The sequence below is a fragment of the Triticum dicoccoides genome, chromosome 2B (genome assembly GCF_002162155.2).
Source record: "Triticum dicoccoides isolate Atlit2015 ecotype Zavitan chromosome 2B, WEW_v2.0, whole genome shotgun sequence".
NCBI classification, from domain to species: domain Eukaryota; kingdom Viridiplantae; phylum Streptophyta; class Magnoliopsida; order Poales; family Poaceae; genus Triticum; species Triticum dicoccoides.
This window is the reverse complement of record NC_041383.1, coordinates 607322010-607394098: the sequence shown is the minus strand read 5'-3', so window position 1 is coordinate 607394098 and position 72089 is coordinate 607322010. Positions and strand designations below refer to the sequence as shown.

Below are 72089 nucleotides of genomic sequence, written 5' to 3'. Positions count from 1 at the left end.
CTACTTAACTAGGCAGGAACTCCCCGAGGACCAAAATGAGGCACGCTGCATAGTGCGACGATCTAAAGCCTATAAAGTCCACGAAGGAGAGCTTTATAAGAAAAGCACCACCGGAGTCCTTCAAAGGTGTATCTCCGAAGAGGAAGGGCGGAACCTTCTGGTGGAAATTCACGCCGGACTCGGCGGGCACCATGCCGCAGCCCGAGCCCTTGTAAGCAAGGCCTTCCGTACCGGATTTTATTAGCCGACGGCCTGGGCAGACGCTCAGGACTTAGTCCAGCGATGCGTCGGTTGCCAATTATTTGCTAATCAAAGCCACATGCCGCCTACCGCCCTACAAACCATACCCATAACCTGGCCTTTTGCGGCCTGGGGGCTTGCATGGTCGGACCCCTTAAAGGAGGAACCCACAAGCAAAAATACCTACTGTTCATGGTGGATAAATTCACCAAATGGATAGAGGCCAAGCTTGTAAAGATGGCAGAATCTGGACCGGTGATAGACTTCATATCCGGGGTTGTACACCGTTATGGCGTCCCCCACAGCATCATCACTGACAATGGCACAAACTTTACGGCCGACGAAGTTAAACTCTGGTGCAAAAACATGGGCATTAAGCTCGACTACGCTTCAGTCTATCACCCACAAACCAACGGTCAAGTCGAGCGAGCCAACGGTCTCATCATGAGCGGCATCAAACCCAGACTAGTGAGATCCCTCAAGGAATCTAACACGCACTGGATAGAGGATCTTGACTCCGTACTCTGGGGGCTGCGGACCACGCCGAATCAGACTACCGGATTCACACCATTTTTTATGGTATACGGCGCAGAGGCAGTCCTGCCCTGCGACATAATTCATGACTCACCTCGCGTGCGCATGTACGAAGAAAGAGAAGCCGAGCTTGATCGGCAGGACAGCTTGGACGCATTGGAGGAGGAGCGCGACGTGGCAAAAGCCCGTTCCGCATTCTATCAACAGCAGGCTCAAAGATATCAAAGCAGAGAAGTACGGGCCAAAACTTATAACGTTGGCGAACTAGTTCTACGCCTGCCGGACAAGAAAAAGGACAAACTAAAGCCCAAATGGGAGGGTCCCTTCATAATCGACCAAGTCCTGGCTGGTGGAGCGTACCGTCTACGAAACGCATCGGACAACCGACTCGAGCCGAACCCATGGAACGCAGCATGCCTACGAAGATTCTATGCCTAGCGCCGGACTCCGTGTTCATCTCCTTCCTCTGTCCCTTTTTTATTATTATTACTATTTTCAAATTAGCTGCCTGGTATTTCTCTCCTTCTCCCTACCTTTTTCTCCCAAGCCCTTAGGGGCTTGCCTGCACGTTGTTGGCACATACTTGACGCGCCACCCGCGCTCATTATACCTGGGGGCTTCTTTATCAGAAGTTTATATAAACAGGCCTCATGCCCAAAACATGTGTGACACTTCCGCATGAACCTTTTATACACCATTATATGCATCGATATGACTTAAGTTTTGGCTAAGCTAGGTTGCCTGGCTCCTGTGCTTACCCCTACGTTCTCGTTTGTTCGGCTAGGTGGTAAAGGGAGCACCTCTGCGATTGTTACTGCCGGGTCAGCCGGATGTGTACCTCAGACTGGGTGAAGCCGAAAGCTAGCGTTCTTAAGGGAATATCCGGTCGGTGAACTAAAAGATGATTTTTCTTGTTTATTTATCTGCCCCCAGATGCTTTTTCTGCTTTTTTTCTCGCAGTGCGGACATGCACTTTAGGGCATGCCTCCCAAGGAAAGGAACCCCTAACGGAACTATTCTCCCTGAAAGATGTTTCTTACTAACCATGTAATATAACATAACTAGTTGGGCACTTGTCTGCTAAAGCACTTATGACCCCTACGCCTGGTCTCCATGCATGCCCCGGTTCTTACATAACCGAGAGGGTATTCGGACACACTCCGGACTATCAGGTCCAGAGGTTGAAGCGAAAAGGTCCGCAATGACAAACGATCTACAATCCGGCTAGAAGGCATTTTACATGTCATTTTAAATTACATAGTCAATTCGACTTGGTATATTCTTCTTCAATACCATCCAACAGGCTGTCTAATTTATAGTCCTGTTGAGAATACTTGGCAGCCAGCTCTACCTGGCCATACACTAAACTGACAGGGATCTCCTTTCCGGCAGGCCCCACAGGGCCGACCTCGGCCATGTGGTTCGGGTCAGCCTTTGTGTACCGAGTCTTCACCATGGCCCAGGCCTCCCTGGCACCTTGACGGTAGGCCGATATCTTCCACAACCGGAAGCGCTGCCGCACTCCCTCCAGCTTCTCTGCAAGCTCTCCAAGGCCTTCGGGCATGGAGAGGGATGGCCACATAACCTGGACGACGCCTTGTATCGCCTGTCGAACTCGTTCGTGAAGTTGCAACAGCTCGGGAAGAAGGTCCCCCGCGGAACCAGGCATCTCCTCCGCAGGACGACCTGTCAGCACATCTGCAGACATAGCTTTGTCAATCGACTTCCTCGCCGAACTCTTTTTTGGAAGATTCGCTTAAGCACTTACTAAAAATGTCGCGTCGAAGTCGCCGATTCTCCTTTACGGAATCAGACAGCTGAGCACAAACATCCTTTAGTTCCTCGCCCAGCTAGGTATTGGCGTCTTGAAGCTTGTTCTTCTCTTGCCTCACCCTCGTCAGCACACTCTCGCCGGCCTTTAACTGGCGCAGGAGTTGCTCCTTGTCCGGATTCACTCTGGCCCCATCTGCATTGTTATTGTCAGAATTGCACATATGCCGCACTTCATAGCAGAATTATCTTTCGAAGCATATATTACCTGAGGGGGTCCCCTTGGCATTCTCTGAAGCGGCTAGTGCGGCCTCGAGTTGGGCCTTGCACTCTTCCAGCTCCTGGGACAGTTGCGTGTTCTTCTTTGTAAGATCCTGCATAACATATGATCCTTAAATCAGTTATCTTAACTGTTTCAAGTCTCGGGGGCTACTGACATATATAACCATCAGATTTACTCACCCATATGTCTTTCACATACTGCTCTGTGGCTCTGGCTAGACCATTTTGAGCGGCACGGAGATACGCATCTCCCGTATTAAAGGCGTCCAACGCCTCTTGGGAAAAACATGCATCACGAAGAACAGCCCGGCGACGCCTGTGGTTCATGGCACTCTCCACCTCTGAATTGGTGGCAGATAGCCCGTCTGCGTCCTCTGTCGGAGGAGCGTCCGGTGCGCCCCCCGTGTTCGCCTCCGCTTCCGGACCCGGCCTTGAAGCCTGGCCGGTGGATATAGTCCGGCGGGCGCTCTTCCTCCTAAGGAGAGCATGGGTGTTAGTGTGGCTTGAGGGCATAAACCCTAGGCGTTAAAATTGCACGCCGCACCGTTGCGTCGGAATCTTGATCCGTTCTGCACTTCTTTTTAGCCCGCCTGGCTTCAATGGCCCTTGTTGGCTACCCACCGCGGGCTCGGCCCTCCACCTCCAGGATTTCCCCTGCAAAGCGAAACACTATTGGTTTATGGCAATCAAAATAAAACATGGATGAATCCTCTTGAAAGTACTGGGACTTCGGTCTCGGTTACCTTTGAGGCCGGAAGTAGTCCGGGATAGTCGGCCATAATGGCCACTAAGGTGTTGTCCTTACTCAATTGATGAAACACCCCATCAATTAACTCCACACATAAGTTCGGGTCCTCTTGGGAGTCCGGATCGAGGGACCATTCTGGGTCCTCGGGTTGCAGAGGAGGGTTGTTTATCTCCTTCACAGTATGGCGCAGCTCCTGCGTTAACATCGCTAGACTAAGTACTCAATTATGGGAATTTCGAAAGCGGGTAGACAAGTGAAAGTGTTCGCTCACCCAGCTTGGAGGACTGTACATAGAGAATCCGCCCCATGGGTTGACACGGAGGAATTCCTCTTCTTCTCTCTTGTACAAAGCAGATAAGATCTTCGTTAGAGTGGCGGCCGAATCCGGCCCCTTGCGACTGCACCAGGTGGCGTCGTCCTCCCCGTTGAAATCCCACATGGGGTGGCCTCTGTACTGAAGCGGCTGCACCCCCCGCGTAATGCATATGGCCATGACCTCGATCATGTTCAGTCCGGAATGAGCCAACAATCTTATCCGGCTCATCAGGTAAAGGACGTCCCTATCAGTTTCCCTCTGAGGGTTTCGTGGGTGCCAGCTCAGGCGTTTCTTCAACGGAGCGTTGCTAAACTCAGGGAGGCCGATCCGTACAGGGTCTGGCAGGGGACGTCATCCATATAAAACCATTCCGAAGGCCAGTCCTCAGACGCCTTCTTTGGGGTACCGGATAGATATCCGGTCCCAGCGATGCGCCATAGTTCGGCTCTGGCCACTTGATAAAATTGACCCCTCCTGAGAGCGGGGCACAAGGCAGAACAACCTCTTCCACAGCGCGAAATGGGCCTCGATGCCCAAAAACAGCTCGCAGAGGGCCACGAAGCCCGCAACATGCAGAATGGAGGCAGGCGTGAGGTTGTGTAGCTGGAGGCCGTAGAACTCCAGTAGCCCTCGGAGAAACGGATGATATGGAAATCCGAGTCCTCTTATTAAATAAGGGACTAGGCATACCCGCTCTCCTTGAGAGGGATTGGGGACGCTCTTCGCCTGCTCTCTGCCGCTATAGGTGGCGATCCCGGCTCGAACTGGGACCATATATGCTGGGGGGAGGAGCCCCTTGGATTGAAGCACTACTAGCTTGCTATGCGGGATGGAACACCACTCCCAATCTCCGGGCCGAGGGCTGGAGAGGCGAGAGGAGGAGCTGCTTCGACCGGTCATGGTGGAATGGATCTCTGTCGAAAGCACTCTGATGAATACTCGCGGAGGGAAGGTGGTGTGAATTGGATCTAAACCACCGTCTCTTTTATGGGCGGCTCATTTACGCAACTAGGGGGATAAATCAAAAAAACCTGGCTTTTCGCATTTGTTTGACATGTGGAAGATGGTCATTATGGGGCACAGAAGCTGAGGAGAGCAACACGCACCAGAAGCCAAACACTATCTGACAGGTACATGGAATTTGGAGAAGAACCCGCCTTGCAATGTCGAAGACAAACTTGCGTGCCGGACTTATCGTCATTGAAGCCTGGTTCGGGGGCTACTGAGGGAGTCCTGGATTAGGGGGTGTCCGGATGGCCGGACTATGACCTTTGGCCGGACTTCCGGACTATGAAGATACAAGATTGAAGACTTCGTCCCGTGTCCGGATAGGACTTTCCTTGGTGTGGAAGGCAAGCTTGGCGATATGATATGAAGATCTCCTCCCATTGTAACCGACTCTGTGTAACCCTAGCCCTCTCCGGTGTCTATGTAAACCGGAGAGTTTTAGTCCGTAGGACGAACAACAATCATACCATAGGCTAGCTTCTAGGGTTTAGCCTCTTTGATCTCGTGGTAGATCAACTCTTGTACTACCCATATCATCAATACTAATCAAGCAGGAGTAGGGTTTTACCTCCATCGAGAGCGCCCGAACCTGGATAAAAACATCGTGTCCCTTGTCTCCTGTTACCATCCGCCTAGACGCACAGTTCGGGACCCCCTACCCAAGATCCGCCGGTATTGACACCGATACCAAGCTTGACCCGAATCACATGGCCGAGGTCAGACCTGTGGGGTCAGATGGGAAAGAGATCCCCGTTAGTCTGGTATATGACCAGGTAGGATTAGCCGCAAAGTATTCCCAACAAGATTGTAGGCTAGACAGCTTGTTGGATGGTATAGAAGAAGAATTTAGTCAGTCGAAGTGATTGTGTACTTCAAATGACATATTTTGTCCCTAGCCGGATTGTAAATCATTTGTCATGGTGTACCTTTTCGCTTCAGCCTCCGGACCCGATAGTCCGGAGTGTATCCGAATACCCGCTCAGTTATGTAAAACCGGGGTACGTGTGGAAACCAGGTGTAGGGGTCATAAGTGCTTGAACAGACAAGTACCCAACTAGCTATGTTATATTACATGGATAGTAAGAAACATCTTCCAGGGAGAATAGTTTCGTTAGGGGTCCCTTTCCCTGGGTACGCATGCATTAATGTGCATGCCCGAGCTATGAACAGAGAAGCATGATATAAAACATCTAGGGGTTTATATTGTAAGTGGGTAAGAAACATCTTTTGTTCACCGACCGAATATTCCCTTAAGAACGCTAGCTTTCGGCTTCACCCAGTCTGAGGTACACATCCGTCTGACCTGACAGTAACAATCACAAAGGTGCTCCCCTTATGCCCTAGTCGAACTAACGGGAACGTAGGGCATAAACACAGGAGCCAGGCAACCCAGCTTGGCCAAAACTTAAGTCATATCGATGCATATAATGGCGAAAAAAGGTACATATGGAAGAGTGACACATATGCGGCAGGCATAAAGCCCAGAAGATAATTATATTAAGCTTCTGTATAAGAATCCCTCGGGTATAATGAGCACGCATAGCGCGTCAAGATCGTGTAGTCAAGACACACTTGAAGCCTTTGTGGCCATAAAAAGAAACAAAAAGAAAAAGAGGATATAACGTGAAAAAGAAAGACGGAGGTAAGGATGCAAACACTTATTTCGGCACTAGGCGTAGAATCTTCGGAGTCTGGCTGCGTTCCATGGGTTTGGCTCGAGTCGATTATCAGATGCATCACGCAGACGGTACGCCCCTTCGGTGAGAACTTTATCAATGATGAAGGGACCCTCCCACTTGGGCTTGAGCTTGTCCTTTTTCTTCTCCGGTAGGCGTAGAACGAGTTCGCCAACGTTATAAGTTTTGGCCCGTACTTCTCTGCTTTGATACCTGCGAGCCTGTTGCTGATAGAATGTGGAACGGGCCTTCGCGACGTCGTGCTCCTCCTCCGGGGCATCTAAACTGTCCCGCCGATCCGGCTCGTCTTCTTTCTCTTCGTACATGCACACTCGAGGTGAGTCATGAATGATATCACGGGGCAATACCGCCTCTGCACCGTACACCATAAAAAATGGTGTGTATCCGATAGTGCGATTCGGCGTGGTCCACAACCCCCATAGTACGGAGTCAAGCGCCTCGACCCAGTGCATATCTGATTCCTTCAGGGATCGCACTAGCCTGGGTTTGATGCCGCTCATAATAAGACTGTTCGCTCGTTCGACTTGACCGTTTGTTTGGGGGTGATAGACGGAGGCGTAATCGAGCTTAATGCCCATGTTGCCGCACCAAGTTTTCACCTCGTCGGCTGTGAGGTTGGAGCCGTTATCGGTGATGATGTTGTGGGGGACACCGTAACGGTGTACAACCCCTGATATGAAGTCTATCACTGGTCCGGATTCAGCCGTTTTAACTGGTTTGGCTTCTATCCATTTGGTGAATTTATCCACCATGACCAACAAGTATTTTTTTTCTTATGGCTTCCTCCTTTAAGGGGTCCAACCATATCGAGCCCCCAGACCGCAAAGGTCCAAGTTATGGGGATTGTTTGGAGAGTGGTAGGTGGCATATGGCTTTGATTTGCAAAAGGCTGGCAACCGACGCAATGTTGTACGAGGTCCTGTGCGTCTACTCGGGCTGTCGGCCAGTAGAAAACCTGTATGGAAGGCCTTGCTTACAAGGGCCCAAGCTGCGGCGTGGTGGCCGTCGAGTCCGGCAGGAATTTCGGCCAAGAGCTACCGCCCTTCCTCTTTGGAGATGCATCTTTGGAGCACTCCGGTCACGCTTTTCTTATAAAGCTCTCCCTCGTGGACCTTGTAGGGTTTAGAGCGCCGCACAATGCAACGTGCCTCATTTTGGTCCTTTGGGAGTTCTTGCCTATTTAGGTAGGCTAAGAAAGGTTCTGTCCACGGGGCGATGACTGCCATAATCACGTGGGCCGAAGGTGTTATTTCGGTGGTGGAGTCTCCGACTACGTCAGAGTGTTCGGGATCTGGGGTTGTGTTCGGATCCGGACTGGTATTGCCGGTCCCCCCTTCCCACACCACGGATGGCTTGACAAGCCTTTCCAAGAAGATATTAGGTGGGACGGGGTCGCGCTTAGCACCGATGCGGGCTAGGATATCTGCCGCTTGATTGTTTTCTTGGACCACATGGTGGAATTCGAGCCCCTCGAACCGGGCTGACATTTTGAGGACGGTATTATGATAAGCCGCCATTTTTGGGTCCTTGGCGTCAAAGTCTCCATTTATTTGAGATATTGTGAGGTTTGAATCCCCACACACTTCTAGGCGCTGAATGCCCATGGAGACTGCCATCCGAAGACCGTGCAACAGAGCCTCATATTCGGCTACATTGTTGGAGTCTGTGTATAATATTTGGAGTACATATTGGACTGTATCTCCGGTGGGGGATATCAGGACAACGCCTGCCCCCAGACCAGCCAACATCTTAGAGCCGTCAAAGTGCATGATCCAATTGAGTACACGTCGTACTCTTTAGGGAGTTCGGCTTCGGTCAATTCGGCGACAAAGTTAGCCAGTACTTGCGACTTAATGGCTCGCCGTGGTTTGTATATTATGTCGAACGGGAGGAGGTCGATAGCCCATTTAGCAATCTGGCCCGTGGCATCGCGGTTATTTATTATATCGTTGAGTGGTACTTCAGAGGCCACCGTGATTGAACACTCTTGAAAGTAGTGTCGTAGTTTATGGGATGCCATGAAGACCGTGTATGCTATCTTTTGATAATGTGGGTACAGTGACTTGCATGGAGTGAGGACAGTGGATACGTAGTATACCGGCTTTTGAAGCGGGAACTTATGTCCGTCTGTCTCTCGTTCAACAACGAGCACTGCGCTTACAACCTGGTGTGTTGCAGCTATACATAACAGCATGGGTTCGCCAATATTTGGCACGACCAGGATTGGATTGCTGGCCAAGAGGGCCTTTATTTCTTCCAGTCCGGTCGTGGCCGCATTTGTTCACTCGAAGTGTTCCGTGCTTCGAAGAAGGCAATAGAGAGGTAGTGCCTTTTCTCCCAATCGGGAGATAAAGCGGCTAAGGGCAGCCATGCATCCAGTTAATTTCTGGATTTGCTTGAGGTCTGTTGGGGTAGCCAACTATGACAGATCTCGGATTTTAGCCGGGTTTGCTTCAATTCCTCTATTGGAAACGATGAAGCCCAACAACTTTCCGGCAGGCACGCCGAAAACGCATTTTTCCGGATTGAGCTTAATGTCATATGTTCAGAGATTGTCCAACATAAGCCTCAAGTCGTCTATTAAAGATTCGACATGTATGATTTTGATGGCCACGTCGTCTACGTATGCCTCCACTGTTTTGCCGATTTGTTTTTCCAAGCATGTCTGAATCATGTGTTGATAGGTTGCACCGACATTTTTGAGCCCGAAAGGCATGGTGTTAAAACAGAAAGGGCCGTATGGTGTGATGAATGTCATTGCGGCTTGATCGGACTCCGCCATCTTGATTTGATGGTATCCGAAGTATGCATCGAGGAAGCACAATGAGTTGTGTCCTGCGGTAGCGTCGATGATTTGATGAATGCGGGGGAGGGGGAAGGGATCCTTGGAGCAAGCCTTATTGAGGTCCTTGAATTCGACACATAGGCGCCAGGATTTGTCCTTCTTTGGTACCATCACCAGGTTTTCTAGCCAGTCCAGATGTTTTATTTCTCTGATGAATCCGGCCTTGAGTAACTTGGCAGCTCTTCTCCCATGGCTTGTTGCTTAGGTTCTGAGAAGCGCCAAAGAGTCTGCTTGAACGGCTTGTATCCCTTCAGTATGTTTAGGCTATGTTCGGCCAGCCTGCGTGGGATACCTGGCATGTTTGAAGGATGCCAAGCGAAGATGTCCCAATTCTCACGCAAGAACTCTCGCAGTGCGGCGTCTATTGTGGGGTTCAGTTGTGTCCCGATGGATGCTGTTTTTGTACGGCCCGTTGGGTGGACCTGGAATTTGACTATTTCGTCCGATGGTTTGAAAGAGGTGGACTTGGGTCGTTTGTCGAGTATCACGTCGTCCCTGTCCACTATGGAGTGCAGCGCAGTTAGTTCCTCGGCCACGAGGGCTTCGGATAATGCCTCAAGGGCCAGTGCGATGGTTTTATTTTCGGCGCGGAGTGCTACGTCCGGATCACTAGCTAGAGTGATGATTCCATTGGGCCCGGGCATCTTGAGCTTCATGTACCCATAATGGGGTATAGCTTGGAAGCTCGTGAATGCATCCCGCTAAAAGAGCATGGTATCCACTACTGAATGGGGCCACTTGGAATGTGATTTCTTCGGACCTATAATTCTCCGGCGTGCCGAATACCACATCTAGTGTGATTTTTCCCACACATCGTGCCTCCCGACTAGGGATGATTCCTCTGAAGGTCGTGCTGCTTTGCTCAATGCAGCTCTTGTCTATTTCCATTTTGTTAAGAGTTTCCTCGTAGATGAGGTTTAATCCGCTGCCACCGTCCATGAGCACTTTAGTAAGCCAGAAACCATCCACAATTGGACTAAGGACCAAAGCGGCTGGTGCTCGGACTGTTCGGAATTGAGGTTCGTCACTGGCATTGAAGGTTATGGCCGTGTCATTCCATGGATTTATTGCTGCAACGTGGCAGACTTCTGCGAGGCTGCGGAGTGCTCGCTTGTGCCTATTATTTGAGGCGAAAGTCTCGAAGAATGTCAATATTGTATTGTTATTTTCCGCGGGATGATGCTCTGTGGTATTGTTAATGAGGAGATCCTCGCCGCTCTTGGCCACCTGCCGGAGTATCCAACATGCTCTAAGGCTATGTGTTGGTATGGTATCCGGTGTGCTGTGAATTTTGCATGGCCCATTGAGCCATCCCTCCAATACAGTTCCATGCCTTGTAGTGGGCTTTGGTTTCTTTGTAATTGGATCGGGTGACTTGCGAGAGTGCACCCTTTTAGTTCGGACGAGAGGTTTAGTGAGAGCCGGAGGATCCCAGAATTTTGTTTGGGTTTTCCAGGCACTTTCCATCGCACAGTACTTCTGTATTATGGCCGCCAAGTCAATGAAGTGTGCTATGTCACGGTGACTTATGGCGTTGAGGATTCCCCTGTCCGTGCAATTTTTGCAAAAGAATGATATTGCGTCTTCCTCGCGATAGTCCTTGACCTTGCTCATTACAAGGAGGAATCTGGCCCAGAAGTGATGTACTGTCTCTTGGGGATCTTGTCTAATGTGGGAAAGATCACTTGTATCTGATTGGGTGGGTAGATTTAAGTCCAAACCTTGACCCGATCTGAGACCCAGGGGCAGAGGAGTTTCCGAGCTTGGCAGTTCGGGCTCTGGGATGTTCCCCAATTTTTCTGGCCCGTTGTCCGATTGTAGGTTCGGAGCTTGGGCCATGTCCTCCCGTAGACTGGTATCCAGCTCGGAGAGATCGGGAATTCAGACATAATTTGTCCTTAAAATAGCGGAAGAATCGTTGTATTGCTCCTCCACCACCGCTATCTGATGGGTGACCGGTGGAGAGTTAATCTCCCTTTGGTCGGGTTTAAGCCCGATTCGATCATAGTCCGCAGCGACTCCCAGGGCAGCGATGCGATCCAAGAGCTCGTTCAGGGAGGAGAGCTCCATTGGATCCATCTGCTCGGTGAATTCAGAGTTGACGTGGAGGCTGTTTTTGATGACCTGAGAAGTCATCGTCGGCGCAGCGGCCGAACAGGCGGTCATGACGAAGCCGCCTAGTCAGAGAGTTTGGCCTACATCCAGGGCTCCCCCCAGAGGTGATGTTGTCTTTGACAACAAGGCGAGCCATCAAGCCTTACCGTGATGGCACAGTGGAACTCTCAATGAAAGCACCATTGTCAGTGTCAAAACCAGCGGATCTCGTGTAGGGGGTCCCGAACTGTGCGTCTAAGGCTAATGGTAACAGGAGGCGGGGGACACAATGTTTACCCAGGTTCGGGCCCTCTCGATGGAGGTAATACCCTACTTCTTGCTTGATTGATCTTGATGATATGAGTATTACAAGAGTTGATCTACCACGAGATCATAGAGGCTAAACCCTAGAAGCTAGCCTATGATTATGATTGTTCTTGTCCTACATACTAAACCCTCCGGTTTATATAGACACTGGAGGGGGCTAGGGTTACACAGAGTCGGTTACAGAGAAGGAGATCTACATATCTGGATTGCCAAGCTTGCCTTCCACGCAAAGGAGTGTCCCACCCGGACACGGGACGAAGTCTTCAATCTTGTATCTTCATAGTCCAACAGTCTGGCCAAAGTATATAGTACGACTGTCCGAGGACCCCCTAATCCAGGACTCCCTCAGTGGTCTCCCCTTACGGCGTTGATTGTTGCCCTGCGCATTGGTGTTAGCCACAAACTCCAAGCTACCATCAGCCTTACGTTTATTATTACCTCCTTGATTTGCCGGGTTATGCTGAGGGCCCTTGCCATTGCCATTCTTTTTTCCCTTCCTTGTCTTTTCATCATCAGACTCGGGATCCTTGGTACTATCAGAGTCGGCGTACTTGACCAGAGCCGCCATCAGCTGACCCATGTCGTTACAATCGCGCTTGAGCCGCCCTAGCTTCATCTTCAGAGGCTGAAAACGGCAATTTTTCTCCAACATCAAGACTGCAAAGCCGGCATCCATCTTATCAGACGAATATATTATGGCCTTGACCCGGCGCACCCAATGGGTTGTTGACTCACCCTCCTCTTGCTTGCAATTAGTCAAATCTACAATTGACATAGGTTGTTTGCACGTATCTTTGAAGTTCTGAATAAACCGGGCTTTTAACTCTGCCCATGAACCGCTGGAATTAGGCGGCAGCCCCTTCAACCAAGTACGGGCCGTTCCGTCCAACATCATGGTGAAGTACTTGGCCATCGCCGCGTCACTGACCTCCAGCAACTCCATAGCCATCTCATAGTTTTCAATCCATGCCCCAGGCTATAAGTCGGCCGTGTAATTTGGCACCTTCCGAGATCCCTTAAAATCTTTTTTGCAAACGCTCATTATGCAGAGCTGGCACTAGACAAGGGACCCCTTCGGTCCTAGTAGTCACGCCTGCTTCAATGGAAGTCGTCGGGTAAACCAGAAAAGGCTGGTAAGCCGCTCGCTGAGCCGCCTACTCAGCCGCCTGCTGAGCCGTCCGCTCAGCCTCTTGACATATTCTGTCCTGATCAACCAAGTTAAGAGCTCCATCACACGCCGGGTCATACCCGCCTGGCTGGTTACGGCGTCGGGCGTTGCTTGAAACGGCCGCTGAGTCCGTGTGCCTGCTATAACTCGGGTTCTGGCTTGGACGAGAGGTCGAATGAATCTTGTCTCGGCTATACGAGTACGCCTCCTGCTGTGCCAAAGCCGTCTGAAGAAGTTCTCTGATCCTTCGAGTTTCCACCGCCGTCGCAGAGTCGCCCTCCACCGGGAGAGTCGCCAATCGTGTCGCCGTAGCAATCATGTTCTCCAACGGGTTAGAGTAATGATCTGGTGGTGTTGGTACATACTGAGGTGGAGCAGTATTCATCCGGGGAGGCTCCATCATACGCGGCTGAACCGGCGTTCCGGCCCCGGGTGCTACCACCCAGTCTATCTCCGACGGGTTACTAGGCCCTGCACCTGGTGTATGAAAGAGGTTTCGAGGGTCATAAACCGGAGGCAGATGAGATTGAGTCTTCTGGTACCTTCTCCTCATGACCTCATTGGATGCATTCTAATCCATCGTGAGCCGGAAAGTCTGCGCCTGAATATGATGAGCCTGAGCGTCCAGAGTCGCCCGCTCTGCGGTTATCCTGACATCTTCTGCTGCCAGGTCTTCCTTAGCCTGCACGATATCTTGTTTTAACTATGCCACTTCTGCATCATGTTGAGCTTGATCCGCCGGGTTGACCGTAGCGGCTAATAGAGCGGTCATCTTATCCATGAGATCCATCAGCACCTGAGCCGGCGAGCGCACAGGACCTCCTGCCCCGGCTGCCGCTGACCCGGAGGTTATTGCTGCCACAGTTGTGGAGTTTTGAGTGGGTTGCGTGCCAGCCATGAAGATCCCAACTCTGCTCGGCGGCTCAAGGAGGTCCGGAATACTGTTGCCATTGGAACAACCCCCAAGCCCGCCATCTTGCAGTTGATACAACGAATCCGTCTCACCTGTGGATGACTCACCATCAGAATAGATGGCCGTCTCACCGCCAGATACAGATCCTTCAGAGAGTCCTCCGTGGATGCATCCCACGAAGGCACGCTTCACGGCACGCAGAGCCCGGGCGGGTCTTCCACGCTGAGCCGTCTCGACAAGGTCGGTGCAGATGTCCGGCTCAGGGCCCGGCTCGCCGATCTTGCCGATGAAGACGTGGATTCCACCGAAGAGGACCCGGTACTCGTACTCAATTGAGCCGGCCTCAGGGCCCCAGCCTGCATCATCGATGTAGAGCTTGCCGCGATGACTCTTGGTCATCCGGCCCATAGTGTATCCCTTGAGCCCTTCGAAGCTGCCTTCAAGAACTCAAATCCACCGTGCGCAGGTCCCACGGTGGGCGCCAACTGTAGTGGAATTGTCAAGTCAGATGTCCTAGTGAAAGGACTTAGTCGTGGAGCCATCGCAACTAGGAAGCTTAAAGGGGTTAATCGGGACAAAGGACACGGGGTTTATAGTGGTTCGGCCCCTTATGGTGAAGGTAAAAGCCTACGATCCAGTTTTGAGTGGGATTGCTTATGACTCGATTACTAGGGAGCGGAATCGTTTGATCTAGCTCTCGATCTGATCTTACTTGCCCTGAACTGCTGCCGGGTCATCCCTTTATATACAGAGGTTGATGCCCAGCGGCTCACAGAGTCCCGGCCGGCTCATAAACAGTGTCCGGCTCGGTCTCTAACTATTCCTGCCTTACAATACAAGTCATGTACATATGGCGGTTTATCTCTACGGGCCTTAAGTTGCCTCTGGGCTTTGGGACCTTAACTGAACCGCCATCTTCAACCTTGGTCTTGGGCTTCAAGAGTACTTGTAGGTATAACCCGGCCCCTCCTAGGCGGATCATACCTAATAGTTATATCCCCAACATACCCCATTACACAACTGCACCAGCACCAAGTTTCACATGACCTTTCGAAATTAGCATAATAGACGGTACATAGACAGATGCATCTCATTGGAAAAATGCTGAAGCGGAAGGTGAATATTGACCCTTCATTGATGTTGAAGGTCTTTGCAACTTTAGGCGAGTGCCCGTGGATGATTGACCGTTCATCCTTCGTCCTCTTCAGGAACACTTCAATATTGAACCGTGGGTGTTGTATGAAAACCTTCCTCGCCTCCTGACCATAGAAGTGGTTTGAGAGGTAATCATCAGTGAACTGCTTTGGAAAGGCTTGAAAACAAGGATGTGCATAAATATCTTCTCTATATTGGAAATGGGGCAAAGGAATAAAAAAAGGCAAGGTATAATAGTTAGTGCCATCTTGTAGTGAACTGATGTCTTCTACATTGTACAGAAAAAGATCTTGTTGTTTTTTGTCGCCAATTTCTTTATCCTAACAATCTTTCTGAGTTTCTTGACTTGATTGATATTCATGGACAACTCATTTCCCCATATGCAAAAAGGGTCGAACAATGGGTCAAAATCTCTGACAGCAGGACCTACATGTGCAAGACCAAATTGTTAAAAACCTAAGTATTAAAATGGTTAGTGCAATTGCACAATAATGTGATATTAGACAACGGACCATGCACGTGCTAATCTCGATTTTAAACCTTAGTGCTTCCCATTATATTGTTTCCCTGCAGCACATATAAGGTAGTTAGTCATCAGGTTAAGTAAGGGTTCGCATGCTATCAGTAAATATGTTGATGAAAAAAAAGCACATTGCAGATTCATCAGATTAATTCAAGCCACATGGAAAACCCATTTATGCAAACCAAGCAAGATTAAGAACTAGGAAATATAGCACTTGTATTTGTTTCTCATGTATTAAGTGCATCCAAATTTGATTTATTCCTCACATGCACAACAATACAAAATTCCAACCACGACAATTGGACATCGGATTGCAGAATTGAACCAAGAAGTTAACTAAACACCACAAAAAAATAACCAAACATTAACTGAGCACCACATTGCACAATATAACATACTCCTAATAGAAGATCAGACAATTAACCGAACCAAGCATGCTTAACAACTTGGAAATATAGCAATTGTATTTGTTTCTCATGTATTTAGTACAGCCAAATTTGATTTACTTCCCACATGATATACAATAACAGAATGCACCCACAACTATTGAAGTTAGCAAATATCCCCTAGTATTCAGCCCATATGTCGAGTTAAAATCAGCCTAAAAGCATGTTTCTTGCCCCTCCATCCCATTTGCCCCTCCATAAATTCAGCCCAAGCTCCGCCACTGATTGTATTCATTTCTCATATATTTTGTAAAGATTTTCGATTTATTTCTCACATGGAAGACAATATAAAATTACAGCCTAAAAAATTGAACATCACATTTGCAGAATTGAACCAAACAGTTACCTGAAGATGACAACTAATTAACCAAACAGTTAATAAGTGAGCACCACACTGCACGACATATAGAACATATACACGGGAGCAACAGATTGCATGGTAAAATTAGATAGCACAATTCACTAGAATTTGGTAAGGAAAGGTAGGAGCAATACACGCAACGGGTAAATCGAGCATGCTAACCGACGTAGCTAGCAAATGGCAAGGTGCTCCTCCAAGATCTGGGGGTCGGCATAAATGCTAGCCATCACGATCTTAACCGCGCGTGCGGCCACGATTTGCTTCTCTGCTGCCAAACGCTCCTTGAGATCATGTCTATACTGCGTGCACCATGGCTTAGGATGGCGCTTATTTGGTGGAGGGGTTGGTGATTTGGGTGGAAGGTGTCGCGCTCGCGCCGGCGGTCGGGGCATGTGGGATGTGGAAGGAGGAGGAGGACGGGGTCCGGGTGTGGATTACCTGCCTGGATAGGCGAGGCTGAGCAGCGTGAAGGAGGCTCGTCGGCGAGGAGGCGGCGCTGCAAGCAAGGAGTGAGGTTTCAACTTGGAAAGGAAGGCGGAAACAGGGGAAATGTGGCTTTTGGTAAGGGGGAGGGGGCGGGGAGGTAGATATTTCCGCGGAAGCCGAAAATTTGGAATCGCTTCAGCAAAACTGGCGCGCAAAGTGTCATCAGACACGATCCCTTATTCAGAATTGTGTACGATATCTGAACATCACAAACGGTTCAGATAGCTTAACCCGTGTGCGATGAGTTTGAACGTCAAAAATATTTGGTTCCAATTTCCCTGGTTACAGTGCTCATCCACGTCATTGCATAACTTGGGTACACAAAGGAGACTACAGCACACCCACACTTCTTAATCGAGCAAGTTCAGCAATTAAATAGAGGTAGCTGGCCTAAACATTACTCTAACAAATTAAAGACCGGCTCTCTTAATTAAACAAAACAAAGAGTACTACTACGGCTGATGCTCGTCGATCTCCGCCGCCTCCTCCATGTCCAGCTCGCGCCCGACGGTCTCCTGGAGAAGGAGCTCCATGACATCCATCACACCATATTAGGCAAGCATCTCGCCATCCGCTCCCGCCATCTCTTTGGAAAAGGCCACCTCGAGCTGGGCGTGGCCGGCTGCGATTTGGGATTGGATGGGCTCCGTCGTTGCAAAGTATACGGCGGAGGAACGGACGACTGCTCGAACGCTCTCGGTGATTGCCAACTCTTCGACTGTGGGTTGCCGACCGTTGTCGGAGAAGCTTCGTTCGATTTCTGTGGTCACTGCCATGAGCTGGGCGTGGACGGCCTCGATGCTACATCTTGAGCTTGCGTTGGTTTTCCTTGAAGAGGAAAGGGTGATGCAACAGAGTAGCATAAGTATTTCCCTCAGGTTTTGAGAACCAAGGTATCAATCCAGTAGGAGGCTCCTCAAAAGTCCCACGCACCTACACAAACAAACAAAGAACTCGCAACCAACGCAATAAAGGGGTTGTCAATCCCTTCACGGCCACTTGCGAAAGTGAGATCTGATAGAGATAGTAAGATAAGATAAATATATTTTTGGTATTTTATAATATAGATGCAAAAAGTAAAGATGCAAATAAAAGTAGATTGGAAGCAAATATGATAAGAGATAGACCCGGGGGCCATAGGTTTCACTAGAGGCTTATCTCAAGATAGCATAAGTATTATGGTGGGTGAACAAATTATTGTCGAGCAATTGAAAAGCGAATAATTATGAGATTATCTAGGCATGATCATGTATATAGGCATCACGTCCGCAACAAGTAGACCGACTCCTGCCTACATCTACTACTATTACTCCACACATCGACCGACTCATGCCTGCATCTAGAGTATTAAGTTCACAGAGAACAGAGTAACGCATTAAGCAAGATGACATGATGTAGAGGGATAAACTCAAGCAATATGATATAAACCCCATCTTTTTATCCTCGATGGCAACAATACAATACGTGCCTTGCTAACCCTTTCTGTCACTGGGTAAAGACACCGCAAGATTGAACCCAAAGCTAAGCACTTCTCCCATGGCAAGAAAGATCAATCTAGTAGGCCAAACCAAACTGATAATCCGAAGAGACTTGCAAAGATAACTCAATCATACATAAAAGAATTCAGAGAAGATTCAAATATTATTCATAGATAAACTTGATCATAAACCCACAATTCATGGGATCTCGACACACACACCGCAAAAAGAGATTACATCGAATAGATCTCCACAAGAGAGGGGGAGAACATTGTATTGAGATCCAAAAAGAGAGAAGAAGCCATCTAGCTAATAACTATGGACCCGTAGGTCTGTGGTAAACTACTCACGACTCATCGGAAGGGCTATGGTGTTGATGTAGAAGCCCTCCATGGTCGATTTCCCCTCCGGCAGAGTGCCGGCGAAGGCTCCAAGATGAGATCTCGCGGATACACAAGGTTACGGCGGTGAAAATTGTGTTTCGGGTGCTCCCTGGATGTTTTCGGTGTACATAGGCTTATATAGGAGGAAGAAGTACGTCGGTGGATGCCCGAGGGGCCCACGAGACAGGGGGGCGCGCCTTATAGGGGGGGACGCACCCTCCTATCTCGTGGAGGCCTCGGCTGCTTCTTGACTTGCACTCCAAGTCCTCTGGATCACATTCATTCCAAAAATCACGCTCCCGAAGGTTTCATTCCGTTTGGACTCCGTTTGATATTCCTTTTCTTCGAAATACTGAAATAGGCAAAAAACAGCAATACGGGTTGGGCCTCCGGTTAGTAGGTTAGTCCCAAAAATGATATAAATGTATAAAATAAAGCCCATAAACATCCAAAAGGGGTAATATAATAGCATGGAACAGTCAAAAATTATAGATATGTTAGAGACGTATTAAGCATCCCCAAGCTTAATTCCTACTCGTTCTCGAGTAGGTAAATGATAAAAAGAGAATTTTTGATGTGGAATGCTACCTAGCATAATTCTTAATGTAATTTTCTTTATTGTACATGAATGTTCAGATCCAAATGATTCAAAATAAAAGTTCATCTTGATAAAAGAAATAGTAACACTTCAAGCATACTAATCAAAGCAATCATGTCTTCTCAAAATAACATGGCAAAAGAAAGGTCATCCCTACAAAATCATATAGTTAGGCTATGCTTCACTTTCGTCACACAAAGATGTTCCCAACTTCTATACCCCCGATGACAAGCCAAGAAATTGTTTCACACTTAAATAATCTCAAACTTTTTCAACCTTCACACAATACATGAGCGTGAGCCATGGATATAGCACTATGGGTGGAATAGAATGATGGGGATTGTGTGGAGAAGACAAAAAAAGGAGAAAATCTCACATTGACGAGGATAACCAACGGGCTATGGAGATGCCCATCAATTTATGTCAACATGAGGAGTAGGGATTGCCATGCAACGGATGCACTAGAGCTATAAATAAATGCTCAACAAAAGAAAACTAGTGCATGTGCATCCAACTTGCTTGCTCAAGAAGACCTAGGGCATTTGAGGAAGCCCATCGTAGGAATATACAAGCCAAGTTCTATAATGAAAAATTCCCACTAGTACGAAAAAGACAACTTATGAGACTCACTATATGAAGAACATGGTGCTACTTTAAAGCACAATATATGAGACTCACTACATGAAGAACAAGGTACTACTTTGAAGCACAAGTGTGGAAAAAGAGATAGTAACATTGCCCTTTTTATTTATATTTTTTTTCTTTTTTTCTTCTTTTTTCCCCTTTTTTGGGACTTTTTTTGGCCTTTCTTTTTTTTTTCTTTGGGCAATGCTCTAATAATGATGATCATCACACTTCTATTGATTACAACATATGAATTACAACTCAAAACTAGAACAAGATATGACTCTATATGAATGCCTCCGGCGGTGTACCGGGATGGTGCAATGAATCAAGAGTGACATGTATGGAAAATAATGCATGGTGGCTTTGCCACAAATACGATGTCAACTACATGATCATGCAATGGCAATATGACAAAAGTAAAGTATGTCATGATGATGATAAACGGAATGGTGGAAAGTTGCATGGCAATATATCTCGGAATGGCTATGGAAATGCCATAATAGGTAAGTATGGTGGCTGTTTTGAGGAAGATATAAGGAGGTTTATGTGTGATAGAGCGTATCGTATTACGGGGTTTGGATGCACCGGCGAAGTTTGCACCAACTCTCAAGGTGAGAAAGGGCAATGCACGGTACCGAAGAGGCTAGCAATGGTGGTCCATGGACTCAACATTAGTCAAAAGAACTCATATACTTATTGCAAAAATTTAGAAGTCATAAAAAATCAAGCACTACGTGCATGCTCCTAGGGGGATAGATTGGTAGGAAAAGACCATCGTTCATCCCCTACCGCCACTCATAAGGATGCACAAGCCAGGTACACTTCATGTTTCAAATTTGTTACACAACTTTAACCATACGTTCATGCTACGGGACTTGCTAACTTCAACACAAGCATTCTTTAAATTCATAATCACCTAACTAGTATGACTTTAATATCACTACCTCCATATCTCAAAACAATTATCAAGTATCAAATTGACCATAGCATCCAATTCACTTCCTATGATAGTTTTTATTATACCCAACTTGGATGCCTACCATTCTAGGACCAAATTATAACCATAGCAAATACCATGCTGTTCTAAAAGACTCTCAAAAAGATATAAGTTAAGCATGAGAGACTAGCAATTTCTACAAAATAAATCACCACCGTGCTCTAAAAGATATAAGTGAAGCACTAGAGCAAAAACTATCAAGCTCAAAAAGATATAAGTGAAGCACATAGAGTATTCTAGCAAATTCTAATCAAATAGGCTTCTCCCAAAAGGTGTATACAGCAAGGATGATTGTGGTAAACTGAAAAGCAAATACTAATATAATACACAACGCTCCAAGCAAAACACATATCATGTGGCGAATAAAAATATAGCTCCAAGTAAAGTTACCAATGAACGAAGACGAAAGAGGGGATGCCTTCCCGGGGCATCCCCAAGCTTAGGCTTTTGGCTATACTTGAATATCTTGGGGTGCCTTGGGCATCCCCAAGCTTAGGCTCTTGCCACTCCTTATTCCATAGTCCATAAAAAGCTTTACCCAAAACTTGAAAACTTCACAACACAAAACTCAACAGGAAATCTTATAAGCTCCGTTAGTGAAAGAAAACAAAACCACCACATAAGGTACTGTAATGAACTCATTCTTTATTTATTTTGGTGTTAAAACTATTGTATTCCAACTTCTCTATGGTTTATAAACTATTTTACTAGCCATAGATGCATCAAAATAAGCAAACAACACACGAAAAACAGAATCTGTCAAAAACAAAACAGTCTGTAGCAATCTGTAACTAACACAAACTTCTAGAACTCTAAAAATCCTACCAAAATAGGACGTACTGTAAAATTTGTTTGTTGATCATCAGCAAAAAAGAATCAATGCAAAGTCACGTTTCTGTGATTTATTGAATTTTTTCTCGTGAGCGCAAAGTTTCTGTTTTTCAGCAGAATCAAATCAACTATCATCAACGTTTATCCTATAGGTTCTACTTGGCACAAACACTAATTAAAGATAAAAACACCTCTAAACAGAAAGTAGAAGCAAAAATTATTCAATAACAGCAAGGAAAAATATTGGGTTGCCTCCCAACAAGCGCTTTTCTTTAAAGCCTTTTAGCTAGGCATTGATAATTTTAATGATGCTCACATGAAAGACAAGAATTGAAGCGCAAAGAGAGCATCATGAAACACGTGAAAAACACATATAAGTCTAAGATACTTCCTATGCATAGCCATATTATAATCAAACAAATTTGCAAGGCAATCAAAAACTAGCATATGCAAGGAAGAAGAAAGAGACGATAGCAATCTCAACATAACGAGAGGTAGTTTAATAAGATAAAAATTTCTACAACCATATTTTCCTCTCTCATAATAATTACATGTAGGATCATAGGCAAATTCAACAAAATAGCTATCAAAAAACATATTCTCAACATGATCCACATGCATGCAAAGTTGACACTCTTCCAAGATAGTGGGATTAACATTAACTAAAGTCATGACCTTTCCGAACCCACTTTTATCAAAAATATTATAAGATTAAACATACTCCAAATATGTGGGATCTAAAGTTGACACTCTTCCAAACCCACTTTCAATATTATTGCAAACACTATTATCAATCTCATATTCATCATGGGGCTTAAATAAAATTTCAAGGTTATAAGAAGAATCACCCCAATCATGATTATTGAAACAAGTAGTAGACATTGCAAAACTAGGATCCCCAAGCTTAGGGTTTTGCATATTATTAGCATAATTGACATAAAGAGAATTTATAGGAAAATCATTGCAATCATGCTTTTTATTCAAGGAGTTATCGTGAATCTCTTCATAAATTTCATCATCATAATTTTCATATTCACAATTTTTTAGCAAAGCTTCATAAAGATAATCTAGTGCACAAAACTCACTAGTAATTGGTTCAACATAATTGGATCTCTTAAAAAGATTATCATGCGGATGAGGATCCATAGATCTTAGGTTCTCTGTTTAGTAATAAATAAGCATCTATTCCAACCAAACGAGCAAACAAAAGAGATTGGGAAAGAGAGGGCGAATAAAACGGCAAGGGTGAAGTGGGGGAGAGGAAAACGAGAGGCAAATGGCAAATAATATAAATGCGAGGGAGATGAGTTTGTGATGGGTACTTGGCATGTCTTGACTTGAGCGAAGACCTCCCCGGCAACGGCGCCAGAAATCCTTCTTGCTACGTCTTGAGCTTGTATTGGTTTTCCTTGAAGAGGAAAGGGTGATGCAGCAGAGTAGCGTAAGTATTTCCCTCAGTTTTTGAGAACCAAGATATCAATCCAATAGGAGGCTCCTCAAAAGTCCCACACACCTACACAAACAAACAAAGAACTCACAACCAACGCAATAAAGGGGTTGTCAATCCCTTCACGGCCACTTGCGAAAGTGGGATCTGATAGAGATAGTAAGATAAGATAAATATATTTTTGGTATTTTATAATATAGATGCAAAAAGTAAAGATGCAAATAAAAGTAGATTGGAAGCAAATATGATAAGAGATAGACCCGGGGGCCATAGGTTTCACTAGAGGCTTATCTCAAGATAGCATAAGTATTACGGTGGGTGAACAAATTACTGTCGAGCAATTGATAGAAAAGCAAATAATTATGAGATTATCTAGGCATGATCATGTATATAGGCATCACGTCCGCAACAAGTAGACCGACTCCTGCCTGCATCTACTACTATTACTCCACACATCGACCGACTCCTGCCTGCATCTAGAGTATTAAGTTCACAGAGAACAGAGTAACGCATTAAGCAAGATGACATGATGTAGAGGGATAAACTCAAGCAGTATGATATAAACCCCATCTTTTTATCCTTGATGGCAACAATACAATACGTGCCTTGCAACCCTTTCTGTTGCTGGCTAAAGACACCGCAAGATTGAACCCAAAGCTAAGCACTTCTCCCATGGCAAGAAAGATCAATCTAGTAGGCCAAACCAAACTGATAATTCGAAGAGACTTGCAAAGATAACTCAATCATACATAAAAGAATTCGGAGAAGATTCAAATATTATTCATAGATAAACTTGATCATAAACCCACAATTCATCGGATCTCGACAAACACACCGCAAAAAGAGATTACATCGAATAGATCTCCACAAGAGAGGGGGAGAACATTGTATTGAGATCCAAAAAAGAGAGAAGAAGCCATCTAGCTAATAACTATGGACCCGTAGGTCTGTGGTAAACTACTCACAACTCATCGGAAGGGCTATGGTGTTGATGTAGAAGCCCTCCGTGGTCGATTCCCCCTCCAGAAAAGTGTCGGCGAAGGCTCCAAGATGAGATCTCGTGGATACAGAAGGTTACGGCAGTGGAAATTGTGTTTCGGGTGCTCCCTGGATGTTTTCGGGGTACATAGGCTTATATAGGAGGAAGAAGTACGTCGGTGGACGCTCGAGGGGCCTACGAGACAAGGGGGCGCGCCCTCCTATCTTGTGGAGGCCTCGGTTGCTTCTTGACTTGCACTCCAAGTCCTCTGGATCACGTTCGTTCCAAAAATCACGCTCCTGAAGGTTTCATTCCGTTTGGACTCCGTTTGATATTCCTTTTCTTCGAAATACTGAAATAGGCAAAAAAACAGCAATACGGGCTAGGCCTCCGGTTAGTAGGTTAGTCCCAAAAATGATATAAATGTATAAAATAAAGCCCATAAACATCCAAAAGGGGTAATATAATAGCATGGAACAATCAAAAATTATAGATACGTTGGAGACGTATCACTCGACATGGTCGTGGGCGGCCTCCATCAGGGTTAAGGTCGCCGCTGTGGAACGGACAGCTGTTGTGCCGCTCTCGCCAGCTGCTATCCCCGAGGCAGATGTTGCTACTGCCACCTGAGAAGCAACAACAGCCGTTTGGGCTATTATGGTCGCCCGGTCACAGGTTGCGGCCGCGCTCAAGCACCTTGTTAGCACAGGCATGGCGACTGCGGCCGCACTCTCGCTGGAGTGGGCCGCCGAAGTTGCCCTCACGACGCGGGTCCACGTCCTCATCTTTCACCGGCGACGATTGAACAGTGAAATGATATTTGGGGAGCGAGCTAGTGTGCTTGACACGCCGGCTGTGGACTGTAGCCGACGCACCTTCTCGCGTAAGCCATAGGCATACTATACACCGACGGTGCTCCAGGATATTTTGTACTGCATCTCACGCGGTTGGTGATAATAAACTACGTGAGATCAACTTGATTTTTAATTTTGATTTTGAATTACAGAATGGGGTCACAGCGGCAATGGACAGTGTTTGAATTGCTAGACCTTTTATCTGTAGTGAACATGCAACTATATGTGTGTCGTAAAAAAATTGGAATTGTTTAGGGTTCCTTTGGACATTTGTATACGGTAACTTGGTTTTCTAAGCATTTCAGGTGCACAATTCAAAATTAAACCACATGCTCCAGTCCATAAAAATGGGTTGTAAATCAAATATTTGTCCTTCGTTGCAAGCTTAGGTCACATGCAAGAAATGAGAATGAATGTGAAACACCTTGACACTGTCGCTCAGCCGCTAACATTGAGATACATGCTTTTAATATTCTAGTAAATCGAAAACTCATCTAAAATTTATGAAACTTGACATGATATCATGGAATGGCAGCGACATGCCGTGGTAAAAATATTGTCCCATTTGGGACAGGTGTGGGGTATAAGCTTCTCGCAAACCAGAACTTCTCTCACAACAAGCGTGATGGTTTCAGTAGGGTACGTGCCACCTTGGGGTACGAAACCATATATGTTGCCTAATCTTACTTTCAAAATGTTTCTTGTGTCAACATAGAACAACACGAGTGTTGTGTCAATTTTTGGGATTTTTTGGGGTTCGTTTTGACATTTCCATGCATTAATTGTGTTTTCAATGCATTTATGAGCACAATACAAATTTGAACTACATGCACATGCTCTAATGCATATAAATTGGTTGAAAAATCAAATCTTTGCCTTGGTTGCTGATACTTCTCCGTCGTATCTATAATTTTTGATTGTTTTATGCCAATATTCTACAACTTTCATATACTTTTGGCAACTTTTTATATTACATTTGGGACTAACATATTGATCCAGTGCCCAGTGCCAGTTCTTGTTTGTTGCATGTTTTATGTTTCGCAGAAACCCCATATCAAACGGAGTCCAAATGGGATAAAAACGGATGGAGATCATTTTTGGAATATTTATGATTTTTCGGAAGAAAAACCAACGCGAGACGGTGCCCAAGGGGGCCACGAGGCAGGGGGGCGCCCCTGACCCTCGTGGGCACCCCGATAGGAGGTTACTCCTCTTCTTTGGCCGCAAGAAAGCTAATTTTCATAGAAAAATCTAGGCGAAGATTTCAATCCAATCGGAGTTAGGGATCTCTGGATATATAAGAAACGGTGAAAGGGCAGAATCCCAGAACACAGAAACAGAGAAAGACAGAGAGACTGATCCAATCTCGGAGGGGCTCTCACCCCTCTCACGCCATGTAGGCCATGGACCAGAGGGGAAACCCTTCTCCCATCTAGGGAGAAGGTCAAGGAAAAAGAAGGATGAGGGGGTCTCTCTCCCCCTCGCTTACGGTGGCGCCGGAACATCGCCGGGGCCATCATCATCACCGTGATCTACACCAACAACTTCACCGCCTTCATCACCAACTCTTCCCCCCTCTATGCAGTGGTGTAACCCCTCTTTTACCCGCTGTAATCTATACTTAAACATGGTGCTCAATGCTATATATTATTTCCCAATGATGTATGGCTATCCTATGATGTTTGAGTAGATCCGTTTTGTCCTATGGGTTAATTGATGATCGTGATTGGTTTGAGTTGCATGTTTTATTATTGGTGTTGTCCTATTGAGCCCTCTGTGTTGCGCAAGCGTGAGGGGTTCCCGTTGTAGGGTGTTGCAATATGTTCATGATTCGCTTATAGTGGGTTGCTTGAGTGACAGAAGCATAAACCCGAGTAAGAGGGTTGTGGCATATGGGATAAAGGGGACTTGATGCTTTAATGCTATGGTTGGCTTTTACCTTAATGATCTTTAGTAGTTGCGGATGCTTGCTAGAGTTCCAATCATAAGTGCATATGATCCAAGAAGAGAAAGTATGTTAGCTTATGCCTCTCCCTCAAATAAAATTGCAATAGTGATTACCGGTCTAGTTATCGATTGCCTAGGGACAAATAACTTTCTCGTGACAAAAAGCTCTCTACTAAAACTAACTTAGTTGTGTCTTCTTCTAAACAGCCCCTAGTTTATATTTACGTGCTCTTTATTATCTTGCAAACCTATCCAACGACACCTACAAATTACTTCTAGTTTCATACTTGTTCTAGGTAAAGCGAACGCTAAGCATGCGTAGAGTTGTATCGGTGGTCGATAGAACTTGAGGGAATATTTGTTCTGCCTTTAGCTCCTCGTTGGGTTCGACACTCTTACTTATCGAAAGAGGCTACAATTGATCCCCTACACTTGTGGGTTATCAAGACCTTTTTCTGGCGCCGTTGCCGGGAGTCATATCGTGGGGTGAATATTCTCGTTTGTGCTTGTTTGCTTTATCATTAAGTAATTTTTATTTGCTGTTCTTAGTTGTTCTCTATCTTTAGTTATGGATATGGAACACGAAATACCAACAAAATTAGGTGTACTTGCTACTCATGGAGATGGGGAACCTCCTAAAACCCTCGATGCTAGTTATGTGAAAAATTATGTACTACTTTAATAATCCTGAGAAAACCCCATTCAATTATGTAATGCAAGACATGTTAGATCAACGTGAATACTTTAGGGATTGTCGCTTGACTCAAAAAGGGAAACTATTATGGGATCTAATTCAAATGTTGCATTGGTATGCTCGGGAACTATGCTTGAGATATGATTATACTTGTTGCTCTAGGATGAAGGCTCCACACCTTCCCTTTTCATGCAAATTTAATGATAATGAAACCTTAGCTTCGTATGCTAATGGTATATATGATTACTATGATGTGGAACAAATAGAAGAATTTGTTGCTTTTATGGGTGCTTATGAAATTGAATCTGTGTTTAAAGAGTGTGAAGAGCTTGATGATGCTGTTTACAAACCTGAAAATTTTTCTATACTTAAATATTGTTATGAGAATTATGAATACAATTCCAATATTGATGCATTTATTGAGAAAGTCTCCGAGAAGAGATTAATATTTTGCAGGAAACTATGGAAGAGGAAATTATTGAAACTGTGAGCTCATTGGATGAAAAGATGATGAGGAGAGCGAAGAACAAAAGGAGGAAGAGCGGATTAGCTACCCGTGCACACCTTCTAACGAGATTAACTCTTCAACTTATACATTGTTTAATTCCCCTTTGTGTTTACCGAAGGATGATTGCTATGATCCCTTTAATTCGTTTGAAATATCCCTTTTTGACGATGCTTGCTATGCTAGTGGCCAAGATGCCAATATGAATGATGCTTATGGAGATGAACTTGCTATAGTTCCTTATGTTAAACATGAAATTGTTGCTATTGCACCCACGCATGATAGTCCTATTGTCTTTCTGAATTCTCCAAACTACACTATATCGGAGAAGTTTGCTCTTATTAAGGATTATATTTATGGGTTGCATTTTACTACTTCACATGATGATTTTTATAGATATAATATGCATGTGATTGTTGCTCCTACTTGCAATTATTATGAGAGAGGAACTATATCTCCACCTCTCTATGTTTCCAATATGATAAAATTGCAAGAAACTGCTTATACTATGCATTGGCCTTTACTATGTGTGCATGAATTGTTCTTTTATGACATGCCGATGCATAGGAAGAGAGTTAGACTTTGTTGTTGCATGATATATGTTATTTTGTGCTCACTACTAAATTACAAATCATTATTAATTAAAATTGACTTTGATATACCTTGGGATCCGGGTGGATTCATTACTTGAGCACTACATGCCTAGCTTAATGGCTTTAATGAAACCGCTGCCAGGGAGACAACCCGGAAGTTTTAGAGAGTCATTTATTTCTGTTGAGTACTTTTATATAGTTTAAAAACAAAAAAAATAAAGAGGGGAACACAAATCTTTTCAAAAAGGAAAGTGAAAGTGAGAAAGACAAGCACTGTTGAAGTGGGGGAGCTCCTTGGACTTTGTTCATGCTCACGAAAACTTTGTGAATCTTAATTACAGAAACTTTTAATAAAAATAATTATCCCCTTGTACAATTCCATTGTATTATAAAAATAATGTGCCAAGGTTTGCCTTTAGGATGTTTACGATGCTTGTTGGTTTGTAAGGTGCATGACAGAAACTTTGGCTGTAGTGCGCGATTTTACGTTTTTTACTGGAATGTCAAACGGTTCTGAAACTTTTTGCACTGTCTTGCTGTAAAGTTTTTTATTTTTCCTAATTTTGGTATAATTTTTGGGGTACCAGAAGTATTGTTAATGTTCAAATTGCTACAGACTTTTCTGTTTTTGACACACTCTGTTTTTGATGCATATTTTACTTGTTTTGATGAAACTATCAATTTCTATCAGTGGATTAAGCCATGGAAAAGCTATACTAAAGTAGAAACAATGCAAAAACAAAATATGAATTGATTTGCAACAGTACTTAGAGTATTGATTTGCTTTATTATACTAACGGATCTTGCCGAGTTTTCTGTTGAAGTTTTGTGTGGATGAAGTGTTTGATCGAGGAGATCTCGATATGAGGAAAAGGAAGAGAGGCAAGAGCTCAATCTTGGGGATGCCCAAGGCACCCAAAGTAAATATTCAAGGATACTCAAGCGTCTAAGCTTGGGGATGCCCCGGAAGGTATCCCCTCTTTCTTCAACAAGTATCGGTATGTTTTTAGATTCGTTTCGTTCATGCGATATGTGCAAGTCTTGGAGCGTCTTTTGCATTTAGTTTTCAGTTTTCTTTATGAACCATGCTGGTATGAGATAGTCCATGGTTGATTTATAGAATGCTCTTTGCACTTCACTTAAATCTTTTGAGTATGGCTTTATAGAATGCTTCATGTGCTTCACTTATATCATTTGAAGTTTGGATTGCCTGTTTCTCTTCATATAGAAAACCGCCATTTGTAGAATGCTCTTTTGCTTCACTTATATTTGTTAGAGCGTGGGCATATCTTTTGTAGAAGGAACTGAACTCTCTTGCTTCACTTATACCCATTTAGAGAGATGACAGGAATTGGTCATTCACATGGTTAGTCATAAACTCCTACATAAACTTGTAGATCGCTGAATATGATATGTTTGATTCCTTGCAATAGTTTTGCGATATAAAGGTGGTGATATTAGAGTCATGTTAGTGAGTAGTTGTGGATTAGTAGAAATACTTGTGTTGAGGTTTGTGATTCCCGAAGCATGCACGTATGGTGAACCATTATGTGATGAAGTCGGAGCATGATTTATTTATTGATTGTCTTCCTTATGAGTGGCGGTCGGGGACGAGCGATGGTCTTTTCCTACCAATCTATCCCCCTAGGAGCATGCGCGTAGTACTTTGTTTCAATGACTAATAGATTTTTGCAATAAGTACGTGAGTTCTTTATGACTAATGTTGAGTCCATGGATTATACGCACTCTCACCCTTCCATCATTGCTAGCCTCTTCGGTACCGTGCATTGCCCTTTCTCACCTCGAGAGTTAGTGCAAACTTCGCCGGTGCATCCAAACCCCGTGACACGATACGCTCTATCACACATAAGCCTCCTTATATCTTCCTCAAAACAGCCACCATACCTACCTATCATGGCATTTCCATAGCCATTCTGAGATATATTGCCATGCAACTTCCATCATCATCATATACATGACTTGGGCACTCATTGTCATATTGCTTTGCATGATCGTAAGATAGCTAGCATGATGTTTTCATGGCTTGTCTATTTTTTGATGTCATTTCTATGCTAGATCATTGCACATCTCGGTACACCACCGGAGGCATTCATATAGAGTCATATCTTTGTTCTAGTATTGAGTTGTAATATTGAGTTGTAAGTAAATAAAAGTGTGATGATCATCATTATTAGATCATTGCCCCAATGAGGAAAGGATGATGGAGACTATAATTCCCCCACAAGTCGAGATGAGACTCCAGACTTAATGAAAAAAAAGGCCTAAGAAGCCAAATAAAAAAAGGGGGGCAAAGAAGCCCACAAAAAAATAAAAAAATAAAATAAAAAAATAAAAAAAGAAAAGAAAAAAAAGAGAGAAAAAGAGAGAAGGGGCAATGTTACTATCCTTTTACCACACTTGTGCTTCAGAGTAGCACCATGTTCTTCATATAGAGAGTCTCTTGAGTTATCACTTTCATATACTAGTGGGAATTTTCATTATACAACTTGGCTTGTATATTTCGATGATGGGCTTCCTCAAATGCCCGAGGTCTTCATGAGCAAGCAAGTTGGATGTACACCCACTTAGTTTCCATTTTGAGCTTTCATACACTTTATAAATCTTAGTGCATCCGTTGCATGCCAATCCCTACTCCTCGCATTGACATCAATTGATGGGCATCTCCATAGCCTGTTGATTAGCCGCATCGATGTGAGACTTTCTCCTTTTTTGTCTTCTCCGCATAACCCCCACCATTATATTCTATTCCACCTATAGTGCTATATCCATGGCTCACGCTCATGTGTTGCGAGAAAGTTGAAAAGGTTTGAGAACATCAAAAGTATGAAAAAATTGCTTGGCTTGTCATCGGGGTTGTGCATGATTTGAATATTTTGTGTGATGAAGATGGAGCATAGCCAGACTATATGATTTTGTAGGGATAACTTTCTTTGGCCATGTTGTTTTGAAAGACATGATTGCTTTATTAGTACGCTCGAAGTATTATTGTTTTTATGTCAAATGATAGACTATTGCCTTGAATCACTCGTGTCTTAATATTCATGCCATGATTAGATTACATGATCAAGATTATGCTAGGTAGCATTCCACATCAAAAGTTATCTTTTTATCATTTACCTGCTCGAGGACGAGCAGGAATTAAGCTTGGGGATGCTGATACGTCTCCGTCATATCTATAATTTTTTATTGTTCCATGCCAATATTCTTCAACTTTCATATACTTTTGGCAACTTTTTATATTATTTTTGGGACTAACATATTGATCCAGTGCCCAGTGTCAGTTCCTGTTTGTTGCATGTTTTATGTTTCGCAGAAACCCCATATCAAACGGAGTCCAAACGGGATAAAAACGGACGGAGATCATTCTTGGAATATTTATGATTTTTGGGAAGAAAAACCAATGCGAGACGGTGCCCGAGGGGGCCATGAGGCAGGGGGGCGAGCCCCAGGGGGGCAGGCGCGCCCCTGACCCTCGTGGGCATCCCGTAAGCCGGTTACTTCTCTTATTTGGCTGCAATAAAGCTAATTTTCGGAGAAGAATCTGGGAGAAGGTTTCAATCCAATCGGAGTTACGGATCTCCGGATATATAAGAAACGGTAAAAGGGCAGAATCTCAGAACGCAGAAACAGAGAAAGACAGAGAGACAGATCCAATCTTGGAGGGGCTCTCGCCCCTCCCACACCATGGAGGCCATCGACCAGAGGGGAAACCCTTCTCCCATCTATGGAGAAGGTCAAGGAAGAATAAGAAGGAGGGGGCTCTCTCCCCCTCGTTTCCGGTGATGCCGGAATGCCGCCGGGGCCATCATCATCACCGTGATCTACACCAACAACTTCACCGCATTCATCACCAACTCTTCCCCCCTCTATGCAACGGTGTAACCCCTCTTTTACCCGTTGTAATCTCTACTTAAACATGGTGCTCAATGCTATATATTATTTCCCAATGATGTATGGCTATCCTATGATGTTTGAGTAGATCCGTTTTGTCCTATGGGTTAATTGATGATCGTGATTGGTTTGAGTTGCATGTTTTATTATTGGTGTTGTCCTATTATGCCCTCCGTGTCGCGCAAGCATGAGGGATTCCCGATGTAGGGTGTTGCAATATGTTCATGATTCGCTTATAGTGGGTTGCTTGAGTGACAGAAGCATAAACCCGAGTAAGGGGGTTGTGGCATATGGGATAAAGGGGACTTGATGCTTTAATGCTATGATTGGGTTTTACCTTAATGATCTTTAGTAGTTGCGGATGCTTGCTAGAGTTCCAATCATAAGTGCATATGATCCAACAAGAGAAACTATGTTAGCTTATGCCTCTCCCTCAAATAAAATTGCAATAGTGATTACCGGTCTAATTATCGATTGCCTAGGGACAAATAACTTTCTCGTGACAAAAAGCTCTCTACTAAAACTAACTTAGTTGTGTCTTCTTCTAAACAGCCCCTAGTTTATATTTACGTGCTCTTTATTATCTCGCAAACCTATCCAATGACACCTACAAATTACTTCTAGTTTCATACTTGTTCTAGGTAAAGCGAACGCTAAGCGTGCGTAGAGTTGTATCGGTGGTCGATAGAACTTGAGGGAATATTTGTTCTGCCTTTAGCTCCTCGTTGGGTTCGACACTCTTACTTATCGAAAGAGGCTACAATTGATCCCCTACACTCGTGGGTTATCAGTTGCATGCTTAGGTCCCATGCAAGAAATGGGAATGAATGTCAAACACCCTGCCACTGTCACTCGGTCGCAAACATTGAGATTCCTGGTTTTTAAATTCTAGTAAATCCAAAACTCGTCTGAAATTCATGAAACTTTGCATGCTATCATGAAGCGGCATCGACATGTTGTGGTAATTTTTTTGTCCCATTTGGGGGCAGGTTTGGGGTATAAGCTTCTCACAAACCAGAGCTTCTCACAACAAGCCTGATGGTTTCGGTAGGAATGTTCCACCTTCGGGGACAAAATGATATCCGCTGCCTCTTATTGCTTTCAAAAACTGTATAGTGTCAACATAGAATAACAGGAGTGTTGTGTTAAATTTTGCAATTTTTCGGTGTTCGTTTGGACATTTTTATACATTAATTGGGTTTTCTAGGCATTTATGTGCATAATTCAAATTTGAACTACATGCACATGCTCCAGTGCATATAAATTGGTTGAAAAAACCAAATCTTTGTCCTTGGGTGCATGCTTAGGTCCCATGCAAGAAATGGGAATGAATTTCAAACACTTGGGCACTTTTGATTGCCGACAAAACGTTGAGATACTTTGTTTTCAAATTCTAGCAAATCCAAAACTCGTGTGAAATTCATGAAACTTGGCATGCTATTATGTAATGGCACCCGACATGCTGTGGTATTTTTCGCGTCCATTTTGAGATAAGAAGCACTTGAATAACAGCCAACAAAGGCATTTTCAAATAAATGGCTGCCACTCTAACCTCGCAAAAGTTTGTATAATTCAAATCGTGTGCATTATGTTAACCATTCACGTGACGCCATGTGTCTTCGTTGTAATGGCTATAGGAGGTGTCGTGCGGACAACTACTTGACTGAACGGGAGGCATGCGAGCGCAGTCCGATGCGCAGGCTAATTGATAGGCACGTAAGTTGTCCTCCAATGCGCAGGCTCACCAGGAAGCGTGCGAGCTGTACGCTGCGCGGGCTCACTAGGAATCGAGCCCTTTGACTTCCATGGCTGCCCACCTTCCTCTCCATTAATGGCGCCCGAGCCGCTGCTTAATATGGGCGGCCTTACTGTTCGCCTCCCATTCCCCTCCGTCCCGTAGACCTCCACCAACACCATGGCGCAGAAGGATCGTCATCCACTAATCTTCAAGTTTGGTGAAGTCGACTTCGAGCCGAAGGAGATAGAAAATAAGGAGGAATGGGGCCTCATGGACATGGCCCAGAACGAGGTGGCCACGACTGTTGCTGCCCCGCTCCCGTCCCAGCTCTCATCCCCGCGCCCGCGCCAGTGACCATCCCCGTAGCATTAACGGGCTTGTTGCCGAACACTATCGCAGAGCTGGAAGCCGCGGGCGTTACTGAGGTCTCCATGGACCCGCACGAGCTCGTGTACATGCCAGCGCCAGCGCCCGTGCCCGTGCGCGCCCCTCCACCCAATGCGGCACCGGTCCCCGTGCATTTGGCTGCACCTGCAGCGCCCGTGCCCGTGTGCGTGCCCCCCTCAGCGGCATGGGACGCCATCATCGACCACTGCCTCTCAGCGCCACCAGCTGATGTCCTCCCGCGCCCCGCCCGTCGATCGCGCGATGACATGATGTTTGATTTACAAGTGAAGAACATTCAGAGCTGCCTTGAAGACTTCAACAACGGCACCCTGGAGGATGACAATGACAAGGACGGCGCGGCACGCCGCCTCCGCCACCGCAGGAAATAGTTTTTTTTCTTGGGTTTAATATTGTATCTCGATCGCAAACGTTTTAGTTAGAACACCCGTATGCAAACCGACAGCTTCCCCAGGAAGCCAAGGGAAAATGTGCAAAGCGGGATTTGTGCAGCTGTTAATCGTAAACGTTTTAGATAGGACACCCGTATGTAAAGCGAGAGCAGGATTTGTGCATCTCTTCAATGCAAATAGTTGTTTTGGATGACCCGTGTGCAACAAATTACAAACAATTTGGTAAGATTTGCATCTGTCATATCGGGTATGTTGCCATTTCTCAAACTTGAAATATTGATATTTGTTGATCTAGTAACATTGCCATTTGTCAACCTTGTAACACTGTGATTTGTTAAAATATGCAGCTAAAAATCACTAGCACTATCTAATTTTTGCAAATAAAATTCACTAATTAAGCATAGATTTCATTCATAGATTAAGCAGTTCTGCTTAATTTATACAAACAGTTCAACTCGACAGCTGAACCGACCAAACTTTTCCCCAATTGTTGCCAACCACGTACTAAAATAGCTAGTTCTACTTTATATACTAGCTAATTTTAAGTACGTTGTATAGTTCCACCACATCTATAGTCAGATGAACTGAACAAAATAGCCCCTAAATACTATTACTACTACTACGGAGGGGCTTTGTACTACTTTTGGCAGCCTCTCCTCTGCCGAGCACGCTCAATAAGAGGCAGAGGAGGAGGAGCCTATCGACGAGCTGGACAAATGGAATACGGTGCCTGCAGCCGATGCACGTTCGGCGACGCTCGCCAGCTCGAACGCCCACTGCCACTCCAGACGATCCCTCTCGAAGCGGTGATTCTCCTCGTAGATCTTCCTTGCCTCTGAGGCGGCGTGTGCCGTGGCCACGGCGGCGGTAAGGCTCTTTGCATGCTCGACGAGGGTTCCTCCTCCTCCCGTAGGAACTCGGTGTAGCGCGCAAGGTCGCTTTCGCACGTGCCGGCATCCACCTCCGCCTCCCGCCTTCGGGCGGCGATGGCGGAGCGGGTGATGATCCCGACGGTTGATGGTGGGATGGTGGCCAGGGCGGCCGACGATGGGGTAGCAGCCACGACCACCACCTCCCTCCTCCGGGCCGCGGTGGCGGAGCGGGTGATGGCCACGGTGGCCGGCAGTGGGGTGGCGGCCACGACGGCCACCTACCACCTTCGGGCCACGGCGGCGGAGCGGGCGATGGCCCTGGCTTTCGACGGTGGTGTGGCGGCAACGGCGGCCGGCAACAGCTGCTGACGGGCACCGACGGCGGAGCGTGTGGTGGGTGTTCTGCGCAAACCCAACAGGGACACCACACGCACTACACTACGCCGGGGACTGTCGCCGCCGAGGTGTAGCCTCCCAGCTAGAGCTATCGTCTGATGACGACTGAGTGGCTGAGCTACCTGATAACCCACAAGTGTAGGGGATCGCAACAGCTTTCGAGGGTGAAGTACAACCCAAATTTATTGATTCGGCACAAGGGGAGCCAAAGAATATTCTTGAGTATTAGCAGTTGAGTTGTCAATTCAACCACACCTGGATAACTTAGTATCTGCAGCAAAGTGTTTAGTAGCAAGAGTGGTATGATAGTAATGGTAACAGTAGCAATAGAAAAGGTAAATGTTTTTGGGTTTTTGTAGTAGTTGTAACAGTAGCAACGGAAAAGTAAATAAGCGAAGACAATATGTGAAAAGCTCGTAGGCAATGGATCAATGATGGATAATTATGCTGGATGTGATTCCTCATGCAATAGTTATAACATAGGGTGACACAGAACTAGCTCCAATTCATCAATGTAATGTAGGCATGTATTCCGTAAATAGTCATACGTGCTTATGGAAAAGAACTTGCATGACATCTTTTGTCCTACCCTCCCATGGCAGCCGGGTCCTAGTGGAAACTAAGGGATATTTAGGCCTCCTTTTAATAGAGAACCAGACCAAAGCATTAACACATGGTGAATACATGAACTCCTCAAACTATGGTCATCACCGAGAAGTATCCCGATTATTGTCACTTCGGGGTTGTCGGATTATAACACATAATAGGTGACTATAGACTTGCAAGATAGGATCAAGAACACACATATATTCATGAAAACATAATAGGTTCAGATCTGAAATCATGGCACTAGGGCCCTAGTGACAAGCATTAAGCATAGCAAAGTCATAGCAACATTAATCTCAGAACATAGTGGATACTAGGGATCAAACCCTAACAAAACTAACTTGATTACATGGTAAATCTCATCCAACCCATCACCGTCCAGCAAGCCTACGATGGAATTACTCACGCACGGCGGTGAGCATCATGAAATTGGTGATGGAGGATGGTTGGTGATGACAACGATGACGAATCCCCCTCTCCGGAGCCTCGAACGGACTCCAGATTAGCCCTCCCGAGAGAGATTAGGGCTTGGCGGCGGCTCCGTGTCGTGAAACATGATGAAAATTTCTCCTTGATTTTTTTCTCCCCGAGACGGTATATATGGAGTTGGAGTTGAGGTCGGAGGAGGTCCGGGGGGGCCACGAGATAGGAGGCCGCGCCCCTAGGGGGGGCGCCCCTTGTCTCGTGGACAGCCTGTGGCCCCCCTGGCCTTGATTCTTTCGCCAAAAATTCTTATTTATTCTGAAAAGTGCCTCCGTGGATTTCCATGACATTCCGAGAACTTTTCTTTTCTACACATAAAACAACATCATGGCAGTTCTGCTGAAAACAGCGTTAGTCCGGGTTAGTTTCATTCAAATCATGCAAGTTAGAGTCCAAAACAAGGGCAAAAGTGTTTGGAAAAGTAGATACGTTGGAGACGTATCAACTCCCCCAAGCTTAAACCTTTGCTTGTCCTCAAGCAATTCAGTTGACAAACTGAAAGATATAAAGAAAAACTTTTACAAACTCTGTTTGCTCTTGTTGTTGTAATATGAAAAGCCAGCATTCAAGTTTTAGCAAATATTATGAACTAACCATACTCACAATAACACATAGGTCTCATAATTACTCATATCAATAGCATAATCAGCTAGCGAGTCATAATAATAAAACTCGGATGACAACACTTTCTCAAAATAATCATAACATGATATAACAAAATGGTGTCTCGCTAGCCCTTTCTGTGACCGCAAAACATAAATGCAGAGCACCTTTAAAGATCAAGGACAGACTAAACATTGTAATTCATGGTAAAAGATATCCAGTCAAGTCATACCCAATATAAATCAATAATAATGAATGCAAATGACAGTGTGCTCTCCAGCGGGTGCTTTTAATAAGAAGGATGATGACTCAACATAAAAGTAAATAGATAGGCCCTTCGCAGAGGGAAGCAGGGATTTGTAGAGGTGCCAGAGCTCGATTTTAAAATAGAGATTGAATAACATTTTGAGTGGCATAATTTCGCTGTCAACGCAACAACTATGAGATGGCTGTATCTTCCATACTACATGCATTATAGGCAGTTCCCAAACAAAATGGTAAAGGTTTATACTCCCCCAACCACCAACAAGCATCAATCCATGGCTTGCTCGAAACAACGAGTGCCTCCAACATACAACAGCCCTGGGGGAGTTTTGTTTAATTATTTTGATTTGCTTTGATCTTTTTGGATCATGGGACTGGGCATCCCGGTTACTGGCCCTTTCTCGTGAATGAGGAGCGGAGTCCACTCCTCTGAGAATAACACACCCAGCATGGAAGATATAGGCAGCACTAGTTGTAACATGAGCTGCTCGAGCATACAAAACAGAATTTCATTTGAAGCTTTGGAGTTTGGCACATACAAATTTACTTGGAACGGCAGGTAGATACCGCATATAGGAAGGTATAGTGGACTCATATGAAACAACTTTGGGGTTTAGGGAGTTTGGATGCACAAGTAGTATTCCCGCTTAGTACTGGTGAAGGCTAGCAAAAGACTGGGAAGCGACCAACTGAGAGAGCGACAACAGTCGTAAGCATGCATTAAAATTAATTCATACGGGATACAAGCATGAGTAGGATATAATCCACCATGAACATAAATATCGTAAAGGCTATGTTGATTTGATTCAACTACATGCGTGAACATGTGCCAAGTCGAGTCACTCAATTCATTTAAAGGAGGATACCATCCCATCATATCACATCATAATCATTCTAATAGCATGTTGGCACGCAAGGTAAACCATTATAACTCATAGCTAATCAAGCATGGCACAAGCAACTATAATCTCTAAGTGTCATTGCAAATATGTTTATTTCATAATAGCTGACTCAGGAACGATGAATCATCATATGTACAAAAACAAGAGAGGTCGAGTTCATACCAGCTTTTCTCATCCCAATAAGTCCATCATATATCGTCATTATTGCCTTTCACTCGCACGACCGAACGAAGTGTATAATAATAAGAGTGCATGTGCATTGGACTAAGCTGGAATCTACAAGCATTTAACTCAAGAGAGAAGACAAGTAATATGGGCTCTAAATATAAATAATCAATCATGCATATAAGAGCCACTAAGCATTTTCAATATGGTCTTCTCGACCCCCAGAAGAAAGAAAAGAAAATAAAACTATTTACACGGGAAAGCTCCCAACAAGTAAAAGAAGAACGAGAAATTTTTTTGGGTTTTCATTTTAATTTCTACTACAAGCAAGGAAATTAAACTAACTATTTTTTTGGTTTTTCTTAAGGTTTAACAAACACACAAGAAGAAAGCTAGAAAAAGAAATTTAAACTAACATGGATAATACAATTAAAGAGTATGAGCACCGACGACTAGTGTGTGAACATGAATGTAAAGTCGGTGAGAAATACGTACTCCCCCAAGCTTAGCCTTTTGGCCTAAGTTGGTCTAATACCAAGGACCGCCTGGCTGATATCCATAAGTGAAACTAGGGTTGTACTGAGATGCAGAGGCAACAGCCTCCTGGGCAGCAGTGTGTTGGCGAGCTGCCTCCATTCCCCTCTCATATTCAGTGGCTTCTTCCCTGGTGATAACATATCTTCCTCTTGCCTGATAATCAAAAAGGTAGAGAGCAGGAAGAGTAACAGGGACGACGTTGCGTCTATCATAGATTAGTCGATAATGGAGGAATTGTTCATTCCTCTCAAGAAATTGATGATCAAACATAGCTTCTTTATCTAAATAAGTAGGAGGTACAATCATATCCCCCTCTCGTGGCGCTATATTGAGAAAATTTGCCACACGGGTTGCATAAATTCCTCCAAAGAAATTTCCCTTTTTACTATTATTATGCAACCTACGTGCAACTATTGCCCCCAAGTTATAACTTTTGTAACCAGACACAGCACTCTTGAGGACACAAAGATCAGCGGCACACAAGTGACTTACTTCGTCCTTACCGTTAATGCATTTACCAATAAAGAGAGCAAAGTAGTGTATAGCAGGAAAATGAATGCTCCCTATGGTAGCTTGTGCTACGTCCCTAGATTCTCCCACAGTAATACTAGCAAGAAAATCTCTAAATTTAGATTTGCGAGGATCAATGATATTACCCCACTGCGGGAGTTTGCAAGCAGTTGTAAAATCCTCTACATCCATGGTATAAGATGTATCATAAATATCAAACATAACACTAGGAGAATTACGCGAAGAAATATATTCGAACCTCCGCACAAAGGAATCAGTCAAATGATAATATTGAGGACACTTATCTTGTAAGAAGTCCTCTAGCTCGGCATTATGCACATACGCATCAAATTCCTCCTTGAAGCCTGCTTCGACCATAAAATCATCGGATGACCACTCACAAGCCCGTACATATGCATCCCTCGGCAAATTAACATCTTGTTCACGTATAGCAATCCTAGGTCCTTTCTTTGCCGAGGAACCACCTTGTTACATTCTTCTAAGCATATTTCTTTTCCTGAAAATTTCTAAAATTTTAGTAACTTCAAAATAAAAGTGCATAAAACTAAACAAGATTGATAGCAACTACTCCTACAAGTGCCTAGGGCCTATATCATGCATTGGAATTGCTTGGGACCTCAAAAATTTAACATGCAAGCTCAAGAACAGGGTCACCAAGGCAGCAAGGATTTGCAATGAATAAAGCACTAGAACAAAAACTAATTGGACCAATGGAGGAGTCACATACCAAGCAACAATCTCCCAAAGCAGTTTTGAGAATGGAGCTTTGAGCTAAGAGATCGAAAATCGCAGCAAAATGAGCTAGAACTCGGGCATGAACTGGATGGGGATTTTTTTGGGGTAGAAGATGGAGTGTGTGGGTGCTGGCATAAGTGGAGGGGAGTCACCAGGGGCCCACGAGATAGGGGGCGCGCCCTACAGGGGGGGGGGCCTCCTCTCTCGTGGCCTGGTGCTTGGCCCTCCTGCAGTGTTTTCAGTGCCTAAAATCCTCAAATATTCCAGAAAAAATCATACTAAATTTGCAGGGCATTTGGAGCACTTTTATTTTCGGACTATTTTTTTATTACTCAGATAAATCCGAAACAGACAGATAATACTATTCTTTCTTTATATTTATTCTAAATAATAGAAAGTAAAAAGAGGGTACAGAAAGTTGTGCCTTCTAGTTTCATCCATCTCGTGATCATCAAAATGAATCCACTAACAAGGTTGATCAAGTCTTGCTAACAAACTCATTCCGAATAACACGGAACCGGAGAAATTTCGAATAACACTAAGTTACCTCAACGGGGGTATGAAAATCCCCAACAATAAGAATATCATACTTTTTCTTGACAATAGGGAGAGGAAATTCAAAACCTCCAAAAATGATAGTTGGAACTTTTTCAATAGAATTGATGCTATGAACTTGAGATTGTTTCCTCGGAAAATGTACCGTATGCTCATTACCATTAACATGAAAAGTGACATTGCCTTTGTTGCAATCAATAACAGCCCCTGCAGTATTAAGAAAAGGTCTACCAAGGATAATAGACATACTATCGTCCTCGGGAATATCAAGAATAACAAAGTCCGTTAAAATAGTGACATTTGCAACCACAACAGGCACATCCTCACAAATATCGACAGGTATAGCAGTTGATTTATCAGCTATTTGCAAGGATATTTCAGTAGGTGTCAACTTATTCAATTCAATTCTACGATATAAAGAGAGAGGCATAACACTAACACCGGCTCCAAGATCACATAAAGTAGTTCTAACATAATTTCCTTTAATAGAGCATGGTATAGTTGGTACACCCGGATCTCCAAGTTTCTTAGGCATTCCACCCTTAAAAGTGTAATTAGCAAGCATGGTGGAAATTTCAGCTTCCGGTATCTTTCTTTTATTTGTGATGATATCCTTCATATATTTAGCATAAGGATTTACTTTAAGCATATCAGTTAAGCGCATACGTAAGAAAATAGGTCTAATCATTTCAGCAAAGCGCTCAAAATCCTCATCATCCTTTGACTTGGATGGTTTAGGAGGAAAGGGCATGGGTTTCTGAACCCATGGTTCTCTTTCTTTACCGTGCTTCCTAGCAACAAAATCTCTTTTATCATAACATTGATTCTTTGATTGTGGGTTATCAAGATCAACAGCAGGTTTAATCTCTACATCATTGTCTTTGCTAGTTGAGCATCAACATGAACATTATCATTAATATTATCACTAGGTTCATGTTCATCACCTGATTGCGTTTCAGCATCAGAAATAGAAATATTATTGGGATTCTCAGGTGTTTCTACATTAGGTTCACTAGAGGTTTGCAAAGTCCTATCATTCTTCTTTTTCTTCTTCTTAGAAGAACTAGGAACATCAAGATTATTTCTTCGAGAATCTTGCTTGATTCTCTTAGGGTGGCCTTCAGGATACAAAGGTTCCTGAGTCATTCTACCAGTTCTAGTAGCCACTCTAACAGCAAAGTCATTTTTATTATTCAATTCATCAAGCAAATCATTTTGAGCTTTGAGTACTTGCTCAGCTTGAGTAGCAACCATAGAAGCATATTTGCTAACGCGGTGAAGTTCATCTTTCACTCTAGCCAGATTATCACCTACGCGTCCTATCTCGAAAGCATTATTCTTTAACTCTCTACCAACATAAGCATTAAAACTTTCTTGTCTAGCCATAAAGTCATCAAATTCATCTAAGCATGGGCTATGAAATTTAGTAGAGGGTATTTCAACTTTATCATATCTATAGAGAGAATTTACCTTTACTACTTGTGTCGGGTTATCAAGACAATGTGGTTCTTCAGACGGTAAATTAAGACCATGTATTTCTTCGATAGGAGGTAAATTCTTAAAAACTTCAGCTTTAATACCTTTTTCTTTCATTGATTTCTTTGCCTCTTGCATATCTTCAGAACTGAGAAATAAAACACCTCTCTTCTTTGGAGTGGGTTTAGGAATAGGCTCAGGAGTTGGCTCAATTGGTTCAGGAATTACTTCAAGGACTGGCTCAGGAAGAGTCCAATTATTTTCATTAGTCAACATATTATTCAATAGTATTTTAGCTTCGTTGACTGTTCTTTCCCTGAAAATACAACCAACACAACTATCCAAGTGGTCCTTGGAAGCATCGGTTAGTCCATTATAAAAGATATCAAGTATTTCATTTTTCTTAAGATGATGATCAGGCAAAGCATAAAGCAACCGGAGAATCCTCCCCCAAGCTTGTGGGAGACTCTCTTCTTTGATATGCACAAAATTATATATTTCCTGCAAGGCAGCTTGTTTCTTATGAGCGGGAAATATTTAGCAGAGAAGTAATAAATCATATCCTGGGGACTACGCACACAACCAGGAGCAAGAGAATTATACCAAGTCTTAGCATCACCCTTTAATGAGAACGGAAATATCTTAAGGATATATAAATAGCGAGACTTCTCATCATGAGTAAATAGGGTGGCTATATCATTCAACTTTGTAAGATGTGCCACAACAGTTTCAGATTCAAGGCCATAAAAAGGATCAGATTCAACTAAAGTAATAATACCAGGATCAACAGAGAATTCATAATCCTTATCAGTAACACAGATAGGTGAAGTACCAAAAGTAGGATCGGGTTTCATTCTAGCATTAAGAGACTGCTGCTTCCATTTAGCTAATAATTTCTTAAGATCAGATCTAACATTGCAAGCAAGAATAGCTTCAGCAGCTTCTTTGTTCATAACATAACCCTTAGGAACAACAAGTAAAACATAATCATTGGGGGAACGTTCATCATCACTATCATCAATAGCATCTTCAATATTTTCATTCCCCCTAACTCTAGCAAGTTGTTCATCTAAAAATTCACCTAATGGCAAAGTAGTATCACGCACAGAAGTAGTTTCATCATAAGTATCATGCAAAGCAGAAGTGGCATCATCGATAACATGCGGCATATCAGAATTCATAGCAGTAGCAGGTTTAGGTGTCGCAAGCTTACTAATAACGGAAGGAGAATCTAGTGCAGAGCTAGATGGCAGTTCCTTACCTCCCCTCATAGTTGAGGGCAAAATCTTGGTCTTAGCGTCTTTCAAGTTCTTCATAGTGATCAACAGATATAAATCCCAAGTGACTCAGAGAATAGAGCTATGCTCCCGGCAACGGCGCTAGAAATTAGTCTTGATAACCCACAAGTGTAGGGGATCGCAACAGCTTTTGAGGGTGAAGTACAACCCAAATGTATTGATTCGACACAAGGGGAGCCAAAGAATATTCTTGAGTATTAGCAGTTGAGTTGTCAATTCAACCACACCTGGATAACTTAGTATCTGCAGCAAAGTGTTTAGTAGCAAGAGTGGTATGATAGTAATGGTAACAGTAGCAACAGAAAAGGTAAATGTTTTTGGGTTTTTGTAGTAGTTGTAACAGTAGCAATGGAAAAGTAAATAAGCGAAGAACAGTATGTGAAAAGCTCGTAGGCAATGGATCAATGATGGATAATTATGCCGGATGCGATTCCTCATGCAATAGTTATAACATAGGGTGACACAGAACTAGCTCCAATTCATCAATGTAATGTAGGCATGTATTCCGTAAATAGTCATACGTGCTTATGGAAAGAACTTGCATGACATCTTTTGTCCTACCCTCCCGTGGCAGCAGGGTCCTAGTGGAAACTAAGGGATATTAAGGCCTCCTCTTAATAGAGAACCGGACCAAAGCATTAACACATGGTGAATACATGAACTCCTCAAACTACGGTCATCACCTAGAAGTATCCCGATTATTGTCACTTCGGGGTTGTCGGATCATAACACATAACAGGTGACTATAGACTTGCAAGATAGGATCAAGAACACACATATATTCATGAAAACATAATAGGTTCAGATCTGGAATCATGGCACCCGGGCCCTAGTGACAAGCATTAAGCATAGCAAAGTCATAGCAACATCAATCTCAGAACATAGTGGATACTAGGGATCAAACCCTAACAAAACTAACTTGATTACATGGTAAATCTCATCCAACCCATCACCGTCCAGCAAGCCTACGATGGAATTACTCATGCACGGCGGTGAGCATCATGAAATTGGGGGAGGATGGTTGATGATGACGACAGCGATGAATCCCCCTCTCCGGAGCCCCGAACGGACTCCAGACCAGCCCTCCCGAGAGAGATTAGGGCTTGGCGGCGGCTCCGTGTCGTGAAACATGATGAAAATTTCTCCTTGATTTTTTTCTCCCCGAGACGGTATATATGGAGTTGGAGTTGAGGTCGGAGGAGGTCCGGGGGCCCACGAGATAGGAGGGCGCGCCCCTAGGGGGGGCGCCCCCCTGTCTCGTGGACATCCCGTGGGCCCCCTGGCCTTGATTCTTTCGCCAGAAATTCTTATTTATTCTGAAAAGTTCCTCCGTGGATTTTCAGGACATTCCGAGAACTTTTCTTTTCTACACATAAAACAACATCATGGCAGTTCTGCTGAAAACAGCGTCAGTCCGGGTTAATTTCATTCAAATCATGCAAGTTAGAGTCCAAAACAAGGGCAAAAGTGTTTGGAAAAGTAGATACGTTGGAGACGTATCACGACCACGATAGACCGGTGCCATTGGCAATTGTGGGAGAAGCATACGAGGTAAGCCACAGTGAGGGAGGGGAAAATGCGACGCGGGACTCGCCGGCCGTGAGGGTTTTTATAGCAGGCCGGTAAGCATTGGGATTTTGGGGGATTACACCCAGTCGGGTGGGAAGCTTGCGCGGGAACCTGCGAGGTACCATGGTAATGGGCTCATCGACGATTCATTGGCGCCACCATTTGGCCAAAAGAATGCTCACGTGCGGTGCGCAAGCTTGCGCTGTAAGCCGTCTACGGCAGCGGGGTGACAAGGCGTGCGAGAGGAGGACGAAAGGCCACGTACACATGCGATTAATAAAAAAACTGTTTGCGATTGAATTACCTACTATACACCCATCCTGGTTTAGAAGTAGGATTTAACTAATAAAATAGGAATGCATGTCGCCAAAGATTATATAGTTGGATACGTATTTGAACATAGTTTCCAATTATATAATTTTTATAAAATGCATTAATATTTTGTTGGTTAAATTTGAGGGCAAAGTATGGCACATAATATAAATGGGACTATAGACCAAGACGGAGGTAGTAGCACACGGCCGCTCTCTACGCAGCGACGCAAGTGTCAGCCGACTTGTAGGCGACCATTTCCCGCGTGTTCAATTGCTCTATGTGTGTGGTTGCTTGCGGTTGAGGCGGCCCCGGTGCGCTCTGCTCGCGTCCCACCGCGTGCGCTCTGCCCTCTCGCGTCCCTCCGGGTGCTCTGCCCTCGTCCCTCCATGCGCGCTGCTAGTGTTTGGGGCCGGCGCACGATCACGCACGTTCGTGTGCATGCGGTTGCGCCGGGCGCGGCTCCATAATGCAGTTACCCGATGCAAAAACTGCCATGCGGACGCGCCGAGAATCCAGGCCGCCTGGCCCCCATTTATTCGTGCGGCCATTTACCTTCATCTCTCGCGTCGCACGACACAATGAGCACCTCCACGATGACACATACAGAGAGGACATCCAGCGGTTCCAATGGCGATCCCCGTGGCTCCAATGGCGCTCCCAGCGGCCGATGATGACAAAGGCGGGCAGTTCACCATGCATCACGTAGTGGACACCCATGTGAGGGGGAAGGCCCTCTTAGTGGTGTACACAAACGATCCGGTGTTGGTGGAGAGCTCCATCCAAACTATGGAGCAGTTCCTTGCCGAGGACAAGTACCAAGTGGTCGGCTTCGACCTTGATTACACCATCGGTCGTGCCGGGCACGATCAGAAGGTTGTCGTCGCTCAGTTGCCCGTGCGACATGACGTCCTTGTCTACCACTACCACCTGGCCACAAGGCCTTGCGAGCGTTTCCCCAGTTTTATCAAGAGCTCCGACTACGAGTTCGCTGCGGTGGACACCGCCAATGATCTAAAGGCACTCAAGGTTTCGGGCTTGAAATGCCCGAATCTTGTCAACATCCTGGACCACTACAAGGTCTGGGGCAGCGCCAAGAACAAACTAAAATCCCTGGTTGACCTCGCCTCGGCCATCATCGACCCCTACTACATGAAGATGAAGGATGAGAGCAAGAAGGACAAGGACACCTGGCACAGTGTTTGGCATCAGAGACTGGATGAAGAACACATAAAGTACGTGACCAATGACGCATACACAAGCTACGAGATGTACAGGCGGATCGTTGACATGAGGAAGTGTCTTGTTCAAGACCCAGCCGAGGGATCGAGCCATAGAGCAATGGCGGGAGCGTCACAAGAAGTAGATGACTAGACGGTTGTTTCTCCTACTTTAGAATGCATGCAATTGTTTATTGAGGTGTGTGCGAATGATCTGTATAGTCACTTATTGTTTCTCCTACATGTTATTCTTCTATAGACAGAGCAAATCACACGGCTTATTAGCAGTAATCGTTTGTGTTACTATTGTTCTTCGCACACATTTCTGATCACGGACTTGTTTGCCGTTGTGTTGCACAATAAAGGCTGCAAAGAGGGATCTACAACATCAAGGACCAGCTTCCCTACTGATAGCTCATCTAACAGAACTCCCAAGTTAAGTGTGCTGAGGCTGGAGTAGTCATGAGATGAGTGACCATATGGGAAGTGGACTCAATATTAACTAGTTGGATGGGCAACTGCAAAGGTTTATTATACACCTTTGTATTATAAACCTTTGTACTGACCCCATCCCATCTAGTTAATATCGAGGTCTTTGTTTTGTAATTTTTGACATTTTTTTTCTGAACACATGTTGATTGGCTTGAAGAAGGTCTATCACGTTACTTTTTGATAATTGTTTATACACAAGCAACTAGTTTGCATTTTTCAAAGTTTTTTGTACGAACAGAATCACACATGAACTTACTATAGTAACCGTCCATGTTATAATTTCCCATCGCAAATAGTTCATCCGAGTGGGCTGTTTGCTGCGTATCACGCACATCTGGTTTACACGAATCGTTTGTGTTCTTTTGGCTCATCGCAAATGCCGCATATCACACACATCTTGTTAAGATGAACCGTTTCCGTTCTCTTGCCTAATCGAAAACAGTTTGTCTAAGTGAATCGTATGCCGTATATCACACACACCTTGATCTGGCTGATCATTTCTCTTGCATTCCCTAATAGCACACAGTTCATCGGAGGGAATTGTATGCCATATATCGCACACACATTGATATGGCCTTCTGTTGTTCTTCATCATCGCAAACAATTCTGCTGGATCAACCATATGCCCTGTATTGCACACGCAACTAAAATCGGAACCGTGTTTGATGCATCGATCATCGCAAACGTTTTGGACATTTTTTATGGTTCTCTGACACCACCATTTGTGATTATTGCATCGCACACAGTTTCTCGAAGGGTCTCTGATCATAGTGTCACATTATCACCATCTTGCAGTAGTGTCAAGTTGTTCCCTTGCGTGTGAGCTTGCGCCACACTGAGCTAGGCTTGTTGGAAACTGCCGATTCAAGGGTTTCCAATGAGCCAGGCTCTGGGCTACTTTAAGGTTCATGTCAATGCGAGTCATCCCACCCCGTATGCAACCAATCACACTTTTTTGGGCCCAACTCATCCTAATTCAGCCTAATGCGGGCAACCAAACACGCCTAAAGGCTGCTACTGATGTCCACTATGCAACTTTATTCTTGTAGACACGTGTTGGGCCACCAAGCACAGATTTTTGTAGGGCGGTAGCAATTTTCCCTCAAGTGGATGCCCTAAGGTTTATCAACCCGTGGGAGGCGTAGGATGAATATAGTCTCTCTCAAGCAACCCTGCAATCAAATACAAGAAATTTCTTGTGTCCCCAACACACCCAATACAATGGCAAATTGTATAGGTGCACTAGTTCGGCGAAGAGATGGTGATAAAAGTGTAGTATGAATAGTAGATATAAGTTTTTGTAGTGCGAACTATAAAAAACAGCAAGGTAGTAAGAGATAAAATGGAGCACAAACGGTATTGCAATAATGGAAAATGAGGCCTGGGGTGCATACTTTCACTAGTGCAATCTCTGAACAATGCTAACATAGTTGGATCATATGATTATCCCTCAAAGTGCAAGAAAGAATCACTCCCGAATTCCTATTAGCGGAGAACAAAAGATAGAAATTGTTTGTAGGGTATGAAACCACCTCAAAGCTATTCTTTCCGATCAATCTATCCTAGAGTTCGTACTAAAATAACAACAAGTTATTCTTTCCGATCGATCTAATCAAGAGTTCGTAATAAAATAACACCATGTGATGCATATCAACCAACTCTAATGTCACCTAGATGCCCCAATGTCACCGTGAGTACCCATGAGTTCATTATACGATATGTATCAAACAATTTCAGATTCATAATACTCAATCCACACAAAGAACTACAAGGAGACCCCAAAGTTTCTATCGGAGAAAAGATAATAAAAACGTGCATCAACCCCTATGCATAGATTACCCCAAGTTCACCTCGGGAATTCGCAAGTTGAGTGCCATAACATATATCAAGTGAATCAAAATAATACCCCATTGTCATTCATATGCAAGACAAATATCATGTGTTCTCAGATCTGAACATTCAATCCGACAAGACAAAACTTCAAAGGGTAAAGACTCAATTCACCACAACAAGAGTAGAGAGGGGAGAAACATCATATGATCCATCTATGTTAACAAAGCCCATGATACATCAAGATCGTGACATCTCAAGATCGCGCGAGAGAGAGAGATTAAACACATAGCTACAGGTACAAACCCTCAGCCCCGTGGGTGGACTACTCCCTCCTCATCGTGGTGGTCACCGGGATGATGAAGATGACCACCGGTGATGATTCCTCCCTTCGGCAGGGTGCCGGAACGGGCTCCTGATTGGTTTTTGGTGGATACAGAGGCTTGCGGCGGCGGAACTTCCGATCTAGGGTCTCCCCGAGGGTTTTCGAAATATTTGGGAATTTATAGGGTGAAGAAGGGGTACGGGAGGCCACCGAGGTGGCCACAACCCAGCAGGGTGCGTCTGGGGGCCCAGGCGCGCCGTGGTGGGTTGTGCCCCCTCGGGGCACCCCCGGGTGCTGCTCTGGCCCAATGGTTCTCTTCTAGTCCATAAAAAATTCACAAAAAGTTTCGAAGTGTTTGGAGAACTTTCATTTCTGCACAAAAAAAACAACACCACAATAGTTCTGCTGAAAATAACGTCAGTCCGGGTTAGTTCCATGCAAATCATACCAAAACCATATAAAATTATTATAAACATGGCATGAATACTACATAAATTATAGATACGTTGGAGACATATCACCTAACATCCTACGAACAGCACGTCGACCGAGACTTTGCTAAACCTTAGTCGACTCAGGTTTAATAAAGCCGATTATCTTTTGAGATGGGGCGTTGTTGCTAGAGAAATTTCGAGAGCATGGTGTGAATTCGGCGCGCTTGTGTTGGTTGCTATTTGACGAATGTCTGAGCTTCAAAAATTGGTGGAGTAATTGTCCAGATCTACTATGTCATTGTAAGAGCATCTACATCAGGAATGGGCAAATCCGGACCCTTAAACACCCGCAGACACACCCGGCGCGTCCGCGGGCACTGACCTGACACTCCTCAAATCATGTCGTCCAAATCCGTGTATCTCATATCCGATACCCTATATCCATATTAAGTATGCAACATGGAACTAAACAACGTAGATCATCAAACATACATAAATTTGGACATAGAAATGCACATTCCGATCACCAACGAATCTCCAAAAGATGGCCAAAGTTCACATAATTCACATAAACGACGGACAATTTTAAACTAGATTACTAAAAACTTGAAATTAAAGACGGAGAAGATGGAGCTTCACAACTTCCTCGTCGTGCCTCTGCCCTTCCGGTCGCCGGCGCAGCTGTAGGCGTCCGCGACTGGTGGAGGATCTTGGTCTTCCGAGGAGAAGGTGTTGTTGTCGCGGTCGCGGTCGCCGGCACGGGACCTGCGACGACGCTCCTGATCCGGAGCTGCCGCCGGTGTCCACCTTGGACTGCCCCAACGCAATGCGGAGGGCCATCTCCTCCTTGTAGTCAAGCTCAGAGCTGGAGTCGCTGCCAGAGCTGGACATTAGAGTGGATGGAATCGGAATCAGAGAGGGAAAGGAGAGGACGGAGCGAGAGAGAGTGACCTAGGGTTCGGAGCGAGGCCTCCGGATTGGGGTTATTGTGGGACAAACTATGGGGTCGGTGGTGGGCCGGGCCTGTCAGGCGGACGCGCCTGGGCGTGCCCTGGCCGCCCCATATCCGCCCTATATTTAGGCTGGATATGGGGGGTGTTGGTCAGCAAGACGTTTGTCGGTGGTTTGAGAGGTCCGATTGGATTTTTTCGCAAAAAAACCTGATTGTTTTTTTTAACCTGTCAATGACCGGACGGCTATTAGAGGCCGGCTGTAGATGCTCTACCTGCCTAGATCTACTACGTCACTGTAACCACACATTCCGGAGTGAAGAAAATCCATCTCTCCCGCGTTTAATCCCAACCTCACACTCGAACGGTAAGAGAGTCTAGCAAGTAAGTACAGAAGACGCCAAGGCCAAACAAGTGGCTGTGCCACTCCTCTGCCCCTAGACTGTTGGCCCGGCCGGAGCTCCGGCAAAAGGAATGGCCCTGCTGCACCCCGCCCCGGCTACTTCCCTCCCCACCTGCCATCACCGCCAGAACGCCGGCGTGCTCATCCAGCAGCCATCCCGCCGCCGTTTCCGGCTGAACGCGCAGAGAAAGCCCGGGTCCACGTCCACGAGCCCGCGCACCGGCACGCCCTCCGGCTCGGAGTCGGACAACGTGGTCCTGAAGGCCGCCTGGTACGGCTCCGAGGCCCTCGGCATCGCCGCGTCTTTCTTCCGGCCGCCGTCTCCGGAGGCGGACGCCGGTGCTGCAGACGACGGCACGTCGGAGTCCCAGCCCGTTGGCCGCGCGCAGGTCGCCGAGGCCATCAAGGATGACTTCGCGCGGTCATACTTCGTCACAGGTCAGGAATTAAGCTCCACACGTTTTATTATACTACTGCACGTTTGCCGTTTGCTTACGTTCGTACTGCAGGGAACCTCACGCTCGGGGCGTACGAAGACGACTGCGAGTTCGCCGACCCGGCGGGTTCATTCAGAGGCCTGCAACGCTTCAAGAGGAACTGCACCAACTTCGGGTCCCTGCTGGAGAAGTCCAACATGAAGCTGACCAAATGGGAGGATGTCGAGGTACATTTCCCGCGTCAGTCAATCGATCTTTACAGCAGCGAAGTGGTGAGTTGTTTTCGCCGATTGATCGACTTTGCTGGGTCTGGGTGCAGGACAAATCGATCGGGCACTGGCGTTTCAGCTGCGTCATGTCGTTCCCGTGGAGGCCCATTCTCTCCGGTAAGTTCACGGCTACGCGCTCTGTATCTGTATCAGCAGACCGACACCGCGTTTGGCCCGGCCGGTGCAAAACTGCAAAATGCATCGCTCCTGTACTGAACATGTTTTCAGTACTGCATGTTTTTGGTCTCATTGTACCATTTTTCACTTTTCAGCAACCGGGTACACGGAGTACTACTTCGATGCCGAGTCGGGGAAGGTGTGCAGGTACTCACTCACTCCGTCGTTCCAGGAGCTTATCGTGTGCACGAGATGCATGCGTTGCGAGTCTGGTGCTTGACAGATACAGTTGGGTTTTTGTTCAGGCATGTCGAAAACTGGAACGTCCCCAAGATGGCGCTCCTGCGGCAGATATTCAGGCCGAGCAGATGGGTATGGGAGAAAGAGAAACGCTAGAACGTGAGCGAAGATCCGTCCGCCTATGCTCAGGTCACGTCAGGAGGGCAAAGGGGCGTGGCGAGTTTGTTGCCTCCTTTGTTGTTCGTTTGGTACTCACAGAGTGTAATCTATTCGAGTTCCATATGATCAAATCTCAAAAGAGCCCCATCAGCAAATCGCTTAGACTCTATAATAGTGGAGTACACCACATCGTACTAGGCCAGGATTTTATTTTTTTTATAAAATTTCAGACTCTTTCATCATCGTTTTTTTTTTTTGAGTTCATCATCGATTCTTGGAAACCTATGGAATTCTGGAAACTTCTTGACCTCGACCGAATCGTGCTATAAGTTGTCCCGGCCCACTGTTCTGAATAGAGGCCCGGCCCATACTGGACAGTCACGGCCTTTTAGGGTTTCCTCGCGGCACGCCTTTATAAAAGGAGATCAGGCGAGTGTTTCAGGGCAAGCACAACTGGCGGCGTCGGCCGTCGACTGCAGTAGCCGCCACCTCTCCTCGGCTCCCAATTCCATTGCTTCTGTAAATTTTCTACGCTCCTTCGATTTTGCTTTGCGCATCTCGCTTTTTTCACTGTCGCCATGGCGTATCTATCAAAGGATGAGCAAATACTGCAACAATATGATCCATGATCTGATTCTTAGTATTTAAGTCTCTGATGATCTCTCTGCCGTTGCGATTTCTCTCTATTGTTTTTCGTTTCTGCATATCTGGGATGTGATGAAGAAAAGTTGGTCCGTGTTTCTGATTTCTTATGACTGATTACCATACTTAATAGACTTCTGATCCCTCGTTTTTTCTTCTTCCTTTTTCTATTTTATTTCTAAGATCCATGCCAATGCGATGATGAATTATGAATTTTCGCATGTCAGACTTCAGAGATGCCTCTGGCGTCCATGAGATGACGTATCATATGACTGAGCAATGTATTACAATGGTTAATTGTTTCTGCAATGCCTCGCTTGTTCCTTACAACTGTCAACGCTTTTGCAATTATACACGTTGGACATAACAATAAGACAACGTGTGCCGTTTTATCCACATCGGATGAACTGGTCTGAACTTTAAATGGAAGTGAGGACCCTTTCCCCAAATGATCGACTATGATTATACTGTGCGCAACTGTAATCCTTTATCAGAGGATTCCAAGCCAGAAGTCTGATCCATCTTGCTTAATTTATTTTATCTTTCAGATTTGTGTTTGTTTCATTTATCACAAGTTGAATGGATATGAGGATCCTTTCCCCAAATGATCGACTATGATTATACTATGCGCATATGTAATCCTTGTCAGAGGGTTCCAAGCCAGAAATCTGATCCATTAGTTTATCTTTTATATTTTTCTTTGCTTGTGCCATGTCAGATTTGTGTACTTGTTTTCGTTCTTGTGTTCTTTTTGCATAAATTTGAGGAGGATCTGCGCTCAATGTATTAATTCCCTACAATTTATATCGTTGGACCTGAAAAATAATTGTTGTTGCATAAATTTGAGGAGCATTTGTGCCCAATGCAATAATTTCCTACAATTTATATCGTTGGACCTAAAAAATGCTGTCTTGTCCAATATGGCAGACACAGATATTTACTCCCATGTCTGGATGTATTAAAGGGTTGAGAGAATACCGGAGCAATGGTTTGTCTGGTTTTGATTCCTGGCAATGTAGCACAGCTACTGATAAGGTCGTCATTATAGGTTGCTGTTAGTGGTTAATGCTCAGGTCACAGCTCTGTAGTGGTAATCGAGTTTAGGTGTATTGATGCTGTGCTTACTGATTATGTAGTTATTTTATTTATACATACTTGTAGTGTCTTTTAATAGTAGAAAAGAGCTTCACCTTTTAAAGGTGCAAGCGTCTGTAACCAATATTTATCTACAGTTATGCTCATTGATCATCTGCTAGATTATAATGAGTAGTTATATCTTTATTCTTCTAAATTATGCATCATTCTGAAGTATGGCGTGTACCTGAAACTTGTTTTTGCAGCATTGTTCTGTGCATTGGATTATTGCTTCTGGTTCTATCTGCTCTGCATATGAATTTGTATGCTTTGTTCTTTGTTGCCTTTGCAGGATAAGTGTGTATCGGTTAAATGCCTTATGCTGTGCATTTCTTGCCGAAAGTTTTTCCTGCTATATTAATTTGAGGAAAGTGGGCAGTTGGGCTGAGCTTGATAATCTCTTTTGCCAACAATCATTTTCCTCCCATTATTCTTAAAATGCAATAAGGTCACAAAATAGATGTTTTGTGCTGGTCCAGACCTGATCTGTGTTAAACTTTAGAGACCTAATATTGTTCATGCTTGGCCGGTGATGAAAAAACTTTTAATCATACCATCTTTCGGGACTGATTGGTCGCTATGCGTCCATGCTGTTATTCTGCAATTCTGAGGCCAAATCGAACACCTTTTTATTGTTGTAGTATCAATCAGTATCGTTTCTTTCCTTTTTCTCATAGATGAAGATATGCACTGGGTTCCGAGTAGCTTACATTTCTGCAATCTGCTGGAGATGCATTTGCCAAGAAAGCATCGTCAGTCCTAGGCTGCATTGTACCAAGGCTAGTGTTCTTTGTACCCTTGTTTTGCTTGCCAGATTTGGCTGTAGTCAAACCAACATGGAAGGAAATCTGGTTGGCCTGCCCGCTTCAATGGCCAACCCGCGTACCAACCTTCATACATGTCTTGTCATCATATAGCTGGTCTTTGCTAGTTTTTTGCATCTTATAGTTAGATTGGCGCAATGTGCATCATTCTGCCACCCAGTGCGTCGCAACCCATCTGAGTCCCCACCACCGTGGAGGCAGCGAGCACATCAGGCGGTTGCTCCAACACTTCTTGAAATTTGAAGTTAATCTATCGGTTGATTTGAATTTCAAAATTGGATGGTGGCTATAAACAGTAAAGCAAATCCATTAAGTGTTTGTGCATGACGGACTGCCAACTTCTCAGGCTGTTCATGTGTCGGGCCTTCTTGGAGGGATTCACTGCAAGCAGCAATGCAGCTAACACCTAACCAATCCATTCACTGCGAGCAGCAGTTGATAGTTGCTGAAGATGGAATAGGAGGGGTGGGTTGGAGAATTCCATCTAACCAAAGATGGATAAAATTCCAATTTTGTTGCCGTCCCCAATGCCCCATGAGACATCTTGTTTTAGAACATGAAGGTGGGTGACGACGCATTCCAAGAATCACAGAGAACCAGGTGCCGATGCATTCCAAGAATCTCCTTGAGAACAAATCCAACGCAGAGACCCCTATTTTTTGTTCGTTTGTTTTTGTCTGGTTTTTTAATTCGGTTGGTACGTGCATAAAAGCGGTGGACACCGCAGCCCAGTGGAGCAGAGGTCACGGCGAGCGGGGTTAGTGAAAGGCCACGGCGAGCACTGCATTCTAGCATCGCAGCAGCTAGCATGCGGTTGTGCATGCACGCACGTATGCACCATTGTCCCCGGTGGGCAGCCCGTGCCGTGCCGGAGAAGAAGACCAAAAGCCGGCGGGTTGTGTTCGTGATTTCCATCGTAAGAAGATAGACTTGTAGAAGTCTAAAAATTGGGAGCAAAGGAAGAGGCAGGCTGAGCTGACTCTTTTCAAAATCATTCTCGTGATGTGTGGTTCAAAGAGAATATTCTTGTGGTAGCTTGATCAATTTCTGTAAGAACGAAGCTAGTGATATTAAAGATTGTAAACCTACGCAAGCTGGCATCTGCCGGTGTGGGCGTACGCTTTGTGTCTGCCTCCGACCGTAATGTCAAATTTGGGATGAAATGGGTTCAAATGGACATGTGGACAAAATGGATCGGCTGTTTGGAGTTGTTCAGAGTTGGCGCCAATATTGCCGCCCAAGCATGACTCCCATACCAGAGGATGTGAGCCATTCCCATAACCACCAGTGCATCTTTTTCCTCCATTTTATCTTCCCCACCAGTCGCCAGCAATGAGTGGACGAAGTTGCTCACATATAGAAATAGGAAGTTGGCAACAACTCATCACAAATACAAATGTGAATCGTCTGTATCAGAGATTTCAACATAGGACGATTAGACCAACCGTGAACTCGTTGCCATGCCCTATCAAGAGGCCACAATAGGCCGCCCACAATAGATCTACTTGCAAGGCGTGTAATGGCGCCTGGACGATGCCATGTGATGAGCGGTGACGATGTCTTGTCGGTGCTGTTTCTCCTCCTCCCTTGGTTGGGGGTTGGGCGGGGTTGTACTATGCTCTTCCACTGGTTTTGGTGTGAGATGCTTAATTCGTCAATGAGGGCACCTAGATGTGTGGCTTAGGTCGTCACATATCGGTCCCACCGAGTGGATTCATCCACTCTCATTGAAATGGCTAACATTCGAATTTTTTGCATTAGGTTGTGCCTTTGAGTTTTTCTTTTGGTTCCATCGAGTTTTGCATAAAGGTGTGTAATAGCTATATCTTTGGTTATGGCTATATATATATATACCGCACCCGCACAACCTACTCTTAGAGGGAATAACCAGGAAGAATCCACCACTCCGCATATCCATTTTCTCAGAGAGAACGGCCTACATTGTTGAGATCTAAGGGATTTCACTCTTAACCATTTGATTCTTGATTTCTAGCCCCCTCAAGTTGTCTTCCACTCCAATTCTTCTCCCACCCACAGGCCAAATCTGTGAGAGAGTGATAGAGTGTTGAGGATACTGTCTTTTAAAGCACAAGAGCAATGAGTTCATAATCAACATCAACATCTATTACCTTTTAAATAGGGACTTTTATAACTACCAAACGTTCGGATTTTAGCAATAGGCAAGAACAATCCTTATTTCACTCTAATTATATACATGCATGCATTAGAATGACTAATTTTTCTTTCATGTGCACTCCTCTCTAATTCCATGCATATATGCACTAAAGAACGAAAAGCTGATGTCATCCTAAATTCTTTCTTTTTTCAAACTTCAAAATTTTTGTAGCTCAAACTGTCGCCCCGACTGAAAACCCGTCTTCACAAAAAAAATCGTCTCGACGAGATCTTCGAAACTAGATCCCATGTTGATATGTTCTAATGAAATTTTTTTCATACCAAAAGTTACCACATCCGGGCTACGTGAGTTATCACGTCTGTCATACATAAGTTACCGTGTCATTTACACAAAAGTTTCAGGGGTATGTTTTCAACAAACTTTTATCCTAGGGGTCAAAAAATGATTATGATGTTTGAGTGAGTTATCAGCTTTGTTGTGTATATTACCATGTTGCACAAAAGTTATCGAGGGCATCTTTTCCAACAATTTTTGGTTCCTCGGTCAAAAAATTACGGCGATATTTGTATATGAGTTATCAACTCTCATGTGCGTGTATCATCATATTGTTTACACATGGGGGGGGGGGTATTTTTAACAGTTATCAGCTCATGTTATTTACACAAGAAGTTATCGGTGGTATGTTTTCAATAAATTTTTTTCGTGGGTCAAATTATCGTGGTGTTTGTACCTAAGTTATCAGGTCCGGGAGCCTATATTACCATGTTATTTACGCAGATGTTACCGGAGTATGTTTCCAACAACTTTTTTCCACGGGTGAAAGTTATCGTGGTGTTTATTCCTGAGTTATCAAGTCCGGGAGCGTATATTATCATGCTATTTACAAAGAAGTTATCGGTGGTTATGTTTTCAATAACTTGTAGCCACGGGGCAAAGTTATCGTGATTTCTGTACCTAAGTTATCAAGTCCAGGAGCCCGAGACATGCATTGGTTGCGTGCTCCTGGTCCTGAAATGGAGAGAAACATGCTACCATTATGGGAGCAAGGATTGCGTGCTCCCATTTCAATCCTCTTAATTTTCCATCCCATTATTTACATTCCTCGGACAAGGTAGAAATGGGACCAAGACAACGAGTCATACTACTATAATGGAGAGACACAATAGCGTTTTTAATACTATATATGGAAACTGCCTATTGTAACCAACAGGCTATTTAAAGCATAAATTAGGGACAAGACAACAGAAGTAATTTAAGTGAGCTGGTTAATACCTAAAAAAAAGTGAGCTGGTTAATGGGCAGAGCTTAGTTACGAGAGACCCAGGTCCGAGTCCAAAGGCACCCCACACACATCAATTTTATTCCTAGTTTCTTGGGTGTACATGCAAAGGAGCAGTGATATGATAAAAGGAGATGTAACATATCTCTAATCGTAGATAATAGTTAGCTTGGTTGGTTAGCGTTAGCAGAATGCATGCTGCAGGTGCAAGGATCGAATCCCACCGCGGGTCATTTTTTTGCTAAAACTGGAAAGCGCGCTGAAGGTGGAGCGCTCAAGCCGAACTCGTCCAGATCTATTGACAAGGCGAGAACGTTTGGAAAATAGAAATTTCATTTAAATAGTGGTGTATCCTAGATTGGTTAGGTGTCACTTGGGAGTCTCTAAATCATGTGGAGTTGAACCAAAGAGTTTGTAAGGGCAAGGAGAGTGCCTAATTCATGAAGATCTGCCCCGAGTGAGGTTAGTCCTTTCTATTGATTTTGTTTTTCTTTCGCCTAAAATACCATGAGAGCCATTCCTTGTAATTTTAAAACAAGCCTTCAAGAACTTTTGACTAATTTTGTAATTTTAAAATTATTTTTCCCAATTCAAGTTCATTGGCACCCGAGACCCAAAGATCGGCATCCTGGCATAGGCCATTACTAGGAAATGTAAAAGGACTACGTAAGGGTGATGACCTGTCACCTCCACTACACATTCCCAGAATGTCACGCCCAATATGCGACCCTATCCTAAAGGAACTCGAAGGTCCCACCAAGGATAGAAGTGCATATTGGAGATGCTTTTGCAAGGTGGATATCATTAAATCGTACCATTACATAATAGTTGGAGATACATACAAGAGGCAAACAATGCCACATGAATACAACGTCACCATACATAAGAGCAACATCCGACTACAGATGAAACACAAACAGAAACTCAAACGACATCCACCCTGCTAGCCTAGGCTGCCGACCTGGAACCTATCCCCTGATCGAAGAAGAAGCAGAAGAAGAACTCCAAAACAAGTAAACATCATTCTCGCGTCATGATCATCGCATTACCTGTATCTGCAACTGTTGTTGTAGTAATCTATGAGCCACGAGGACTCAGCAATACCATTAGCATGGGTTTCAAGACTAGCAAAGCTTAATGGGTATGGAATGGATAAGTGGTGAGCTTGCAGCAATGACTAAGCATGATATGGTGGCTAACTTATGAATATAAGAATAAGATGAGAAGCTACTCAAACGGTCGCAAACTAGTAATGATCAAGTGATCCTGAAACTACTTACATTCAAACATAACACCACCGTGTTCTTTTCTCGACCCACTCAAAAAGAGACCATCACGGTTACACACGTGGTTGGGTATTTTAATTCGAGTCTGGTGTCAAGTTCTCTACAATTGGATATTAAAAACTCCCATCTGCCACATAACCACGGGCACGGCTTTCGAAATATCAAACCCTGCAGGGGTGTCCCAACTTAGCCCATGATCCGCGGAGACAATCCTCCATCGCGGGACATCCGATCAGACTCGGGATCCCGGTGCACAAGACATCTCAACAATGGTAAAACAAGTCCAGCAAGACCTCCCGACGTACTGACACCCTGATAGTAGCCGCGCATATCTCGTCTTAGGCCACGACGGATGAGCTATGGTTACAGCGACCAAAATAACCCAAGTTGCCAAGGGGCGGCGCCGCAAGCTGCTCTAGTTTGGTACCAACACCATCAGCACTGGCCCCTCCCTGCTATGTAGAAAAATCCTCGAGTTCATGACGCTCTATGCCAATTAATTATTTAGTTCAAGTATTATTATGGCAAATGTAAAACCAATGTTGGGCCTTGCTGGAACAGTTTTATTCAAAGCAAATTGTCAAGAGGGTCCCATACCCCTCACCGTGTTAGGGACGCAAAATCAAGGAACATAACACCGGTATGACGGAAACTAGGGCGGCAAGAGTAGAACAAAACACCAGGCATAAGGCCGAGCCTTCCACCCTTTACCAAGTATATAGATGCATTAATTAAATAAGAAATATTGTGATATACCAACATAATCATGTCCAACATGGAGCAATCTTCAACTTCACCTGCAACTAACAACGCTATAAGAGGGGCTGAGCAAAGTGGTAACTTAGCCAAACAACGGTTTGCTAGGAAGGGTGAAAAAGGTTAGAGGTTGACATGGCAATTTGGGAGGCTTGATAAACAAGTGGTAGGAAGCGCGACATAGCGATAGCATCGAGACAACTAGCATAGTAAAGATAGTAGTGAGATCCAGGGTAACGGACATCTTTATTGAAATCCCGCTAGGAAGAAGAACGAGTCCATGAAGAAGACGAACGGGTGAAGACGAACCAGGCGTAGTCAAACGAATCCTCATGGTCGCAACGAAACAGGAACTATCGAGAAGAAGCATAACCGGAAAGAAGCAAACAACATGGTAAACACACAACACATAAGCATGACATGATGCTCAACCAAGTATGATGCCTGACAAGTCTATATGATGCTACTCATGGCAAGAGATGATGCATACAAGAACAACACACCAAGGCAAGTTTAAATGAGGCCGGAATAACATACAACAAATCCAGTAAGTCCCCACATGCAAATTTCGAAATTGGTCTAGATCTGAAAACACATTATATTCAAGTTGTTAAACATAAGTTAAGATGCACCAAGATGATCTACACGAAATTATAGTCATGTTACATATAAAGTTCATTTAATTCGGAACAACGACCTAGAAGATATGAGCAAAACAAGTTAAACATGGCATTGATGCAAAATGCATCCAAACATCAATCAAACACTCTCAAAACAAGGATGCAACAAGATAATATTAAACTACATGCAATTCTAAGCAAGTTTCATATAGAGCATGCTCAAAACGGAGCAACGGTGCAACACATACACTCCAAACAAGATATAACAACAATCTGCCCAAAACAACAACTAGACACTTTGCAACCATCAAAACAACATGCTATAGGAAACATATGAGCACAAACTTGACATGCACTTCATGTACACATAACATATTTCAAATATCATTAAGCTACAGGTTCATAGGCATCAAGATTAAACCAAGATGGTCAATGCAAAATGTAACTTTATAACACAGGAGCATAGAGCAGAGTTAATATGATGGCATGTTAGAGGCATGAAACAAAGATGCTACAGCAACTATACATGGCAACCAAGGGCATGGAATCAAAGTACACATAACAAAGAGAAAATAACATCAAGGCATCATATATATAAGGCTCGTGGATTAGTGGGAACCAACAAGACAAGATTGCATGTTGAAACAGTTTCAGCAAGTGTAAAACAGCAATATTATGATAGCATGTTTGCAAGCATGGGACAGAGGCATATGCCATCCAAAATTAGCAAACATGGCATGTGAACAAAGTACTCATAGCATACTTCAAAACATGTAATTGGAGCATCTCCAGAAGAGGCATGGATCACTCAATAACAAGCTCACAATATGGCATAATGAAGTTAACAGAAATTTGGAACATTATATAAGCATGTTCATGGCAATGAAAACATATGCTACATGACATATATAAGGTATCAAAAGGCATGGCATGATAGAGCATAGCATGTACAACAAAACATGTCAACTAAGCATCTCCAGAATATGCATGGATTAATTGGTAGCATCAAGAAAACATGGCAACATGATATGACAGAAACAGACTTGACATAAAGTTAACAACAAGTAGCCCACTTCACAAGCTTGATGCACTCACTACAAGGCATATCAAAATACATGTATTGCCCCACTGTAAATATGGCATAATTATGCTCCTAAAACATGTAGACATGATGCTCAAAAGAAAATCACACCAACAGATATAAAAATGACAAATAGGCAAGTTATAACAGTTTCCAGCAGTTAACAGCAACATGCACTTTTACAACAGGGATTAATATGTCAAGATGCACCCTAACATGAATTCAAACCACACAAACATGAAGACATGAAGAGGAGAACATGTGCATTTCAAGATCATCACCATAGCATCAAAAGGTACAAAGTTACACCACTCACAAGATGCATACATGATGTTAACAATCAACAGATTTCAACAGTTTATATCACTTAGCAGTCTCCATCATTAAGAGCACTCTGAGGTGAACATTTTGACATATCATACACGCAAAACGGAGCAACATGCACACAGTTACAAGCTAACAAAGATGCACACATGATGTAGCAATGCAGGGATAGCCATTTCTGAAAAAAATGACATGCGCAATTTACTAAATCACGCATGGGGCGAGGGTTAGGCCGGCTCACCAGTGGGCCGAGCCCATGGTGGTGGGGAGGCGCAGGCAGGCTGTCTGCGGTTGGGTCGAGGCCAGGCCGGCTAGGCCATGGCCCACGTGGCCGAAACGGGCGGGGAGCGGCGCTGCTGTCCTCCTCGTGCTCGAGCACGAGAAGGAGGAAGGGGGCGGCGGCGCTGCTGGAACTCCGGCGAGCAGGTAACGGTGGGGGTCGACGAGGCCGGGAATGGGATTGCGGGGCCCCGGATCCGGCGGATCCCGGCCGGATTTGGGCGCCGGAGGCAGGACGGAGGCGGCTGACGATGGGACGACGCGGGTCCGGTGGAGCTCGGGCGCGGGACGGCGGCGGCTGACGATGGGACGATGCGGGTCCGGTGGAGCTCGGGCGCGGGACGGCGGGGCGCTCGGGAAGCAGGAAGCGGCGGAGGGCTGCACGGTGCTTGGGCGGCAGCGGCACACGACGAGGAAGGAGGCGGCGGCGTGGAGCTGTGGCTCCGGCGAGGGATGCGGCGTGGCACACGGCGGCGGGGCCGATCGCCAGCGACGGGAGGCGCGGGCGCGCGGTGGCGGTGCGGGTGGGCCCGGCGGGCCGCGGCGGTAGGGACGAGCTGCGGGCGACGTGTCAACGCGTGATTGGTGCGGGGCGGTGGAGTGGACATGTCCAGCGCGGGATGGAAAGGTCCGGCGGCGCGAGGAGGAAGATGGCTAGGGTTTGCACCACGAAAAATGGAGGGGGAGGTGTTTATATAGGTAGAGGAAGCTAGCAGAGTCCAAATGAGATGCGGTTTTCGCCCTCACGATTGTGATCCAACGACGGAGAGCATGGAGGGGGTTTAGATGGGCTAGCAGGCTGTTATGAAGGGGTACTGGGCTGCAAAGAGAAGGGGGTTTCGGTTAACTCGGTTAACCGTTGGAGCATCAAACGATCTCCAAATGGAACGGAATTTGACAGGCGGTCTACCGGTGATATACCCACACCACTCGTCAACTCTCGGCCCATTCCGAGAATGTTTTTGCGCGGCTCACAAAACAAGATCTGGGAGGTGCGACGGGCGTGTGCAAGTGTGTGTGTGCTCAGAATAGACAACGGAGAGAACCGGGGGAACCCGAACGGGTGCATGTTTTAAAAAACATGCAGATGAAATGCAGATGATGACATGGCAAAGTGCAACACGCAAGCGGATGACATGACAATGACGGCGAATAACTGGAAGAGACCTGACGCATCGGTCTCGGGGTGTTACACAAAATCTTTACTATTAAAGGGGAATGTGTATGTAGTCGTTCGTGTCCTCCGTCCCATCATCCCACTCTTGTCCATAATGATTTTTTTCATTGATTTTTTTACCACACAACCACCGGTTTTCTAGCCCACAGCCTCTTCAAGAAAAATAGGAGGTAGTTAGATTTTTATTTAATGTTGGTAGTTCAAGAGAAAGCAACCAGAAAAGGGCAAAGCACCATAAAAGGAAACTAGGGGCGTGTTTGGTTGCCTGGGTGCATCTGTCATGCATTGCATGAAGGAGCTTGGCTGGGGTTGGCCTGGTTGAGCTCATGCAAAAATGAGTTGAAATGTGTGTTTGGTGTACTGCATGAGACGAGACAGGCTCAGCTCAGATTTTGTTTGGTTTGTTGCATGTGTGGTTGCATGAGAGATGCGGCATACAACATATGTTGTTTGGTAGGTTGTATGATGTGGGTGCTTGTTCATGTATGTAAAATAAATAGAATATAATTTTAGTGACATGCACTCCAGACTAGATATCTTTGCTGACTGAAGTAATAAAAGAATATATATTCACATGTCTTCAAAATTGCAGAGATGATTTAAGTAAGAAAAGCAAAAAATTTGCAACATCTTTGCTGTTTGTACAAGTATATAAGCAGTTTATAGCAATTGATGACACAAAATAGCTAAAGAAATGCATCAGGATAATAGAGAGTGCACATAAATCGGGTATCCAGCGCAAGTACATCTTAAGGGTCCACATATTATAGAGCCACAAATTCATATGATCCATATTACAGTCCAGCACATCCTAGAGTTCACATATTAGATAGCCACAAATTCATATTGGGCGCATTACAGTCCAACAAAGGAACATAACATAAGGTCCATGTTACATTCCTTCACATATATAGGGGCATGGTTTTTCTGACCAAATACAATAAAATATGGTCAGCTTCGTTGAATTAGCACATATTTTCTCACACTCCACCCTTGGGCACTTCATCGCTGGTCACGGGCACTCCATCCTTTGGCAGTCCATCCTTGGGCATGGGCACTCCACCGTTGACCTTGGAGAGGTGGTGCATGACCCAGCGAGTGCGACGAGTCTCCGACATCTGCACGAATGAGTGGCTCCTAGCCCCGTTGGCATTCTCATTGAGATAATCCAAGACAATCAACAGATCATCCTCGGTAAAACCAGGGAGCTCCATGACAGCATCATAAAGTTCAGGATGTGCCTCTCCGGTGGACTTGATAGCAATAGCAACTTCAGGGACAGCTTCGGACATGTTGCTCATGACCAAAACTTCTTCTTCACTCATCAAGCTAGCCCTCTTCCTTTTGCCAGTGGAGCTAGAAGCATCCTTACATGGTTCCTTCCCATGAGCAGCAGCAGCAGCTTCCCCATGAACAGCAGCAGTAGCACTCGATCCAGGTTCATTCCCATCAACAACAAATTCAGAACCACAAGCTTCAAGATTTACAAATGAGGAGGAGGTTCCCACCATTGAAGGAACCCCAAGAGCCTCATTAGATGTCATTGCAAACCTTCCTATAGCAATACCACTTCCAAAGATAGCCGGGCCTGGCCCAGAGCGACGTGCAGCCTACCAAACGTTGCGAAAATTGCATGGTGGGTGCGATGCAGGTGCGTGACAAGAAACCAAACACGCCCTAGGTGCATACTAAGAGCAACTCCAATGGTTCCACTAAAAACCTTCCCCTAAAACTATCTTTTTTCGGCTTACTGTAAGTTTTAGGAGAAGTTTTTTTAAACAACTTTTGTCATTTCCCGTAAACTTCTTTCCCTATTTTTTTGATTTTTTTCATTAAACATTCTATTATTATTCCTCTAGGGCCCATCGATCAGTGGTGGCAGCGACGGCGTGAGCGCGTGGTGCCGCCGGGGAGGGTCACGCGTGGTGGAGTGGTCGTGTGGGGAGGGGGCACACGAGCTGCGATGGCGGTGCTGCGTCCTCCCGGTATGGTGGCGCGATGGTGGTGGCGCGTCGTGGCAGCCCGGTGGCGTTCCAGCACGAGGGGGGGGTGCTCTGGTGAGTTTCTGATGGTCGGCGGCACTCAGCGGGCCGCGCGTGGAAGTAAGGTTATCTTTCCTCCAAAAAGATACATGAAGGTCATTGTAGGATCATAAGTAGGCTAGAGGAGGGTGATTAGACTACCTGACCAAATAAAAACTTCACATTTCCCAATCTCAATTGTAGGCAAGTTTTAGCAACTATCACAAGTCTAGCAACACCCTACACATGCAAGTCTAAAGAGTATGCAGCAGAAAGTAAAGACTTTACATATGAAGGTAAAGGAGCGGATCAGAGATATCAAACTCCACAAAGACACAGAGGTTTTGGTGTGGTTCTAATTGGTGGCACTATTGTACATCCATGTTGATGAAGACTTCAACCCACAGAGGGTAACGGCTGCGTGAATGACGTACACCCATGAAGGACTAACCTCACTCGAGGCAGATCTTCATGAATTAGGCGATCTCCTTGCCCTTACAAACTCATTGGTTCAACTCCACATGATTTAGAGACTCCCAAGTGACACCTAACCAACCTAGAATACACCACTATTTAAAAGGTAATAGATGTTGATGTTGATTATGAACTCATTGCTCTTGTGCTTTAAAAGATAGTATCCTCAACACTCTATCACTCTCTCACAGATTTGGCTTGTGGGTGGGAGAAGGATTGGAGTGGAAGACAACTTGAGGGGGCTAGAAATCAAGAATCAAATGGTTAGAATGGAATCCCTTGATATCAACAATGTAGGTGGTTCTCTCTCAGAAAATGGATATGCGAAGTGGTGGCTTCTTCCTAGTTATTCTCTCTAAGAGTAGGTGGTGTGGGTGGGGTATATATAGCCATAACCAAAGATCTAGCTGTTACACACCTTTATGCAAAAATTGATGGAACCAAAAGAAAAACTCGGTGGCACAACCTAATGCAAAAGATTCGAACGTTAGCCATTTCGGTGAGACTGGATGAATCCACTCGGTGGGACCGATATGTGACGACCTAAGCAGTTTCTTCATCTCGGTAACTCTGATCAGTTTCACTCGGTAATTCCAAATAGAAACCGATGGGTTACATAGAGTTGGCACTTGCACTTCGGTGGGACTGAATGTCAACTCAGTGAGACCGAGTTTCTAGGTCTAGGTGTATATGTTCCGGTGGGACCAAGATGAACTTTAGGGTTTTCGACACATTGGATTGTCAGGGTGTGGCTTAGTTTTGGAGCAATATCTTCAAGGACTTTGAGCAAATGACTCATGATCAAAACCTCATCCTCTTTTGATAGTATTGGCTTTCTTATGGACTCAATGTGATCTTCGATCACTTAACCAAAAATTAGAGTCTTGGAGCTTTTGCCAATCCATGTTCTTTTGCATTTGAGGGTTCCACTTTCACATCCATAGCCACACCTACACTAAACTTTCCTAAAATATTCTTTGAATAGGCATTAGGTCAATGATGTATCTGTTGTTATGATTATCAAAACCACCCGGGAATTAGTTATACTTTAAGTCATTTTACAGTAAATCAGCGGGGATAAATGACCTCTTTTACAAAATACTCTAAAGACAAAGCTAGTTTACGAGAACTATTGGAGAGGGTTTTTTGCCCCTATTTCCAAAAAACGACGATTATTTTATTGGCGGAACCTCGTCAGAGGGCCAGGAGCACTAGCATTGCATTATAAAAGAAGAGAATTGATCCAGTTTGTAAGGAAAACCGAATCAAAAACCTGACAAAATAGCCCGGTTTATTAGGAAAACTAGGCCGAAACCCGCACAAGCAACGAAGCCTCGTCGACCACTTGACCCAAGGCCACAATCGCAACAAAACACACATATCCTGGCTCCGGAGCCACCGCTATGACATCCCCCACTCGCTCGCGAGCCGTAGCATCGCATGACCAGGTGGCCTTGTAGCCCTTGCTACACGAGACGATCGCTCGCAGACCACGAACGCTGTCCAGGGCCGTCGGCCCGACTTCCAGCCAGATCGACCTCTCAGATCACGTCGATGGAGCCAACGAACTTGATACCCTTTCAACACCAGGTCACCACCCATCATGCAAAGCCACATTCCCACCCCATTGGGACGCAACTGCATTACCGTCCGAGGCCGCCACCTCAACGTACATCCACTGTCCAAAGCTGTCGCTCGGGCATCCACCGCCTCGGCATCCCACAGGAAAAAAGAAAGCCGCACCAACCTAACCTCGTCACCTAAAATGGCGCATCCATGGAGGATACATGACGTTCATAAAATGTCACCGCCATTTGATTCAGCAAAGTAAATCTTGGTTTTCACACGGAAGACGAGGACCCATTGGTTGGAAGTGGGTCGGGGCTCCTCGATGACGCCATCGATGGAAACGATCAAGATGGGTCCCGTGCTGGAACGCCACCGCGCTGCCACGACGCACCACCACCACCGCGCCACCATACCGGGAGGACGTAGCACCACCATCGCCGCTTGTGTGCCCCCTCCCCACATGACCACGCCACGACACCGACCCTCGCCGGCGGCACCACGAGCTCACGCGGTTGCTGCCACCACTGATCGGTGGGCCCTAGAGGAATAATAATAAAATGTTTAATGAAAAAAATCAAAAGAAATTTAGGGAAAGAATTTTACGGAAATGACAAAAGTTGTTTAAAAAAACTTATCCTAAAACTTAAAGTAAGCCAAAAAAAGCTGGTTTTAGGGGAAGGTTTTTAGTGGAACTGTTGGAGTTGCTCTTAGTCTGCACCTAGTTTCCTTTTATGGTGCTTCGCCCTTTTCTGGTTGCTTTCTCTTGAACTACCAACATTAAATAAAAATCTAACTACCTCCTATTTTTCTTGAAGAGGCTGTGGGCTAGAAAACCGGTGGTTGTGTGGTAAAAAAATCAATGAAAAAAATCATTGTGGACAAGAGTGGGATGATGGGACGAAGGACACGAACGACTACATACACATTCCCCTTTAATAGTAAAGATTCTGGGAATGTGTAGTGGAGGTGATAGGTCATCACCCTTACGTAGTCCTTTTACATTTCGTAGTAATGGCCTATGCCAGGATGCCGATCTTTGGGTCTCAGGTGCCAATGAACTTGAATTGGAAAAAATCATTTTAAAATTACAAAATTAGTCAAAAGTTCTTGAAGGCTTGTTTTAAAATTACAAGGAATGGCTCTCATGGTATTTTAGGCGAAAGAAAAACAAAATCAATGGTATCTACTTTTTACACTTTTTGTAGTCACAATTTTATTTTTTGTCCAGGAATCCACAATCTTATTTCATTTTTTTAGAATTTTGACCTCTTTTGCAATCTTTAAATCATTGACTTTAATGGCCACGCTATCTCGAGCAACATAAGTTTGGGTCCACTCACGTCATTTATTGGAAAAACCTTTAATTCACAGGACATGTTGGAGAAATGATCATTTGTCTTTATCGTAAACCTTTTTGAAAGTCAATTTCAAATACTACTTCACTCATGTTTTTTTTGTGCATCTCGTGGACGGTCTCATATAGGATTACTACTCTAGCTAGAATATTTCTTCTGCGCATTAAAGTCATTTGGGATGGCTGTAAAATATGGTCACCAACGTGTTGAGTATATTAATTCGTCACTTTGGTGAATATTTTGAAGCTGACATTGAGGAGGCATATCATAATGTATTGCTTGATCAACTCATCCTCCTTAGTCTTTGTTAACAAAACAATTTTGCAAAAAACTAAGCATGGATATGTCAAGTCGGCTAGTATTAAGAGAATAGAATAACTCCACAATGTCAATCTTGATGACACCCCAAAAATCCAGGTAGAACTCTGCTGGGAAGCCATCAGGACCCCGTAACTCTCACCTCCTCTTCCACGAAAGGTGTAGTAAGGATATCATTCTCTTATGCCGTGTTGCTCACTCGCGACCATGTGGAGATATTGTGTATTACTATCTCCCTCCAAACTGAATTGACTATGAGATATTATGTACCAGTTAATTTCCTCTTCTCGCAATAGATGTGTTCTTCTTGTTGGATTGATTTTTCAAAATGCGGGTGAATTACTGCCGTAACATACTGGCTTCTAGAATGTTCAAATAATCAATCAGAACTTTGAATATGAAAGGTCATTTTTCTCTTTCTGGTGCGTAAGGATGTTAAAGCCCCCCCACCCCCACCCAATGAGCATGGTTGACCAATTCCCAAAGGCAGATTTATTTTGGTAACCTCATAAACTTTAACTAGGCTCCATGTAAAATTGTTAGCTCTATTTCAAATGTGGATTTGATATTAAACTCACCAATCAAAAGAGCTAACAAGTCTATGTTAGTCGCTTGTATCCCAATTAAGATTCCTTGAACCCTCCAAGGGCATGGGCAGAGTCATGTGTAGTTAAAACCACTCGAGGACATACACAAAGAAGTCATGTTTACCAGTCTTGGAAACCACCACAAAATCTAGCTCATGTTCCCGGTTTTTTTTAGTGAAAACATTTGACCTTACAAGATAGTAAAATGACAACCATTCAATCTTTACTCTAGCTCTTCCCGATTGTCCCATCTCGCTCTAAATCTAGAGAAGCATAAATAGGTCATGGTAAAAAAAATCCATTGAAATCCTAGGTCCTGCCTTTTGGCTTGGGTTGCTGGTTACTATTTTTTTGAGATAAAACAGCCAGAGCTTTGTTAATCAATAGTGAGGGTTTATGTAGCCCCAGGCCTCGAGCAACCAGACATACCTTCTTTGTGCAAGTACAACGAGTTTCTAGGATAAATATGTGCTTCCATATTCAATTTCTGACGTTCATGGCAGAAGGAAATATCCCCATACAATGGTCCTCAAGCTTCTGAATATGTGCTTCCATATTGAATTTCCGACGTTCATGGCAGAAGGAAATATCCCCATAGATTGGTCCTCAAGCTTCTGATCTCCCTGATGATTGATGTGTTCAGTGCACGACTTCCATCCTGAATCTCGTGCCACTCCAATGCATTCTGTCGCCACTACCGCAATATTCACCTAAAGATCTTGCAGTAAACAAAGGGCTTCTCTGCATGTGGTT

At 44.8% G+C, this 72089-nt stretch overlaps 1 protein-coding gene, 6 non-coding genes and 1 pseudogene across 7 annotated transcripts; all 8 read left to right on the top strand.

Annotated features, from left to right (window-relative positions):
• The first annotated feature begins 52251 nt into the window (after positions 1-52251).
• LOC119365128 lies at positions 52252-53715 on the top strand. The gene is made up of 5 exons (XM_037630724.1): positions 52252-52689; positions 52761-52915; positions 53008-53074; positions 53230-53281; positions 53380-53715. Exons 1-5 carry the CDS (start codon positions 52323-52325, stop codon positions 53468-53470), a joined length of 732 nt encoding a protein of 243 aa, XP_037486621.1. The 5' UTR covers positions 52252-52322; the 3' UTR covers positions 53471-53715.
• Positions 53716-54061: 346 nt separating this feature from the next.
• LOC119266243 lies at positions 54062-54134 on the top strand (annotated as a pseudogene).
• Positions 54135-54305: 171 nt separating this feature from the next.
• On the top strand, positions 54306-54398 carry LOC119266259. Its single transcript, XR_005131972.1, has one exon. It is a non-coding gene; the product is annotated as a small nucleolar RNA R64/Z200 family (small nucleolar RNA).
• A 140-nt stretch (positions 54399-54538) lies between these two features.
• LOC119266239 lies at positions 54539-54637 on the top strand. Its single transcript, XR_005131960.1, has one exon. It is a non-coding gene; the product is annotated as a small nucleolar RNA Z103 (small nucleolar RNA).
• Positions 54638-54694: 57 nt separating this feature from the next.
• Positions 54695-54792, top strand: LOC119266240. The gene has a single exon (XR_005131961.1). It is a non-coding gene; the product is annotated as a small nucleolar RNA Z103 (small nucleolar RNA).
• A 742-nt stretch (positions 54793-55534) lies between these two features.
• On the top strand, positions 55535-55679 carry LOC119266350. The gene has a single exon (XR_005132016.1). It is a non-coding gene; the product is annotated as a small nucleolar RNA snoR135 (small nucleolar RNA).
• A 93-nt stretch (positions 55680-55772) lies between these two features.
• LOC119266194 lies at positions 55773-55864 on the top strand. The gene has a single exon (XR_005131917.1). It is a non-coding gene; the product is annotated as a small nucleolar RNA SNORD96 family (small nucleolar RNA).
• Positions 55865-55922: 58 nt separating this feature from the next.
• Positions 55923-56010, top strand: LOC119266349. Its single transcript, XR_005132015.1, has one exon. It is a non-coding gene; the product is annotated as a small nucleolar RNA snoR118 (small nucleolar RNA).
• The last annotated feature ends 16079 nt before the right edge of the window (positions 56011-72089 follow it).

Bases quoted from the DNA above. Each gene is read 5' to 3' on its own strand.
- LOC119365128 (XM_037630724.1), top strand. From the start codon at position 52,323: ATGGCCCTGCTGCACCCCGCCCCGGCTACTTCCCTCCCCACCTGCCAT. The intron at 52,690-52,760 runs GTCAGGAATTAA...TTCGTACTGCAG, and splicing joins GCGGTCATACTTCGTCACAG to GGAACCTCACGCTCGGGGCG. The intron at 53,075-53,229 runs GTAAGTTCACGG...TTCACTTTTCAG, and splicing joins GTGGAGGCCCATTCTCTCCG to CAACCGGGTACACGGAGTAC.